General features: G+C 33.1%; 1 protein-coding gene, 1 long non-coding RNA gene and 1 other non-coding gene across 3 annotated transcripts; 2 read left to right on the top strand and 1 right to left on the bottom strand.

The window, feature by feature from the left end:
- The first annotated feature begins 10,440 nt into the window (after nt 1–10,440).
- Nucleotides 10,441–32,060, top strand: LOC128284366 (uncharacterized). The gene is made up of 2 exons (XR_008274796.1): nt 10,441–10,656; nt 31,811–32,060. It is a non-coding gene; the product is annotated as an uncharacterized LOC128284366 (long non-coding RNA).
- Nucleotides 23,011–23,117, top strand: LOC128284515 (small nucleolar RNA R71). The gene has a single exon (XR_008274940.1). It is a non-coding gene; the product is annotated as a small nucleolar RNA R71 (small nucleolar RNA).
- A 3,323-nt stretch (nt 32,061–35,383) lies between the features above and the next one.
- Nucleotides 35,384–50,658, bottom strand: LOC108473661 (uncharacterized). The gene is made up of 19 exons (XM_017775352.2): nt 50,333–50,658; nt 49,531–49,640; nt 48,614–48,772; nt 48,147–48,212; nt 47,970–48,059; nt 47,484–47,789; nt 47,226–47,323; nt 46,902–46,937; nt 46,676–46,796; nt 40,321–40,557; nt 39,854–39,949; nt 39,706–39,771; nt 39,506–39,544; nt 39,277–39,411; nt 38,802–39,163; nt 38,315–38,408; nt 37,597–37,785; nt 37,191–37,312; nt 35,384–35,971 (listed from the first exon to the last, which is right to left on the bottom strand). Exons 2-18 carry the CDS (start codon nt 49,627–49,629, stop codon nt 37,214–37,216), a joined length of 2,292 nt encoding a protein of 763 aa, XP_017630841.1. The 5' UTR covers nt 49,630–49,640; nt 50,333–50,658; the 3' UTR covers nt 35,384–35,971; nt 37,191–37,213.
- Nucleotides 50,659–65,579: the final 14,921 nt, after the last annotated feature.

The following is a 65,579-nucleotide window of genomic DNA, read 5'->3' as shown; positions in this document are numbered from 1 at the left end:
AATAAAGACAACCGTTGTCACCCCGAAAGAAGCATTAATATTACTACACCACAACAGCTGCTGTCCGCCTGAAAGTCCTTTTACGTCTATGGTGGTGATGACTTTTGGATAAAAAGAAAGGTTAAAGATATCAGCTGTGTGGAAAGAAAGAAAAAATTACGTCGATTATAGAGGGAAGCCCCACAGTATTTCCCTACGATTATTCCCTTAAACTTCTATATGATATTTATAAGGCAACAACACCGGGTATCTGGAAAGTTTGAGCTTATGCCCGCATAATGACTAGGGGTGTTCAGTCGGTTAACCGACCCAAAATAACATTAATCGAATTAATCGACCCTTCAAAATTTTTAACCGTTAACCGAACCAAAATTTTTTCAAAAAAATTAATAGAACCAAATTTTTTCGGTTAATTTGGTCGGTTAATAGAATTAACTGAAATTATATATTTTTTAATTTTTGGTTAAAATAAGTATAAAATTAACCGAATTAACCGAATTAATCGAATTAACCGAATTACCCGAATTAACTGAATTAACCGAATTATTTGTATAAAATTATATTTTTTTATTTTTATTTTTATTTTTAGTTTTACATTTTTATTTTTATTTGTTAAATTATTTTTAATTTTTATGATTGGGTTGGGTAATTGGGTTGGGTTGGGTTGGGTACTTGGGTTAATATATATTAGATTGGGTATTTGGGTTTATGTTGGATTAGGTTTGAGTGAAAAGTGGGCCGTTTATATATTATAATTTTATTTATTAATTTTTTCCGTTAAACCGAAAAAATTTAGTTAACCGATCGGTTTCGAACCGAATTAACCGTTAACCGAAAACTCAAAAAATTATTAACCGACCCCGATCGAATTAATTCGGTTAACCGACCGATTAACCGAATTCAGTCGGTTAACCGAATTTTACACACCCTAATAACGACCATCAACTAGATCCCTCATTATACTCCGATCCATGACCTTATAACGACTATCGACCAAAACCTCTACGTAGGTGTATAAAGCAGAATCATCCCGGAACCAGACTTCCAAAGGATAGGTTTCTGAGGTAATGGTGTCATCTCAACAAAATATATGAAATATGTGCATCTCGGAGTGATATCGCATCACCGACTACACAAGAATACCTCAAATCGAAAATTTTATTAGCGACAAAATTTTTTAACACTGACGCAAGGAAGAAAATCAAGGGAAAGAAATATTGTAAATTGGAGGGATAGAGGTTAAGAGAGATGATGGGTTTAGGGATGATGAAGTATGGAGGTTGAGAGAGAAGAAATATTGTAAATATTGTAAATTATTTCACATTTCATTATACAATTGCGTTATCCACTCCATATTCATTTCATGAGTATATAACTCATATATTCCATATATTTACAACATATTTCAGATTCTATTTTTCATTCACTATTTCACTTCCATTTCTCATACTATATTATTTCAATATCAATCATAAAACTTTATTATTCTTTTACCCCTATTAACACGACTCGGACTCAAACGGATACACAAATCCAACCAAAACACACCAGTTTGGCACCCAATGCCTCATCGGATAATTCAAAGTAATAATCTGATGCCTAGTATCTCATCTACTAAACTGAAGTAAATTGGCACCCAGTGCCTCATCGAATTAATCCGAAGTAGTAAATTGACACCCAGTGTCTCATCGACTTGAAGTCGAAGAAATCCCTAAACTTTTCCAATCCTATGGCATGCCATCTACATCTGACACAGCCCGATACAGTTAATAGGGTTTAATTTCACTTTTCAAATATAATCAATATCCAATTCTGATTTTTCATATAATCACATAATTACACATATATTCATTTCAATTCAAAAAATCAATCCATTCAATACATATATATCTACTAATTCAATTCATTCAATCAATTATCAAAACATCACTTACTCACCTCAACACTTACCATATACATTAAATAAAAATTACAATAATTAATAACTAGCTTCGGATTATAGAAATACAAACCAAAAATTTCGAGCTATTCCTCGTCAACGTTATCTTTCCCCTTTTTAGTTGAGGGTTTTGGTACGGCGTTAGCTACGGAATTAAAATAATTAAAATTTATCAATACAATACAATTTAGATTTCATATTGAGGCTCTGTTTGTTTGCAAGTAAAATGTTTTCCGGAAAATGATTTCTGGAAAATAATTTACTTTTCTCGAAATGATTTACTTTTCGGTGTTTGGATGAATCTGTAAAATATTTTTGTTGTTTGTCGATTTCACGAAAATATTTTTGAAAAATCTGTTTTACATATATTAATAAATTTATATATATATATTAATAAATTTATATTTTAAATTTTTACATATATTGCAATAATTTATTTATAAATAAATAAATCAAATTAAATATATAATAATACTTCATTATTAAGTGGAATATTAACCGTCATAAATTGAAAATAACCAAAGTCAAATAAATTATTTGTATTTGTGTTATAAAAAATAAAAACACGGATTGAATAATTATAAATTAGCTTCCAAACGTCAATTAGTACTAGAAATTAATAACATTATCCAAATACATAATTAGTAGTACACCACATAATAACAACAACATTGTCCAAGAGCATAACTAATATTACACTACATTAAAAGTATCAATATCTTCAACCTTGAGAAAATTTTTGAAGTCAAATTTTTCTATGCTTCTTACTTTTAACTAAAAAAGTTTTGGCATCAGATTCATGACTCACTAGATAATCAAATATAGAACACAGAAAGTCATCATCAAATCCTTCTACCTCCATCGACATCACTTCTTCGTAAAGATCTGGTGTCTTTTCCGCAGTAAATTGTTCCAAAGCATTGCCAATTTTGCCAAGCTGTTCACCCACAAATTTAATTTGTTCATCAACGACACTTTCTTGAGCATTTTTCTTTTATGTTTGGATGTGCCAGATAAAGATACTTTTGTTCTTACCTCTTCAATCTCTTCATTTTCGTAGTCTATAGGCACTGAATCTTGGTTATCATCATCCAAATCTATGTCAGCAAATGTTCTGGAAAAACTCCCTGTTGCTATATCTTTGCCAACAACCAAAGCCATTTCATCATAATGATCCATGCTTTTATTCAAAAATGATTCATACTTCTTGTGTGCCTGTTGGATATTATACACAATTAGAATAACAAGTAAAAAAAATTGAAATATACTTAACATATATATACATATATTACCATCACTGCTGCATCTTATGTCGCTCTATCACATGTGATCATTTTCATATTATCATCCCATCCAAAATCACTTTCACCTCAAATTGTGCATATAATCTGCCACTGGTTTTTTACAGTCCTCAAATGATTTTCCAAATGCTTCACATCGTATTGGGCTTGAAATCTTTCTGAAATAGCTTCGGCAACTCGATTAATAGAAACTGCTTTGAAAGAGTTAGAAGGCTTATTTCCTTTCTGGGCCTCCTCTGCTAGAATTTCATGAAAAAGATGTTCCATTGGTTTTGTCCATCTGAATTGCTTAGAGGTCCCTTCTTTGTTGCCCTTACCCATTCTACATTAATAATTGTCATTGTCAATCATTTCAATATCCAACAAGCTTAAAACATAATAAATTCAATATGTAACAAATTCAAGGCATAATAATTTCAAAATCCAACTAACTAAATTTTTAATATCATTATCCAACCAACATTAACAAAAAAAAAAACAATTTTAATACTAAAACATACATAGCATAGAAACAAGAACCTTAAGCCCTAAAACTACCTAATATTTCTAGCCATATAATCAGTCCACATAGTTTATGCAATTTCGTCTTTCTTAGCAGATTATTCTCTTGCTTCTTCTCTTTCTTCTCCCTCCGTAAGAGTTGGTATTATCAAATCAGACTCAAGCTCCTCGTATAATCCTTGATTAAGTAAATCACTAGGATCAACTCCAATTATATGATTATGAATGATACAACAAGCCAAAACTATATCTAATTGAGTTTGAAAATTCCAAAATGGTTCAGCATCTAATACACGAAACCGCTTCTTCAAAATCCCCAAAACACATTCAATAGTGATTCGCAATGATGAATGACGAAGATTAAAGAGTTCCTTTGCATTTTCAAGCCCCTGAGCACTAAACTCTTTTAAATGGTATCAGACACTACGATATGGGGTAATATATCTATTTCGGATACCATATCCAGTATCAGCAAGATAATATTTACCTACAATTTGACAAAACATAATTATTACTAATAAATTATGAGCTTACTAGAACTATTTGGTATTTAATGTTTTATAATTCTTACCTTTCGGAACTCTTAATCCTCTTGGGCGTGAAAGTGCATCACTTAAAATACGAGTATCATGTGCACTACCTTTCCAACCAGTTGGAACATAGGAAAATTTCAAATCAAATGTAATGGCAGCCAATACATTTTGTGTCGTCCCCCCTTTACGGCTATGAAATCTTCCTTGAATGCTAAATGGAACAGATGCGCGAACATGATTTTCATCTAATGCTCCAATACAATCTTTAAAATAAGGATAAAACCTTGGATTGTTTATGATTTCACTAGGAGTTGACTCATCAGGTAATCTAATAACTAGCTTATACAATTTCAAAATAGCTCTCAATACAACCCTATAGTAATCATGAATTGTCTCAATTGATCTATAATATCTAGATCCAATCACTAGAAACCTTACATTATGACCAATTATATGTAAAAATATAACTAGTTGCTATCTAATATTCACCGATTTAGTTGACTGTAACAAATTATTTCTACTAAGAATAAAAAAGGCTGTTGGTCTCATCCTTATCACATCAATACAATGCTGGTCACCACTATATAAAATACTATTAATATAATTTTTTCTTTCATAATCTTGATTCACATGAGAGTGAGAACTAATTTCCTTCCTAGTTTTTAATTTTTTAATCCAAAGAGCCCCAAAAGCTAAAATTGAAGCCACGACTCCGACAATTGCATTTTGATCTTGATCACGATCCATCTACACAAAATAATGCCACACAAATATTACTAAAGTTACCATGACTAAAGTGCATACATACATATATGAAAGTTTCTCAAGCAATGACTAAAGTTACCATGACTAAATGGAATGGAGTAAACTAACCAACCCCACCTTAAATAATAACAAAAAAAAAGGCATAATTCAAGACATATTCATCACAAATTGTAGTACCCAATAGAACAAATTTTGCATCCTACACATATTTGTGATTATTGGCTGAGTTAACCATTGAAATTAATAGACTCACATATATGTGAGTTACATATATCAACTGTTAGTTTCTGTTTGTGATTATTGCCTAATCATAATAGCTGCGAAATTCGTATGCTAGAAATTGTCATATATATTTAAAAAAAAAGAGAAAAATATGCTAAGTTCATGAATTTGAACATAATAGGTATAAAATTTAATCAATATATACAATTACTACAATGCAACACGTGGCAGGAAAAATCTATTTTAAAATCAATTTTTAATTCAATTAATTCTTCCAATAATTCAATATTAAAAAAAAGCATTTGACTACAAAATTCAGGCTTTTGCAATTTCATTTTCTATTCCTAAATAAAGAGAAGGGGAAGGAATTTTTTTTCAATGTTGCTAACCAAACATGTTTCGTTGATCCTTTTTTTCTTTTTTTTTCAAATATATAAACTAATATACTGTTTTATTTACTAATAATAAATTAAAAATAATATTTTCAATATAAAATTATTATTATTATTATTTTTATAATAAAAATGGTTGAGGAGATTATTATTATCTAACCCTTTCAACATAACTAAAGGGTTGAATGGCTTTGAGTAAAGACAAAGTTGAACTTAAGACTTTGAGGCAAGAGAAAAAAGAAGTTGAATGGCTTAAGAAAAAGAAGTTGAGTTTGGAAGAAAACACTAGGAAGAAGCTCGTCGAGATGGATGTTGCTTTGTCCAAGGCTAGCAGGCAGGTGGAACGCGCTAATGCTACTGTCCGCAGGCTTGAGGTGAAAACTGTAGCACTACGACAGGAAAAAATGACTGCAAAATTATGTGCTACAGAGTCGGCAGCTAGTTTTCAGGAGGTACAAAAAGGGAGAGAAATCTAGGATCGATGTAACACCCCCTACCCGTATCCATTGCCGGAATAGGGTACGAGGCATTACCGGAGTTTACTGAACATTTTTAGATAATTCTGAGTCATTTATTATTCATATTTTAGAAAAAATCATAACGTCTCTCTATTAGGCCCTCGAAGCCCCAAACATACATTAGAAACCAACCGAAATTAAATCGGGATTATAAAAAAAATTTCGTAAAATTTTAAATTTTATTTTCATCTAAGAACTTACTATTTCAATGCTCCTTATAATTAAACATGTTACCGTTCAATCAATAGTTTGGCACTTGTCTAAGCGTCAAACAACATCATTGTTAGTATACTTGCACACATTTCATCTAAATTCAACATTAATATACTTATTTTCTCTACATATCGTACTTGAGTTTAATAATAGTCTCAACTTACATAATTTCCTTGTATCAACATATCAAAGATAATCATATATGTACATGTCATGAAACATATCATGCTCTTACCGTTTCTTCATAAGCATATATCATTCATTTCATTATATCAATATTTCATGCTCCATCATTTCCATATATTTTATGTATATTTATTCCAGTAATAGTTTATATCAAACTTGACATAAATTATATTCCATGTACTTATACTTATTTCGTTTATTTATCTTCATAATTATTTCATACTTTGTACATATATTTCCATATGACCAGTTCTTGTAAACATTTCACACAACCATTTCATAGAACCATTCGTCATCTGATAAGTATTACCTGAATATCAATTGTTCAATAGATGTCATAGCGTCTCCCATCCACGGTCTTATTTATCTTTAACATGATGCCATAGTGCCTTTCAACTATGGTCTTACTCATTCATTTTCTGTCATGTTGCCATGGTATCTTTCAACCATGGTCTTATTCTTTTCATGTCACGTTGCCATGGTATCTTTCAACCATGGTCTTACACATTTCATATCAGGTTGCCATGATATCTTTCAACCATGGTCTTACACATTTCATATCGAAAGCACACTCCATGAACCTCATCCTTACGGTGGGATTACCGGTCCAGCTAAATCCTCGTAATATAAACTCATAGAGTATTGTCGGGATTACGGTCCGAGCTAAATCCCCCGCAATGACAATTACTCTAATGAGCTTGGATCTGAATTACCAGTCCAGGCTAAATTCAGACCCTAATTCGGATTACTCGTCTGGGCTAAATCCATTTTACACGTATTCTTTGGGAGGGTTGTATCAGAATAGGATCACCCGTCTGGGCTAGATCCTTTTTACCGTCAATTCCTTTTCAGAGATCCATCGAATTTTCCTTTCATTCAACTGGGCTTTATTTTCAATTTATGTCGAGTATTAGCAATATTTCATCAATTATCATGAATTGAACATTCAAATCATATTTTCATCACATAACCACATATTTCCAGTCTTTAAAATACAATTCAAGTTACACAAACTTACCTCATTGCTTGTTTGTGTTTATAATTTCATTAATCCGATATCTTTTATTTTCCACAATCAAGTCTCATATTTGAGTCGTTCGGATCTTTATAAATAAATTTGATCATCATTTTCATTCATTTCATATTCTAATGCATTTAATTAATGCTCTAGGAAAAATTACCATTTTGCCCCTAAACTTTTAATTAATAACTATTTCATCCTTAGGGTCAGGAAAATAAAATTCTTGCAATTTAATCCTTATTTCTAGATATTATTCTCATACATATTGATAACAATCCATGAATTCTATAAAATATCAGAATTTTCCATAATTTCAACACTTTTCAATTTAATCCCTAAAACATGTTTTCTCCCGATCTTGAACTAAATTAATAATTTCATTAAATTTTGTAATTTAAATAATAAAATAATCCATTTCATGCAATTTGGTCATTTTTGACATTTTTACAAAATTACCCATAAAGTTTTACTTTTATTCAATTTAGTCCCTGAGCCTAAAACATGCAAATTAGCCATGCTAGATGAATATTCATACATATTTTTCCTCCTCCTCCTCTCCATTCCACATCCTTAGTGTATATAACACACTTGTAAGTAACATTATCTATAATTTTTATTATTTACTTTTATGAATATTCAAGCTGTCCATCTGTGTTATAGTCACTAAATTATTTATAACTCGAGCTACGGAACTCCAAATTAAGATCCGTTAATTTTATCTGAAACTAGACTCATATCTATTCTTACCATAAAATTTTAAGAATTTTTAGTTTAGCCATTAGGTACAGTTTATTCTTTAAATTCACCCCTATTCTGCTATCTGATAGTTCCGACCCTTCTTCACTAAAAATTAATTATCTCACAGTACAAAACTTGGATGATATTCCCGTTGATTTCTCCTGAAAATAGACTAATTATGAATTCTAAACATATAACTTTAAGCCTCTAATTATTTTTATTCAGTTTTTGGTGATTTTCCAAAATCAGAACAGGGGAACCCGAATTCATTCTAACCTTGTCTCACAAAACTCATTATATCTTATAATTTATAATTCAATTGCTTAAACCGTTTCTTCTATAAGAAATTAGACTCAATAAAATTTAATTTAATATTTTATTCATCCTCTAATTCAATTTATACAATTTTTGGTGATTTTCAAACTTAAACTACTGTTGCTGTCCCAAACAGTCTTAATGCAAAATGTTAATTTTCTACTTTAATTTCAATTTAATCCTAACTAAATTCACTTACATTTCTATCTTAATTCATACTTTATTTCTACCCAATTTTTATCCAAACTTAGACATAATTATCTATTTTTCATCATAAAATCATAATTTTGAAATTCTTTCAATTTAGTCCTTAAAGCATAAAACTTATGAATCACTTTACAATTCAATCCTTATTTCATTTCTAACTTGAATTTCTATCAATTTAGCCCTTAATTCATCTTTTTGTTCAACTTAATCAACACATAAAAATTCATTAACTTCCTAACTTTTGATATAATTCATGTAGTACTCTTCTCTAGAATTTCATAAACATCAAAATTGCAAGAAAGGGGATCAAATTGACTTACCTAGTAAAGCTTATGGCTTCAAAAACCCCAATTTTCCTTTTATTTTTCTTTCCTTCCTTTCTTTCCCCTGTTTCGTCTCATTCTCTGTTTCCTTTATTCTTTCTTTTCTTTTGTTTTACTTTATATCTATATATATATATATATATATAACAATAATAATAATAATGACTTTATTAAATATCTACTTAATATCAAATATTTATTTTACACTTGGGCCCACATATATTATTACATTTGTATTTCATCCCCACCATACACTTGTTATTTTACATTTATTTATCAGATAAATATATTATAATATAATTATTTATTTAATAAATATCTTTCACTAAATAATAAATATCCATTTAATATCAAATACATATATTACAAATGTATGTATTTTTAATTAATACATTTGTACCAAATCATTACAATACACTTGTCTTTATTTAATCTATTCATCATATAGTATCAATTTAATAATAATAAATATTTATTTATTTACTTAAATAATAAGTAAATATATACATGTATTACAAATGTATGTATAATACTTATTACACATATATTTTTTTGCCATACACTTGGCACTCCTTTGGCTTATTTACTTATTTAGTCCTTTCAATTTCTTTATCCTATAATTAAACTTTCACACTTCATTCAATTTAATCCTTTTATCTAATTATCCTTTATTTAAGCTAATTTGCTTCATTAAACTTTAATTAATCACTCTCTTAACTTCGTAAATATTTTTAATAAATATTTACAAATCTATTTTTCAGAAATGGAGACCCGAAAATGTACTTTTTTGATAACTGTAAAAATTCGGGTCATTACAACCGAAATGTGGTAGACTGTGGATGAAAAACACATGCACATGACTAAAATCTGATCTTCCATCTGATGAAAGTTCAGTCTTAGAAAAGAAAAATCTAGGACGATACATTGCTTTTCATTGTTGGTCTATTTACCTATAATAGCTAGGACGATAGGTGTCAGGTATTGAAATATATAGAATAGATGTTATGTATTAGTCATCAAGAAATTGAATGATTCACATGCATGGGACATGTAAATTAGATTATAATAATGTCTTATAACCTTATTTTAAATATTATATATTTTTATAAAGGATTTGCTACCTTAAAATTTTATATGAAGTATGAATGAAAAGGATTATCAAAGCATTTTCTTTTTAAAATTTTTGCATTATGTCTTAATAGTCCTTATTGCTTTGAAATCTTCTCCCTATATAAACACCAACCATCACATATTATTTTTGCTCTCAAAGCACAAGCTTCACTTCTGTCTTTGTCTCTCTTTATCACTCTCTGTTCTTATCTCTATTTCTCACCTTGAGAAACTCTAAGAAAGAAGAAAAAAAAATGAGTGGAGTTAACTTCAGAAGTCTCACATTTATGATTTTAATTGCATTTTTTGTACGGTGTTCAAGTATTGAAACATGAATTACAGCTGGCTAAAGTTATCCAAGAACAGTTTGAGGTATGTGTCTTCAAGAATGTATAATTTTCAAGCATTTTTTATGTTTTGTATCTCATAGAAAATAGTAGTAATCCTTGATATACTTCATAAACTTCTATCAGTAACTTCTACAAGTTCTGTAAAAATGAGACAGGGTGAGGAAGGCATCCATTGCTTCATTAGATGGCTTAGATTTTCGAGAATCTACCTGATAAGATTTCATATTTTTTGGCATCTTACGTATTTTCAATGGTTAAAAAAAGTTTGAACAAATTAAAAACAAAAAAAAAAAAAGAACAAAAGTAATTTATTTACACAAAAATCCCTGCTTGAATTGGGGGAGCTATATAGTCTCAAAGCCCAAAACCATATTAATTAGCTTGAAAAAGAAAAAGATGCTGATGCTTTCATCTTTCATCTAATATTACATTATGGCAGCTGTTTTGATGTTTGGACTAATCCATCAACTAAAACCAAGCAACCTGCCAAATAGTGTTGAACCAACTTCATCAATTCCCTACACCAAATTCTACAAGATAACCTTAATTCACTCATCTTTCTCAACTCTTCGTTTCTTCATCTATGGAAAGCAAGGATGCTTATGTTTCCTATATGACTAGAAGAGAGTTTTGAATATTGAAAAGTGTGAGACATGGGTGTATATACTCTTTGAATCCAAGTAGTTTCAAACAAATTTAGCTCAATAGAAGTATAAAAACAAACTTAAACCAAAGCTCATTTGCTTAGTTTTGACCATACGGTTCACTTCTACCCTACTCAATTTCTATAACCATATAACAAATCAAAGTTTCTACTGAATGATAATGTCATATTTTGATGATTTGTTTAATATGCAAGTTCGCATTGCTTATAAAATGAGCATCTATTAGGCGTGACCTAGACATCAGACAACTTATTGCTAGAAACATTCAAAACATTTGATCAGCTCTGCTTGTCTGGGATTTCATTCTATAAATTCAGGGAAAAAAGAGCAAGACCTACATATTTAAGTAATTGAGATTCGGCCTCATGATTTGAGATTCGTCAAAAAAAATAAAAAAAAAGCGTATATTTTCGTCAAAAACTATGAGAACAATAAGAACATTCAAAAAAACCCTGAATCGATGAATTTACCCAAACCCCCCTAAAAAAAGAACAAGAAGATGCCATACCTTAAGCCAAGACCTTGCAAAGAAGAATTAGAGTTGCTTGAGAAAGAGAGGAATGAGATTTGCCTTTGCCTCAGAAAGAGAGAAAATGAAGAATGAGATTTGCAAAAAGAGAGAAAGATGATGAAGAACGGAAGGAAAGGAGAAGGATTTTACCCGGATGAAGAAGGAGATGGAAAATGTCTGACGGAAAAAAATCTGTAAGACATTTTCCCTAAAACAGCGTTGATTTTACCCGTGTTATGGAAAATGTTTTCCAAATGTAAAATATTTTTAGGCTACCAAGCACCGTAAAACCAGGAAAACATTTTCCGAAAAATGTTTTCCTGGTAAACAAATAGAGCTTGAATATTTTAACTTTTTACTCAAAATTTGTCTAAATTCCAATTTAGTCCCTCAACCGAGACTAATTTTATTTCTTCACAATCAATTCTATATTTTTATTCAATTTCCACTTTCAACTAGATTTAACTCTCTAATTTCACTTGAATCCCTAAATTTTAGAATTTTCACAATTTAATCCCTATTACTCAAAATTTACAATTTATTCTACAATTCAATCCTTTTTCATTTCTAACTTGAAAATCTACCAATTTAGTCCCTAATACTAAAATTACTCAACATTAGCAACACCTAAAAACTCAATGATTTCTAAAATTTTGACATGGGTCGGATAGTATTTAATATCGGAATTTCAAAAACATAAAAATTACAAGAAAATGGACTAAATTGACTAACAGATTGAGTTTTGAACAATTGAAACCCTAGCTTTCTCATTTCTCCTTCTTTCTTTCTTTCTTTTTTTTCTTTTTTTTTGTTTCACTTTATTTCTTTTTCTTTTATTTTGTTTTATTATACATTAATTTATTATTATATAATATAATATATATACTTAATGTTTTTATTTTATAATATATATATAATAATAAATTCACAAATATCTTACTCATGCCACCTCAATTAATTCCAATGGCATAATTACCTCTTTAGTCCCTTTAATTTTTCTTTAATCTATAATTCAACTTTCACCCTATATGCAAATTAGTCCTTATACCTAATTACTTTTAATTCAAGGAAATTCACTTAACCGAAACCTAATTAACTACACAACTAGCTTCGTAAATATTTTGAGTTTGATTTACGGGAACAGAGTCCCAGGAATGCACTTTTTTTAATTTGGTCCTTTTTAATAAATTAACTATCGAAACGTTAAAATTTTTTAATGAAACTTTAAGACCACCTTAATGACAGACAGTAAATATTTATAAAAATATTTACTGCTTGGTTTATAAAAACAAGGCCCCGATACCCTATTTTCTAAAACCACTTAAACTTAATAAATCACCTATATAACATAAATTATGAAATAAAAAACCTTTTTAAAAATCATACTTCTCTCGTAAATATTAAATAATAATATTTACTAACTTACTCGTCGGATTTGGTGGCCCCGAAACTACTGCTTCCGACACCACTGAAAAATGGGCTATTACAACTCTTCCCCTTTACAAAACTTTCGTCCTCGAAATTCCTCACCTAGTACAAGCTATTGGTATGTGATATTCGTGACAGGTTTTAATGATTTATGAATGAATCGTTCTTGAGACTAACTTATTATCACGATTAAGGCAAGTGTACCTATCGAACAATAGTATAGTTCAGCAAGACCGGATTGTCGAACCTAAAGGAACCACGAGTACTAGTATTTACTTCCTTTTTATTATCTAGCCTAAAAATTAAGAGGTTTGGTTATTTAAACTAAATACTAAACTAAGATTGCACAGAAAGAAAATTTGGGAAAATACTTTTGGGAAAATTCGATTGATTAAGACAATACCTAAGGAAAAATCCATTTAGACTTCACTTGTTATTTGACTCTGAATCAGACGATTTATTCATTTGACTTGATCCGTGGAAATTCCTAAGTTATATTATTATCTCTCTCGAGACTAATAACGTCTAATCCTAGGTTGAATAATTGAAATCTCTTTCTAATTAACACCCTAGAATTGCATTAACTCGATCTATTGATTTCCTTATTAGGTTTCACCTTAATTCGGCAAAATCTTGTCACCCTATCTCTAGGTGCGCAATCAACTCCACTTAATTATGAAAATTTTACTCTTAGACAGGGTCTATTCCTCCTCTGAATAAGAGCTTAACTTGAATTTATATCCTGGAATATTAAAACAAGAATTAAGAACACATAATTAAGAACAAGTCAAATATTTATCATACAATTCAGATAATAATAACAAGATCCGTCTTAGGTTTCATTCCCTTTAGGTATTTAGGGGGTTTAATTCATACTTACGAAAGAAAACATCTTAAAAGCATAAAGATAACAAAACATAAGAAAACCCAAAACTCTTGAAGGAACTTGAAGGGAGATCTTCAATTTTGATGATGAATCTGGCTTCTGAGATGGATCAATCTGCTTTCTTTTAGTAATTCCTTGCTTCCTACTCTACGTCTCTTCTCTTAAGTGCCTCTTCAGGTGTTTAAATAGGCTTTTGAATGCCCAAGAGCCCTAGAAATTGGCCTTTTCCGAATAGGATTATATTTGGGCTCGGCAGGGACACGCCCGTGTGTGATTACTCCAGCCCGTGGTCAAGGCTGTTGAATAGGCACGGGCGTGTAGTCTACCCATATAAGTCGTGCTTCAATTCTGTCAAATGGACACGGCTGTGTGACACGCCCGTGTGAGGAAGTCCAGGCCGTGTTGATTTCTCACGTGGGTTCATTTTCTCCATTTTCGGCCCGTTTCTCGCTCTTTTTATTCTCCTATGCTCACCTAAGTATAAAATATGAAATTAAAGGATTAGGAGCATAGAATTCACCAAATCTAAGAAGAAACCATTCATAAATGGGCTAAGTATGGGATAAAAATATGTATAAATTACAGTTTATCAAATACCCCCAAACTTAAGCATTTACTTGCCCTCAAGCAAAATCCTCAACTCATGGTCAAAATAAATTCTTCTCAATTTATAATCCATATCAATAATATCTCAAAATAATCCATAAGTACTCATACATTGAAAATTCAACTAAAAGTATATCAAAGTTTCCAGCATTCTAAGTTGAGCATTTTATCACGAAAACATAGGTGTCTCCCCTCATCTAAGTGATTACCTTTGATCAAAATATCGCAGAGTTTAACATCCTCACTAAAGATTCACTCAAATCACTCAAGTTGTTTAAGGACATCAATTAAAGCACTCATTAGTCAATATGAAAAGTTATTACCATAGGCTTGCTTGAAAATCAAATCTCCACCACTATATATTGAGCTGATACATCAATAAAAAATGTCTTTTAGAGGGTTGTACTGTGGCTTTGGTTAGGGGGGTGGTCACAAGCTGAAAGAAGAGGTTAGAATCGAGATTGAATTGAAAAATTTCCTAGCTAGAAAAATAACTAGTCATCAATTGAATACAAGTGAGCTTCTTCTCAGAATATGGAATTAACACCCAAGCTAAAAAATGATGAGTTACTACTAACATGTATGTAAGTACTTTTTTTAGGAAAAAGTCAAATACATAGAAGAACAAAACATAGCTAAGCAATTTGTTCAAATCAAATCTCGACAAAAATAGGGATCGAATTAGGGGATTTCAACAATAATGGGTTATGGGTTAATATTGAGGGTAAATCGATTAATGGCTTGTTAGGCTCGAAAGGGGTTCACTAAGGGTTAATTATGGAGGTAGGCTTTTGTGGAGTGAGTGGGTTAAACCTAAGTGCCTTTATCATCTTGACATATGAAATCAAATGGTGTGGTTTTGACATGCATAATCAAGCAAGTTCTAGAATAACAAATCAAAACTGACGCACTCATAATGAAAGTGAGCGTGAAAGAAATAAAATATGCTCTAAAGGCTCAAGATCTCACAAAAATTATGGGTTTTTGATGTTTAAACTTGTGAATTTCAACTCAAGGTAATACCTAAACTTAGGGAAACAACCTAAAAGTTTTTAATTCTTCAAAAATCAACTTATCATGCTTGATTCCCTAATGTCTTAAAGTTTAACAAATCAATGCATAATTGCCTATGTTTTAATTCAAGACATCAATAAAAATCATAAATTAGTTAAAATTCATTCTAATAGTGATATGAGTAATTCACGTGAGAATAAGACAAAATTCAGGGATTTCTAATGATGATATAAAAGACCCCCCACACTTAATACATACATTGCCCTCAATGTACAAAGATAGATATATAATCATAAGATAGGGAGAGAAGTGAAACTTCCTGAATGATAAATGAACTCTTTGAATTGGAGTTATGGAGAATAATCAGCCAAGACAATGATGAGAGTGGAGGAGGATACTCCGGTGGTGGTAGAGGTTCATTAGTCCATAAGTCCTGCTCCAAAAGAATATTATATCTGGTGGTAGCTATGGTCCTGGTCAAGCAGGACATGGCAGTGGTGGAGAACCTTTCCCAGTTGAGTTTGTAGTTCCTATGTGATGATGAGCTTTGGAGCTCTTTATAACTGTGATAGAATCAGGAACTTTTTAGGGAATATAATGTAACATAATTACTCGTAATGAAATAGCCAAAACTAAAAATTGTAAAAACTCAAGATAACTAAAAATTGTAAAGACTCAAGATAAAATAGTATTAAAAGGAAATAAAAAGTAATTTCAAAATATAAAGATAAAAATAAAAGAAATAATAGGTGTTTATAGAGAAATTGGGGCACACGGTCGTGGGCCACGCCCGTGTGCCTTCATTTCAACCCGTGCGTTTCGTGGTTTTCGAAATTGGGCGCATTGGTGTACACAGCCATGTTGCACGACCGTGTCAATCTTCGTTCACTTCTCCCATGCCCATTTCTGTAGGCGCACGCTCGTGTTATTTTGACAGGCTCGACCACGGTCGGTGGGCACGATCGTGTCGCTTGCCCGTGTTATATTGGCGAGATTGCCTACGGCCACGTCGCACGGCCTGACAAATTTTTAGGATTCCGTGTTGGGGAAACATTTTTGCTCTGTTTTCATACGGTCGTATCGCACGACCGTGTTACATTTTATGGTATGTGCATGGCCTACGACATGCCCGTGTGCCTGGCCGTGTGGTTCTGGAAATCTTGTGTTTAGTGACTCAGTAAGTGAATTAAATGTTAAAGACTAAAATTTAAAGAAGTTAACACCGTTAGTGCTCGGAGTGCCTCTCGAGAAGCGTTTGTTTATAGTCTAAGCTTGACTCTACCTTGTGGGTATATTTAGGTAACTTTATGGAGCCGTAGCTCCTCTTTATCATCTTTGAAATTCTCACCGTTATACATTTTGAGACGATGTCTATTTACCTTAAAAGTGCCTTGTGATGGATGAATTACCTCTACTGTGCCATATGGAAACACAGTTTGAACTATGAAAGGACTTGACCATCGTGTTTTAAGCTTTCCAGGAAACAATTTGAGCCTCGAGTTATATAACAGGACAAGATCTCCAACTTCAAATTGCCTTCGTTGCTTCAAACGGGCGTCGTGGCAGCGCTTCGTTGCTTCCTTATATAGGCGCAAATTTTCATATGCATTGGCTCACCACTAATATAACTCGTTCAACTACATCAATCTGTTTTCACCTACAAGTTTGGGGTCAAGGTTTAGAAATTTTATAGCCCAGAATGCCTTGTGTTCTAACTCAAACGGTAGGTGACAACTTTTCCCATAAACAAGTCTGTAAGGTGATGTTCCTATGGGAGTCTTAAAAGTAGTTCTATAAGCCCATAAAGCATCATCTACTTTCATCACCCAATCCTTCTTGTTTAATTCTACTGTCTTTTTTAGGATACGTTTAAGCTCTCGGTTCGCTACTTCGACTTAACCACTAGTTTGAAGGTGATAAGGGGTAGTTGTTCTGTGATGAACTCCATATTTCTTAAGGATCTTGTCAAATTGGGTGTTACAAAATGAGTACCCCTATTACTGATAATTGCTCTAGGTGTACCAAATCAAGAGAAAAGTTTCTTAAGGAATGTATTACTACTCTAGCATCATTAGTAGGTAAAGCTTGGGCTTTAACCCATTTGGACATATAATCAACAGCTACTAAGATGTATTTATTCCCAAATGAACTAAGGAATGGTTCCATGAAGTCGATACCCCAAACATCAAATATTTCACGTAAGAGCATATATGTCTGAGGCATTTCATCACGTTTGGATATATTACGTATCCTTTGACATTTGTCACAAGAAGTCACCTACCTATTGGTGTCTCTGAATAGAGTGGGCCAATAAAAACCTAATTTGAAGACTTTATGTGCGGTCTTATTTCCACCGTAATGTCCTCCAGTCGGTCCTGAGTGGCAATGTTCCAAGATTTTCAATGCTTCTGTCCTTGTAACACATCTCCTTATGATTTGATCTGCACATTTACGGAAAAAAAAGGGTTTTCCCAGAAGTAGTTTTTCACATTAGTGAAGAATCGCTTCTTTTGCTAATGTGTCAACCCTTTTGGGATAATGTTAGTGGCTAAAAAATTTGTAATATCTGAAAACAAAGGTACCTCAGAATCAGATGTAGCAAAAAATTGTTCTTCAAGGAATAAATCATTTATTTCAATGTCATCTAGTTCTTTGGTACTTGAGTTTTCAAGCCTGGAGAGATGGTCAGTCGCAAGATTTTCAGCTCCTTTCTTATCTTTAATCTCCAAGTCAAATTCCTCCAATAATAAGATCCATCGAATGTGTCGACGTTTTGCATCAGTTTTAGTCAAAAGGCGGCGAAGAGTAGAATAGTCAGTATAAACGAAAACTTTAGAGAATATTAAATATGGCCTAAATTTATCGAATGCAAAAACCACAGCTAGCAGCTCTTTCTCCGTGGTGGTGTAGTTTTCTTGTGTGGCTGTCAAAGTCCTACTAGTATAATAGATAGGTTGAAAATGTTTATCTCTTCGCTGTCCCAAAACTGCACCTACTACAAAATCACTCGCATCGCACATTAGTTCAAAAGGTGAATTCCAATAAGGTACAATTATAATTGGAGCTTTAGTCAGTTTATCCTTTAAAGTATTAAATGCTTCTAAACACTCCTGATCGAAATTAAAAGGCACATCTTTTTCTAGTAATTTAGTCAAAGGTTTAGCTATTTTAGAAAAGTCTTTAATAAATCTTCTGTAAAACCCATCATGTCCTAAGAAGCTTCTAATAGCCTTAATTGAATTAGGAGAGGGAGTTTTTCAATGGTTTCAATTTTAGATTTATCAACCTCAATCCCTCTACTAGAAATTTTATGTCCTAACACAATACCTTCTTGAACCATAAAGTGACATTTTTCCCAGTTAAGCACAAGATTTGTTTCCTCACATCTTATTAACACTTGTTTTAAATTTTTGAGGTAAAGATGGAAAGAGTTACCAAAAATTGAAAAATCATCTATAAATATCTCCATGTCGTCTTCTATGAGTTCATAAAAAATGGCCATCATGCAGCGCTGAAAAGTAGCAGGAGCATTACATAATCCAAAAGGCATTCTACGATAAGTAAACGTACTGTATGGACATGTAAATATTGTCTTTTATTGATCTTCAAGAGTTATTGGGATTTGGAAATAGCCAGGGAGTCCGTCTAAGTAGTAGTAGTACATGTGTCCTGACAATCTTTCCAACATTTGGTCAATGAATGGAAGGGGAAAGTGGTATTTTCTCGTGGCATCATTTAGCTTCCTATAATCAATGCACACTCTCTAACCTGTGACTGTCCTTGTTGGGATTAATTCATTCTTCTCATTGGCCACAACAGTCATGCCTTCTTTCTTAGGAACAACCTGCACTAGACTCACCTAAGAACTGTCAAAAATAGGATAAATAATTTCAGCATCTAGGAGTTTAATTACCTCAGCTTTAACAACTTCCTTCATGTTGGGGTTCAGTCGTCTTTGGGTTTGCACGCATGGTTTATATTCATCTTTCATTAAAATTTTATGGGTGCAAAAAGAAGGGCTGATCCCTTTAATGTCAGAAATTTTCCAAACTATGACCCTTTTATGCTCTCTTAATACTTGGAGTAATTCCTCTTTCTCCTTGGGTTGCAAGTTAGATGCAATAATTACCGGTAATGTGGAATTATTTCCAAGGAATACATATTTGAAGCGATTCGGCAATTGTTTAAGTTCCAATTTGGGAGGTTCGTCAATAGAGAGTTTTTACTTGAGTTCATCTTTTACCTTAATTCCCTCATATTTTGCTAGTTTTGGGGAGGTTTCATTAGAGTTTAGTTTGGTTCCTATTTCAGAATCATCATCCATCTTCTCTCCTTGGGTGAGACACAGTTCCATCGTGTCCTTGTGTACAATTTTCTGAAAAGAATCTTGAGTAGCATGATCAATAGAGTCGATAAAATAACATGAGTCATCCTATTCTCTAGAAAATCTCATGGCATCATAAATTTTAAAAATAATCTCTTCGTCACCTACTTTAAGTACCAATTTACCATCACCCACATCAATTACAGCCCTAGCAGTGGTTAAAAATGATCGAATTAAGATTAAAGGCACCTCAACATCTTCATCCATGTCTAGCACAACAAAATCAACATGGAATATAAATTTGTCTACTTTTATAAGTACGTCCTCTATAATTCCCCTAGGATATTTAACAGATCTATCAGCTAATTGAATACTCATCCTAGTGGGGTTTAGATTCCTCAAGACCAAGTTGCTTAAACATTTTATATGGCATCACATTAATGCTGGCGCCTAAATCAGCTAGTGCTTTATCAACATTCAAACTATCAATTAGACAGGGAATAGTAAAACTTCCTGTATCTTTCAGTTTGGTTGGCAGTTTATTCTGGAGTATGGCTGAGCACTCTTCATTAAGTTCCACTGTAGATAAGTTTTCAAACTTCCTTTTGTTTGTTAGAAGCTCTTTTAAAAATTTTGCATATGTAGGCATCTGCGATATAGCTTCAACAAAAGGTAAATTAATATGCAGTTGTTTGATCGCGTGATTTCTTGATAGGTTTTAAATATTTATAATTAATCGTTCTTGAAACTAACTATTATCGCGATATAGGCAAGTTTACCTATCGAACAATAGTATAGTTTTAGCAAGACCGGATTGTCAAACCCAAAGGAACTAAAAGTACTAGTAATGACTGTCTTTTTATTATCTAGCCTAAGAATAAAGTGGTTTTTTTTAACTAACTAATTATCTAAACTAAGAATTCACAGAGAATAGAACTGGGGAATTGCTTTTAGGGAAATCGATTGAATTAAGACAATACCTAAGGAAAAATCCACCCAGACTTTACTTGTTATTCTGGCTCCGAATCGAATGGTTTATTCATTCAACTTGTTCTGTAGAGATCCCTAAGTTATGTTATTATCCCTATTCAAGACTAATAACGTCTAATCTCTAGATTGAATAATTGAAACCTTTCTCTAATTAACACCCTAAGGTTGCATTAACTCAATCTATGGATCCCTTTATTAGGTTTCACCCTAATTCGAAAAAATCTTGTCACCCTATGTCTAGGCGCGCAAAAAACTCCGCTTAATTATGACAAATGTACTCTTAGACAGGGCCTATTCCTCCTCTGAATAAGAGCTTATCTTGAATCAGTATCATTGGATATCAAAACAAGAATTAAGAACACATAATTAAGAACAAGTTAAATATTTATCATACAATTTAGAAAATAATAACAAGACTCGTCTTAGGTTTCACTCCCCTTAGGTATTTAGGGATTTTAGTTCATAACTAAATAAAAAAACATCTCAGAATAATAAAGAGTACAAAACATAAAGAAAACCTAAAACTCCTGAAGGGGAAATTGAGGAGAGATCTTCAGTCTTGATGGTGAATTCGGCTTCTGAGATGGATCAATCAGCTTTTTTGGTGTAATTCCTTACTCCCTATTTTGTGTGCCCCCTTTTCTTCCTCCTCTAGGATGTATTTATAGGCTTTAGAATGCCTAAGAGCCCTCAAAATTAGCCTTTTCTGAATTGGACTCAACTTGGGCTCGACAGGGACACGCTCGTGTGCGATTACTTTAGTCTGTGCTTGAGCCTGCCAAATTGACACGGCCGTGTGGTATGCCCGTGTGAGGATGTCCAGGCCGTGTTAATTTCGTACTTTGACCCATTTCCTCCATTTTTAGCCCGTTTCTTGTTCCTTTCACTCTCTTATGCTCTCCTAAGTATAGAACATGAAATTAAAGCATTAAGAGCATCGAATTCACCAATTCTAATGGAAATCATCCATAAAATGTGTTATACATGGGGTAAAAATATGTATAAATTACGGTTTATCATTGTTTAAAAAGTTCAAGAAATTTACCGAATTGTGTATCCATGCAGTCTTTCTTCAACTTTGATGGGTATGGGATTGGTGGTCTATATTCTTTTTGCATTAGATTGTCATTGTTTTCGGGTTCGACCTCCTTTCTGTCAGCTTCTTGTGGTGGCTTCTTTTCAGATTCAGCTAACACTTTCCCACTCCTTAGTGTAACTGCTTTCACGTGCTCTTTTGGGTTGGGTTCAGTGTTGCTCGGCAGGCTACCTTATCGTGTTCAGAAATCAGTTTGTCGAGTTGGCCTATCTGAGTTTCGGGTCCTTGGATTGACACTTGTTGATTCTTAAGGGCTGTCTCGGTATTCTGGAAACGAGTTTCTGACACCGAGATGAATTTTGTTAACATCTCCTCAAGTTTTGGCTTATTTTCCTGCTGGTAAGGTGGTTGTTGAAAACCCGGAGGATGTTGTGGCCTTTGATTTCCTTGACCACCCCACGAAAAATTGGGATGGTTCCTCCAACCTGCATTATAAGTGTTACTATACGGGTTATTTTGGAGTCTAGAGTTATTGTTACCCATATATTGGACTTGTTCCTCCTCGATGCTAGGGTTGAAGGGTTGATATTCTGTGCATGCTCCTCCTCCACTCGAGTCGCATCTCATTCCTAGATAAACCTGAGTAGAACCACACAAACAGTCAATCTTTTTATTTAAGAGTTCTACTTGGTTAGATAGCATAGTAACCACATCGAGGTTGAAAACACCGATTACTTTCGTTGGCTTTGTCCTCATAACTTGCCACTGATAGTTATTCAGTGACATCTCCTCAATAAATTCGTAAGTCACCTCAGGTGTCTTATTATTTATAGTTCCACTAGCGGCTGCTTCAATCATCCGTCGAGTCGAAGGATTCAGGCCATTGTGAAACGTTTGAACCTGTAGCTAGAGTGGTAACCCATAGTGAGGGCATCTTCGTAAAAGGTCTTTGTATCTCTCCCATGCATCGTAGAGTATTTCTAAATCCATCTGCACAAAAGAGGAGATATCATTACGTAATTTGGTTGTTTTAGTCAGTAAAAAATATTTTAATAAAAACTTTTCGGTCATTTGTTCCCACGTAGTGATTGACCCTTGTGTTTACAAGTTCAACCATTGTTTAGCCTTATTTCTCAATGAAAAAGGGAATAACCGAAGGCGAATGGCATCATCAGAAACGCCATTGATTTTAAAAGTGTCGTAAAACTCTAAGAATTTTGCCAAGTGAGCGTTAGGATCTTTGTCCTACAAACGATCAAACAAATTGCTATATCATTTGAATTGTGTTAGGTTTCAGTTCAAAAGTATTTGTAGCTACAGCAGGTCTCACTATGTTCGATTCAGTTCCTGTTAAAGAAGGTTTAGCATAACCATACATAGTGCGCGGAGCAGGATTCTGATTAACAGCAATCACAGGAGGTAGTGGATTTTCTTGGTTTTCAGCCATATCCTCGGTTGTGGTTGAAGTATCGTCCTCTTGCTCTTCCTCTGTATATTGTAAGGTTCGCCTTATTTCTCTTCGGTCTTTGCAAACTGTGCGATTGATCTCTGTATCAAACGGTAATGGTCCTGACGGGTTTCTTCTGGTCATAAACTAGAAAAACCTGTCAGAAGAAAATAAATAAAGAATTAGAAAAGAAAACAAAAATTTAAATTGCAATAAAAGTAAATTGGCTAAAGTAATAAAAATCGAGTGTTCCTAATATCCTAGTTCCCTAACAACGACGCCAAAAACTTGGTACGTGATATTCGTGACAGGTTTTAAAGATTTATGAATGAATCGTTCTTGAGACTAACTTATTATCACAATTAAGTCAAGTGCACCTATCGAACAGTAGTATACTTCAGCAAGACCGAATTGTCGAACCCAAAGGAACCACGAGTACTAGTATTTACTTTTTTTTTTATTATCTAGCCTAAAAATTAAGAGGTTTGGTTATCTAAACTAATTACTAAACTAAGAATTCACAGAAAGAAAATTTGGGAAAATACTTTTGGGAAAATTCAATTGATTAAGACAATACCTAAGGAAAATCTACCTAGACTTTACTTGTTATTTGACTCTGAATCAGACGATTTATTCATTTGACTTGATCCGTAGAAATCCTTAAGTTATATTATTATCTCTTTCGAGAATAATAACGTCTAATCCTAGGTTGAATAATTGAAATCTCTTTCTAATTAACACCCCAGAATTGCATTAACTCGATCTATTAATTCCCTTATTAGGTTTCACCCTAATTCGGCAAAATCTTGTCACCCTATCTCTAGGTGCACAATCAACTCCGCTTAATTATGAAAATTTTACTCTCAGACAGGGTCTATTCCTCCTCTGAATAAGAGCTTAACTTGAATCAATATCCTGGAATATTAAAACAAGAATTAAGAGCACATAATTAAGAACAAGTCAAATATTTATCATACAATTCAGATAATAATAACAAGATCCGTCTTAGGTTTCATTCCCCTTAAGTATTTAGGGGGTTTAGTTCATACTTATGAAAGAAAACATCTCAAAAGCATAAAGATAACAAAACATAAGAAAACCTAAAACTCTTGAAGAAACTTGAAGGGAGATCCTCAGTCTTGATGATGAATCTAGCTTCTGAGATGAATCAATCGGCTTTCCTTGAGTAATTCCTTGCTTCCTACTCTGCGTCTCTCCTCTTAAGTGCCTCATCAGGTGTTTAAATAGGCTTTTGAATGCCCAAGAGCCTTAAAAATTGGCCTTTTCTGAATAAGACTATACTTGGGCTCGGTAGGGACACGTCCGTGTGCGATTACTCCATCCTGTGGTCAAGGTTGTTGAATAGGCACGGACGTGTAGTCTACCCGTGTAAGTCGTGCTTCAATCCTGCCAAATGGACACGACCGTGTGACACACCCGTGTGAGGAAGTCCTGGCTGTGTTGATGTCCCACGTGGGTCCATTTTCTCCATTTTCGGCCTATTTCTCGCTCTTTTTAATCTCCTATGCTTACCTAAGTATAAAACATGAAATTAAAGGATTAGGAGCATCGAATTCACCAAATCTAAGGAGAAACCATTCATAAATGGGCTAAGCATGGGATAAAACTATGTATAAATTACGGTTTATCAACTATTAAATCAAATCTTTCTTCCACCTTTTCAATCGAATTCTATAAAAATCAATCATAGCTCATATAATTTCTGAACTCATATCAGAACTCATTTTAGAACTTAAAACTATACCTGAACTTAACAGAGTAGCTCTGATGTTCTCCTATCATCACTTTATCATTAGTAGTATAATTACCAAGAAATTCTTAGTAATCGTCTGTCGAAACATTATCGAAAAACCTGGATTATCAAACTCTGACTGATGCTTCTGATGTGGTTGCATCTGTAACTTCCAACTGATGTTTGTTCCCCTTTTTTCAGTAAAGCGTCAAACAATATCATTTTACACAAGTGCGATAATTTCAACAATCAGTACGACTTTATCCTATAGTGACATTTCCCAATTAGAACTGACCTAATACATATATTTCTGTATCAAGTCTTCTAGAATTTGAATTTTTCGTTCTGACTGTTCATCTATTTACCTATGAATGCACAAAATTTATTCTCGGACCTGAGGATAGATTCAAATATGTGTAACTCAATTAACTTTCAATGAATAACCCACTTTGATTTAAAAAACTGAGTCGATTTTATCTATCAGATAATGGCATTTCAGAATAATCCCTTCTTCTTGTTGTCAAGACAACCCAGACATACAATCTATCACAATTCCCTCATAATACTAATCAAAGATCCTTAAAAACTGCATTAACTTAAACGAAACATAACATCCCGTTTTAACTTATTGACATTAATCAAGATTACCTGAGGAATGATAACCAATATACAAGTTTGATCTCAATCTTCCACCGTCTACTGTTTTGCTGATGTCAACCATTTTACAAAAGCTAGAAAGGGATTATATATAATAAAGCTATTTCAATTATTAACATCGAAGCTTTGAACTATACTAGAGCCACAACCATCAAATAGATTAAAAATCATAGTGCTATAATAGGACCAACGTTTCAACTTTATAGATAGAACAATACCTCAACATCAATAGTGCACCCCAAAATTGAAGAGGAAAACCAAAAGTAGTCCCAATAACAGCCAGTGCAGTAATACAACTTCTCTAATCTGAGATCCATATCACCGCGCTCCCATGATCGAACCAGGATATATAACAGTAATAAATGTAATTACCTCTGGCCAATAAATATCTTTTACAAATAAATCATGTTTGATAAATTAAACAATAAGAATGATAAGAAAACCGAGATGATGAAATCCAAGATGTGAAGCTATACTGAATTTTTGAGAGTAAAAACCACATTGAATGATAAAAAGATCGATGATATCTTAGAGAAAGTCTAGAAGAAGAAGATCGCTCATACGCACTAGAAATAGTTGTGATAGAGATAATGTAAATTGCATATATGTAATTCAGAACATCAACCAGTAGAAGTAGAAAATAGCTTCATATGAGTCTTATCATTAAGTCTTCTATCTAACATAATAAATTAGAAAACCAAAGAAAGATAGAGTAATGTCGATCATGAATCAACCAAACTAAAAATAATTTAGTCTAACATTATGATTAGCTAACGTTATCTTACGATAAGAATCACCTCTAAAGATGAATTATTACATATACCTCTGAGAATAAATGAACATATAGAATAGCCAGAAGAGGTCACTATAAGATACGCAACTATAACAGCTGCACTTTGCAATTTCAACACTATCCCACTGACTACTACAATCATCAATGATCCCACATTATCCCAATCACTAAAGAAATCAATTTAAAAGAAATTCTAGTTGACTCGTTCTTTAAATACCATACCTGAATAAGTCGATTACTCGTGAATAACTTCTTCATTAATAGTGACATTGTGTATCTCGACTAATATTCAGAAAAATCTGATATCTCTTCTAGAACTCTCTTTACTTACTAACCCATCCTCAGCTCTTGCGGCATTATTATGCATACAGCTATTGAACTCTTCAGTTTCACACTTGTAAGCTTAATGAATCTAAATCTTGTAAGTTTCGTTGTATAAGACTGTACGATGAGGGGTGAATGTAGTAAAGCCTTAAAATTTGACTCTCATATATACACATGTATAACATTACATTTATCATCAACATAATCATTATAATCATTCGACATTTTCACTATAAAACAAAAAACAAATATATCAGCATTCAAATCCCTGCTCAATTCAACTCAATTATGGCATGTACCTCTAGACTCAATTCCAAGCTAGATTTAGTCTGAGAATTGACTAAACCAGAAAAGCTCCGATACCATTAACTGTAACACCCCCAACCCGTATCTCTCACCGGAATCGGGTTACGGAGCATTACAGAAGTTTACAGATCAAACAGACATAAATTTTAAACATTTCATATCATCAAAACAAGTCATCAAAGCATCATTTTAATCCAAATTATAAACAAACCAAATCCAAATTAATTTTCCTAGTTCATAAGCACTTAAACATAAAATTAAATTCACATGCACCTATCTAGATGTAGTTCAACTTACCATGCCATAATATGGCTTCAAAAACAAATACATATTTATATGTATAAAACCAACCAAAATTAAACTTAAAACCTCATTTACAATCAACCTACAAAATTACTATTATTTAGACACCCTAGGTACATGCCGACACAAAGGATAAACATCACCACATTTGGATGCTGAATCGGTGATCAAAAGTTAAGTACCTAACCTGCGCACGGGAAACAAAACCGTACGTTGAGTAAAAAATCAGTGGTATTTCTGTAATTCAAATATTTAAAGATAAGAAATTTCAAATATGCTATTGAAATATAAACACATATTAATATTTAATTATTTCAACAACCATATCATATTTCATTTGTTTCACAAATATCTTAATTCTCATACTTGTTATATAAATAGCTTTTCACAATGTATTTCACATTTCATTATACAATTGCATTTTCCACTCTATATTCATTTCATGAGTATATAATTCACATATTTCATATATTTGCAACATATGTCACATTCTATTTTCCAATCACTATTTCACTTTCATTTCTCATACCATACTATTTCAATATCAATCATAAAATTTACTATACATTGAAGAGTTTTACTACGATTGTTGTCTGCATTTCTTTAGATAACCATTTGAAGATTTTTTTTTGTGTTTTAAATATCTAATTCATTTTAAATTGAAATAAGTCCACTAGTGAAATCCATCATTTACTACGACAATTAAATTTGTAATACGAAAGTTGGGGTCTTATTTGCTGGATCCCAGTCCATGGAATTGGCTTTTAAACGTAGTATTCAATTGTGTGAGCTACAGACTAGAATTAAGAGGAAAGTTTAGGGTTTGAGCCAGGGAAGAATTTCGAGCTTGCAATGTAGATTTTTGACATCTTTTTTTTTTTTTTTTGCATTTCAATTGTATTTTCCACCGTCTACTAACATTTATATAGTGAAAACATTGCTACTTTAAATGCTACTTCAAGTACCAATTACAATATCTCTGGCGATTAAACTTTTACCCTTTTTACGAGTTAGTATTTGTACCTTTATTAATCATTAGTTTGATAAATATACCTATTCAAAGTTACATATTTCATATAAAATATTATTTATGGAAAATTATGTATAATTTACATGAGAATTTAACAAACACAAATATGAGTTGCGACAAAAATATAAAAAAATTTGATCATTTTTTATTGATGTCATTTATATTTACATCACAATAAGCAAATGGAAAATACATCATCGGCATCGTTAGGCCAAATGTGTGCTACAGGGTAGTGGTTGACGGGTGCGCGTAGGGTTTCTACATACAACTAGTAGTGCCGGCTCCTCTTCTTGATCGTGATCATCGTGATCATCTTCTTCATCTTCACCTCTACCCTCATACTCATCTTCATCTCCACTATCTTCTTTATCTTCATCTCCACACTCGGCTTCAACTTCTCTTTATTGCCTTCCTTCATGCTTAAGTGCGGTGCCGTATTAGCCTTCCATTGTGTCTCCTCCATTCTATGAGAAGGTGGTTGCATGATGACCCACATAGATAAAAAAATGGCGCAATGGGTGTTTGTGACACTATAGGGGAATAACCATATAATGTCATAAAATTCGGATATGTCGACGTTGTTAACGGTATTGGTGTCGAAAACAATGTCGGTACATGCATCGGTATATGTATCGGTATTTATGTATGCATCGACGTTGGTATGAGGGCGTAAAATACTGGTAAAGAATGTGCCTCGAAAAACGTACATGCAGGATGTGTAGATACAGGGTTTTGCGGTGGTGCATAATGTGGTACTTGTGAAAAAATACTTGGTTAGTAAAATGAATAGGAATAAGTAGAGTGAACTGACCGAGATGTGGTGTAGACATTGTGGCGCTTGTTGGGTTGAAGTCGGGGATGAACCCGTCATGGTACCTCCTCCAGACCTACGTTGCTGGGGTGGTTATCATGGCCTCTTACGAAGTTGCCTACTTTTCGCCTCTACTGATAGCAAATATGGCTTGCCAGAGGCTCTAAACCAGGGCATGCACTCTAAACAGGTGGCCATGTTCGATGAGAAAATAGGTTTGCAGATGTGTAAGAATTCCATCCTATGATCCCAAATGTCGATGTACTCCTTGTGGTAATCTCGCCAATTTTCGTTGGTCTTCCCCCGTAGATCCAACTTGTGCAGTGCTTCCATGTCTCGTGGTGGCGGCAGAAATTTTTTCCTCCACTCAAACTACCATATCACTCGGTCCAATTCATGCATCTCCAGCGTCGCTATAACAGCCCGTTTTCAGTGAAATTGAAACAGTGGTTTTGGGATCACAAATCTGAGATCCGAAGAAAATTTATTTTAATATTATTTTATGGTCTACATAATGATAGAAATATCGTATAAAAATTTTGTTAATAAATTTTACCAATCACATGTCTAATTTGATGAAAAGGACCAAATTGCATAAAGTGCAAAAGTTGAATTCTAGTAGCTAAAAGTATCAAATAATTATGAAATTTAAAATTGGAGGTCCTTATATGGTAAATAAACTACTTAGAGGAGTTAGTAGATAATGATGACTATTTATCATTGGAATTTAGTAAATTTTTAAGGTTAATTTTAGAAAGATGATAAAATAATGATGATAAATGAAATAAATAATTAAATTAATATCATTTTCATCATCTTTCCGAAAATAAAAACATGGAAACCCTAGCCATGGAAGTTGAGTTCTAGCAAACTTATTTGGCTTAGTTAGGTATGTGTTCTTGTCCTGTTTTTAATGATTTTTATATTTTTCGAAATCGTAATAACTTAATCTAGCTATCTCGGGGATTAATTTAAAAAATTATTAAAGTATTGGGGCTTTTCCATGGACGAGTATAGTTGAATTATGAAATTTTATGATAGAAAATGAAAGGTTGTTGATAGATAAACAACTTTTGTAAAGAGAATTTTGATGAAATTATGATTTAGGGACTAAATTGAAAAGATGGAAAATTCGTGGAGAAAGTATGAATTTGATGAAATACATGGGCTGTTATTGTTATATATAAAAATCAGTTAGGTTGGAATAATGATTAAATTGTATGAATTTTATTTTCCGAGCCTAGGGAAAAATTGTAATTTATTAAAAGTTTAGGGGCAAAATAGTAATTTTGCCAAAGATGTGTATTGGACTGAATTGTAGTAAATTAAGCTAAATTCATTCTATAGATCTGGTAGACCTAGTACGAAATTGGATCGAGAAAAAGAAAAAGTATTAGTTTAGTAGCTTACAAATCTACGTATAATTGTCAAGGAAAGTTCATGTAACTAAATTGTATATTTGTATGATTAGAATTGAATATTGTTGTGTATGTGATTTGTATAAAATGCCATGTATATTATTGATCACATATCTAACAAGTGTAGAATCTCGTTTGAACATTAGAAATTTGATGGATACAAATGACATGTCATTAAGGGTTCCCAATTAATTGTTGTCCTGCATGTGTTGCGGACACACCACAGCTCGTAAGAGCGTCCCATTATGAGCATCTTGTTATGTGGCTCCCACGAGCTTCCCAATATTTGGCTCTCATGAGCTTCTAGACTAATAGCTCTCTTGAGCTTCCGTTTATGGCTCGTATGAGTTTCCCGATACTTGGCTCGAAAAAGCTTCCCATTATACAACTCACATCAGCTTCCTGTTACATGCCTCGAAAGAGCTTCCCAATTATATGCTCGTATGGGCATACCTGTATATGAATTGACGGATTACATATTTGTACACTTTATGTGTACTACCCGTGTATCCAACGATATTTTAAACAGTCAACGGGCAATGTTCTGTTATAAGAAAATGTGAATCTGATATGAACTGTTATCAGTATATACATGAAATTACATGGAAATGATATTACATGATATATTGAAATATGAGGTGGATGATATATGTATGGAAATTGTTTGGCAACTATGTTCATCCATGTTTATGGCTATTATATGTGTTTACATGGCTAACATGATGAGGATATGTGTTTAGGCTTTTGGACAAGTTGATTTGGATATTTCTTGTATGCTTACCTTATATATGAAATAATGGTAAGTTAGATTCCATGTTATACAAACTTACCAAGCATTAAATGCTTACTCTATATTATTTTCCCTGTTTTATAGTAATTCAGAAGCTCATTTTGGTTGGAAGCTGGTTGGAGCAACTCCACACTATCCATCGGCTCATTTCAGTATATATAGTAAATTAATTTTGGTTATAATGACATGTATAGGTTAATTTGGCCAATGTTGGCATATAAATGTTTTGTTGGAACTAGCCATTTGAATGACTTGTACTGGGTATATATTTTGATGTGTGTTCGTAATGATTGAATGATGGATAAATATTAGGTATATTGAAGGTTGGTTTGAATTAGTACATTTGATAAAATATGCATATATATGAATTTGGTTAATTTGGTAAGTTTGGATAATTGGATATATGTGGTAATATGTCATGTTTAAGTATTGATTTTGGCTTGATTTGAATGCCTTGTTATGACTTGTTGTTGGATAAAAATGTTAAGTTAGGTTGATGACAAGTTGGGTAAGAAATGTGGCTTGAAAAATGACCTATTTTTGTCCTCACAGGCAGAGACACGAGCGTGTGTCTCAGCCATGTGTGACACACGGCTAGGTGACACGGTCGTGTGTCCCCTGTATCTTTTAATTAGTGCAAAACAAAATGCTCACACAGCCTAGCACACGGGCATGTGGCTTGACCGTGTGACCCCTGCATCTTATTAATGCAAGTCAGTATGCTTACACGGCTTATCTTTTGACCATGTGAGACACACGGCCTGGCCACACGGGCTTATGTCCCCTGCACATTTGAAAATTTTTAATGTTTTCTAAAAAAATTCTCTGAGTACCTGGGTTTAGTCCCGACTTATTTCTAACATGTATTTTGGGCCTTGAGGGCTCACATAAGGGACAATATGATGGATTTGGATTAGTTTCTGATATGAGTGCTAAATGATATGAAATGTCTGCTATTTGATCTGTAAATTCTAGTAATGCTCCGTAACCCTGTTTTGGCGACAGATTCGGGTTAGGGGTGTTACAGTGGCGTACACTATCAATGGCACCTTCATGTCCCACATACTCCGAATGACCAAAAATTTTGGTGAGACGCATTCTAAGATATCCGAATCGACGTATGACATCCATTCAAACTGCAATATATAATTGTAAATTATGTTATGTATAGAATTTTAAATTACAAATCATTGCGTAATTATTATAGGTTTGAAAAAATTAGTAACTTACCTCAACTTTCGAGCGTTGAACTAATAGCAGCCGAATATCTTCGAGCTGTTTCGGTAGTCCCATGTAACTCGTCCCATGGTTCCACCTATTGAAGCGATATGTTAATTCAAACATATAATAATAAACAACATTTACTATATTAATAGCATATTATTATCAAATGATTTTTACCTTGTCACCAATGGGAACATATAAGGGTCGTTCACTCGGGGACGTAGAAATGGTAGCCGCCACCACGCCCATAACTGTAGTAGGAGCAGGCAACCAGCAATTGACATATTATAGGCTCTATTGCCTAACAAAACTCCCAATACAATGTGGCCAACACGATTGATCCCCAACTTAGTTGTCTGCATTCTTTGAACTCGACTAGGTGTAGTAGCAACATTATGTGTACCAAATTTTGAGATTTATAGGGCATTAAAATGCCCCCGATTAACCTCAAGATGAATGTTCAGGCGTTTTGTTCTTTGACAACATCGGATTCGTTTGAAGGAAGATATTTGAAATTGGCTTCCAACCACTTCATATCTATCCAGCCACCTTGAAACTTATTCGGCACATTCCCCAAAAATGCCTCGCAAAGGTCTTTACTGTGAACGACCGCTGACCTCGTAACGACTGGCCCATCCATTGATAAACTAAGTTGTAAAGCTACGTCTTGGGTGTGATTGTACACTCGCCACATGGAAGATGGAAAGTGTGTCATAGGCCTCCATCTTTCCACCAACGCACTGATGAGTGTAGGATCGAGTTTGCAGCCCCTGAGCATACGAGAGGCATGTAAGAATCCCACGTCTTGCAAGTAACCACGAAATTCGGTGTCTAGACTCTTTGACAAGTTATGTATGAAACCCTCCAAAACACAATTATCTGCCTATTTATATCGACAAAATAAAATATTTTAAAAATGAAAAAACTTTAAATTTAACTTAATTGAAAATAACGAAATTTAAAATTTCGTCTTACCATTATTGCTTGAGCGGCGGAAATATACTTGTCGTCGAAATGAATCAGAGAGCTTACCTTTCATGAAAATTTAATCGAAATGAGTATATAAAATAATTAAATAAAACTATAGTATTTTTAAATAGAGTGTATAAGAAAATTTCGAACAAAAATTGAGAAATTTGAGAGAACTAAGAGAATTGAGAGTTTAGAGAGAATAGAGAGAGCTGAATTTGAGTGAAAATAATGAAAAATGACCTAATATTTATGAGAAAAAAATATTACCATTGGCCCTTTTAAATAATTTTACCGTTGCCAATATTTAAAAGGTTTTTGGCGAAAATAACCGTTAGAAGAAAGCGCGTCCAGCTCTCTAAAAACGTCCTATTTTCTTAATTAAAAAAATGCTTAAAAAGCCAATTAAAAAAAACGACATATAAACCTAATGCAGCTGTTAACAAAAGCTGTTAATCACTTCTTCCTTATACTTTTGACAACATCTACTAGGCTTATAAAAATCAATTTTAATTTAAAAGCAAAAAAAAAAAAAATTAGTTCTCATTATTTATGTTATTATTTAAACTCTTGACTGAATTGATATCACGAATCAATTGGATACCAATTCGATTAGAAAATTACAAGAATTCTCTTTCGTAATTAAAATAAGTAATATTATTTGAGGGTGTTTTAATCTTTTCATTTTAAAAAACGAATAAAAATATGCATATATTGAGATTAAAACCCACACTAATTACATTAGTAAAATGTTTAATTTACCACTCAATTAAAGTTTTATTTTAATATTTTTATACATTTTAATTTTATTATGTACACTTTATTATTTCCATCAGTTGCATATATATATTAATAATGTATTTGATTGAGTCGGTGTCAATACCATAATAAACAATTTAATCTATTTTTAATTTTAATGACATATATATTCATATGTTATAATTAATTAGTTTGAAACCATGATATTTTTAAACACATTTGTGTTTTGAATTTGTGATTTCCACACGGATATACATGTGATAAGATTTCTATATTAATAATGTTGTTGATTAAAATAATGTCACAAATTAACTTAACATCAACTTAAGATTGATGATAACACCATGATAAATAATTGTGTTTATCTAGTAATCTTAATATGAGATATTCATGTGTTTAAATATCGTTTTGCTTAAAAATTTAAATCTATTTTTATTTTAGTATCGCATAAATTTAATGTATTATTATTAATTAGTTTCAACTTATGCATTTTATTATTATTTTTGTATATTATTTATTTATTGAATTCAGAATATTAAGCGGCAACAAAGAGTGACATTTGAATTTAATGCTGATAATAAACAAATTTGACCTTAGGAGATTCCGATATTTCTACTGCAAACCCCCTTCGTGATTTTGAAATTAGATCTGCTTACACGGGTGAATGAACTAACTCACCTATTACTTCTGCCTTCCACCATTCAATTTATAACAAAATAACAACACAACTCCTTAAACCACTTCGGCAAAATCAAATTACATGAATTCCTTGACATTTCATTTCTTGCCTCGGGAAACTACTAAAACATGCACAACAAATCATTGACAGGAAATTTTCTAGATATTCTAGCACTAATTCAATGCAAAATTGATTGTTTTATTTCCAGGAAATAATAAACAAAAATATTCAACTTCATGACAACAGTTCTATGACTATGTCTTGTACCCCCACAATTTAAATATACACAGCTTTCGACATCATATACCTTTTCTTTTGGTCCAAGAAAGTACTTGGTGTTGTTCTGGCTGATTGTCACTCGGAGTTGCAAACTGCTCCGCCACTTGCATGTCCGTCCTACAGCTTTTATCTGATGTATGGAAAATGCATGCACGTCTAACATTAACCACCATCCTCTCGACAGAGTAGAGAATGCCCCTGGTTTGAAAACCAGTTGTCTTTCCAAATATACAAGGATCCACATCCACAGACACTTCTGATCATGATAGGCAACCTCAGAAAAATATGTCCTTAGCACTTGGCAAAAAGCATGAGATTTTCATTGGAGGACCAACCTGCAAGCCCAACAATATAAGAGGATGCAGTTCAAACTATTTCAAAAAAAAAAAAAAAAAAAACTCGAATATGTTTGAAGTAAAAGCTTTCTGATTCAATGCTAAATTGGCAGAAATATTGAGGGAAGAATTAAAATAATCAGATGAATCCTCTCCAACAGATAACCAACCTCCCTTTTTCTTTCAGGAACAGAACAAATCCAAGGGAATACAAGTTCCCTACTTTTATCACAAGAAAATATATTCCCCAAAGAATAACTTCAGAGGCAAAAACCTCGTTGCCAAATTTTTTTGAAGTTCTCTACAATATATATTTATATGTATTTGAATACTAAATAAAGATAAATTGGCCCCCTCAAAGATATGTTTATATGTAGTGAACTACTATAGATTGGGAAAAAAAGAGGTTAAAATTGCATTTTTATTTTTTACTTTTCCATTTTTCTTACCATCATTATTCTTAAACTTTACAAATTAATTAATTAGTTTATAAGTTACAAACTTACAATAATGTGAACTTCAACTAACCCTTCAAAATACGATTATTTGTTTACAAGACTTTTAACTAAGGGTATTGAAAGTCACATATTCTTTGTCCCCCTATATTTGTCCCCCTATATTTGTTAACTTTTATTTTCATCTCCAAATTCGTAGCTTTTACTAGAACATATACATACTAGTTTTTCGATTCTTTTATGTTTTATATGGTAATCCCCTACCTTTGTATAGTTTTAAATCTCCAATGGATAATCTCTTTAATTTCTATGATATAAACATATATACTAGTTTTTCATCTCCAAATTCGTAGCTTTTACTAGAACATATACATACTAGTTTTTCGATTCTTTTATGTTTTATATGGTAATCCCTACCTTTGTATAGTTTTAAATCTCCAATGGATAATCTCTTTAATTTCTATGATATAAACATATGTACTAATCTGTTCAAATTTGATACATCTTAGCTAAAAGAAACTTGAAAGAAATTATTAAATGAAGATAGCAAAAATAGTATATATTATAATATTATACACATGCATATATATGAGCTCATGAATTTACATTTTTCATGGGAATGAATTTTTTTTGAGCAATTTAATCTTGTAATTGGCCCCTTAAGACTAAATGTCAAGATCCACCACTGAATAACTTCACATATATGTGTTATTCTTTTAAAAGAAAATGCAGATAACTTAAAACATGAATAAGTTGTCACTCACCTGGCCCCAGAAGTCAACAATAATCACTTGCCTTGAATCATTCTATAATTAAGTACCAAGTCCTCAGGTCTCTTCCATATGTAAGCCCGCACAGTGGCTAAGCTCATCTCCGGAGACAGTACCTGGAAGAATAGCAGCACATCAAATGACACTTATTAAAGTATGATTGAACAAGAACTAAACCACTTGGTCTAAAACTGCAAAGTTAGATTTATTAGCAGTACAAATGACCAGCATATAATGATTGAACTTGAACTGTACACCTTGGTATAAAACTATTTTACTATGTATATTATAGTAAGATTTATTTTAGTACCATAAAACAATGAAAAAATCACAGCTTCAACAAAGAGATCTTAGGCCCTTAACCAATCGCATAATAACATTTAACATAGGATTGACTTGCCTGATTATTGCATAAAATCTCAATAGAAGGCCGAAGCTTTTGCCAAGGCTTCAATCCAGACCGAAGAGATCCCTCTCCACTTGCTGAATGTTGCGGTTGTGCTCCAAGTCCAGCAGCATATGTCCCATCGGTATTTAAACTATCAATTGGTTTGTCAAGCACCAGCTTTTCTATGACATAATTAACAACCTAGATACAAAACAATGGAGCGAATGTACTTATTTAAAGAAAACCAAAAAAAATTTATCTACGAAAAAATTTATAACCAGCTTCCCATTAATATCAAGGTTAGTGTCCTTGAAAAAGATACTACATAAATCATCTTTAAATATGCCACCCACGAGCATCTCATGCGAGAATTAGTAACCTGAGAAGAAAAGAAGTCAAACAAACCACAAAGGCATCTCCCTCTAATATAGGTAGCAATAGCATGGCACTTTAAAAAAAAGCTAATTCAAAAGATTATTTGTTCCAATTTGTTCCTATGTTGTTTTGCAACAACAAAGTTAAAGGTTCTGTCAATGCATATGTATCTTGAAATACATTTTCAGTAACCTAACTTTGCTTCTTTACCCCTCAAGCAGTTCATGCTATAAATTGGGAAATAGATGCTAGACTATTAACCTAAGTGTTCTAAATATGTATACTAAAAACATATGCCTGTATAAATAAATGTCATGCAAAAGAAGTTGCCTTTTGCAAGTACTATAATGTATACCTTATGCATTCTCAATATGCGAGGAGCACTTAACTTTCCTTGTGTCAGTATCTGAACAGCTGAACCTTCACATGGATGAAGATAGAAGCTGCACCTGCAAAAAAGAAATATAAAAACTTCACCATAGGAGATGGAAAAAATGATGAAATGACTCTAATTAACACCAGACAAGTAGAATAAATGATTATCCATGGTTCCGACTGTAGTGAAGCAGCATAAAGGAAGTACATCTTTTTCTAAATAAAGAGAAATACAGATACTCACAAGAAATAAATATCAAAAAATTAAGGACTGAAGGCACAACAAAATAAAAGGCACGGCAAACTACTCTACTTAAACAGCAGTTCATTACATTCATACCCTTGTAGTAAGCATATTGACAAAGGGGTTCACCAATAAGCACTTTCAAATATTAAAAATTCCATGCAAATTTGTTTCCTAAAGTTAACTAAGTTGAAGGAAAGCTTAATGAGGTCACAGAAGTTACTTGGTGTTTTCTCTAGGTGGTAGCCGATTATTTAATACACAATCCAAAACCCACGAAGGGAAGTCCTTCTCATCCTCAGTTGCATCCAATTCAGTAATTTTCTTTCTCCAAGGACCTCCTTCGGAACCCTCGGTAATAACTGAGGGAGGGGAAACAGTAGAAAACTCGAAAGGAGGATAGACCAATGAGTCATTTTCAGCATTTCCATCTACCTCAATCCTTGAATGAGCAGAACTTCTGGCAGTCATATCTTTTCCTGATACAACATCTCCATTAGCAGAAGCCTGGAAGTCATGTCTTTGCCTTCTTTTGGCCAACCAATGAACCAAAAGACCTTTAAGGGTTTCACGAGCTAGATTAACCTGCCAAAGGCAAGTCAAAACCGGATGCATATGATAATCACAAAGAATCCTTCAAAGATTTTTCATAGAAATCATATCTTAAGATGCCCACAATAAAAAGAAAGTTTTATTACCTTATCATCCTCAGGCTTGCCAGTTATGTTCAGATCTACAGAATACATCTCTGCAGTAAAGCATTGGGGCGTGTCTAAATGAACAGACAAGCATCCAAGCCGGGTATCCGCAGTGAACCATGCAGGAATGCTTACCTAGAATGGTTTTAAGCAAAGATCCAAAGTAAATTTCATAAACAAGATATATTATATTCAAACTTACATAATTTCAAATAAATAGTTGTCGCACCATCTCAAAAAGCTGTTCCTTTTTCTCGTCAAATGAAACCTGGACATTGAAATTTGAGAATGGATAAATAGATACAGCAAAAACATAACCCTGAATATACAAGTGTGTCTATTTGTTAACCAGTACATGAAAAGCAAAGTGCAAACCACTTCTACTCAAGGGGGGAAAAAAGAAAAATGGTGTGAGAGAATCTTGTTCACCTGTCCATAATCCACAATCACAACACCCCTGGTTATCTCCCAGAGCTTTACTGAACCAGCAGCATCCTGTTAAAGAATCATAAAAACCATACACTTGAAACGCAATATCCCAAAATAAAATCTTCCAATAAAAGTCAACCAATTTTACCTTTGTCAATACATGCCTTCTGTTATTTAAAATTTCATGCTGAACAATTGCTGGAGTTCCAGGAATGGTAAAGATTGGTTCTTTATAAACAGGGGCCTATTAATAACCGACAACAGCACATCAGTGAAGGGAAGGGTATAGAAGATAAACAATTTCCAGACATAGCCAAACTTCAAAGAGATATCCATAACAAAGTGTATATCATAAATAAAAAGAAAATGTAATATTTCATTTTTCTTGGGGTTGGATGAGCAAGGAACAATGAAAGAAATTATTAACAACCTGATGAGTAGCACCAAATTCAGAACATTTCAAGTATATGAAGAAAATAAGTGTTACAGTGCAAATTTTTTGTATTAATAATACAAGATGCAAATTAATAAAGAGAAAACAAGGATCTATCAGGTGATTTTCTGTAAGCAAAAACTGTACATACATGAATAAATATATACACAAATGATACTTACTGGGGTAGACCCTTCTAATGAAACTCTTGCCCTCGAAAAAGACAAGTTTCCAGCCAAAAATGAACCACCTCTTTGGAAGACATTCTGAGGAGTCCGTCCCTCAGCAGGCCACCTACAAACTGAAGAATCTGTAGTTGCAACCCATATACTATCATCATGCAATGCCAACTGCAAAATTGGTTGTTCCGTGGTGCAAAGCAAAAGACTCTCTCTTGTTGTCAAGTCTGTCAGATATAACTGATGCATGCAGAAAAAGTTTAACACAAGCTGAGAGTTAAAAGCACTTACCAATGAGGCCCTATCAATTAGTATTACACAGAAGAAATCAATTATAGACACCAATACAATTAGATCTGCTCTTCATAGACAAACTTGGGATTTGCGATCCCAAGTAAGATTAGTTCAGGATCATGGGATCCTTTTCTATCAGATAGGAAGGGGATATCAGAAGCAAGCAACAGACAAATATGTTAAGAATTGTCAAGATTACATGCTGAGAAAAATTGGAGATATGGACTTGTCAGATTTCAGTTTCCTAATTAAGGAATATTTGAGTGTATCAAATAGGATTCTGTAAATATTTTATCCCTAACTTTAAGGCTGTTTTTAGGTACAGCATCCCTAGAATTAGTATGTTTCCTAGTGTAAAGTTTCCTAAGTTAGGCTCACTATGTCTATAAATATTTATGTAATTTCTTGTGAAAAATATAATTGAAATAGCCTATTTTTAACATGGTATCAGAGCTTTTTTAGCCCGATTTCTGAGATTTTTTTTCTTTGTCTGGCGATTTTTTTCCTAATTCCAACCAGCCCTCAAGCCTGTAAAATTTGTTCAAACGAAATATGACTGAAGCTGTCAAGATCAGTAACACTGGGGATGTCTCAGAAGTTTTTGTGAACAACTCAAACCCAACAAGTGAGTTTCAGAACATCCAAGTAGCCTACAAGGCTAAATGGGAAAAATTACCAAGTGGTCTCAACCGGTTCAGACGTTCTTGAAGGGAAGAGGAAAAGCGAGTCACTTACTCAAACTGGACCTAAAAAGGAGATCCTAAGTTTGATGCTTGGGATGAACAAGACTCTATGGTAATGTCTTGGTTATGGAACTCTATGATGCCGTAAATCGGTGATACATGCATGTTTCTTAACACATCCAAAGAAATATGGGAAGCTGTGAAACAGACTTATTCTAAAGTTCAAGATGCTGCTCAAATCTATGAAATCAAGACTAAGGTTTCATCTACCAAGCAAGGAAGTCGATCAATCACGGAGTATTCCAATCATTGCAAAGTTTATGGCAAGAGATGGATTATTACCATGCATTCAGATGAAGTGCGGTGAAGATGCAGCACTCCTAAAAAGGTTCGTTGAAAAGGATCGAATTTATGATTTTCTTGCTGGACTAAATGTTGAGTTTGATGCGAAGAGTTCAAGTACTTGGAAAGAGGAACTACCATCACTAAATGAGACAATTGCAATTGTTCGTCTTGAGGAAGGAAGAAGAGGAGTTATGGTTGAGAACAGTCAAGTGGATAGTTCAGCCTTGGTTACAAAAGCTGTAAATGAGAGGAGATTTGGCTGGAGCAGCCAAATAGTAAAGATAATAGACAGACAGAACGTACAAAGCCTATTAACAGGATTCCGTATGGTGCACCTCTTGTAAAAAGGCCCGTCACACTAAAGAAAATGCTGGAAACTCCATGGGAAGCCACAAACAACAAATAAAAATTTTTCGAAAAAGGTGGACAACCAAAGGGACAAGGACAAGCATATCTGAAAGAACAATTTGGATGGAAAAATAATTCTCGTGAATCACTGTTGAATTCAATAAAGAAGAAATTGAGAAGTTAAAAAATTTTTGGGATCATTGAAAAACTTCTTCAACAGTACTTGTAGTTTGGCTTTTTCGGTATATCCTCTTCTCAAGATTCTAAAGTCTCGAATCTGATCACCAAAAGTTCTTGGGTCATTGACTCGAAGCTACGGACCACATGACCTACTCCTCACAAAAATTTATTTCATATACACCTTGCCCTAGTAGTAGAAAAATAATAGTAGCCGATGGTTCTGTGATCACAAGTGGTGGTCGAGGTGATATTGTTATAAACAAAACCCTTACTCTTAAAAATGCCCTTCATGTTCCAAAACTATTTACCAATCTTTTATCCATTCAAAGAATTACCAAAGACTCTAACTGTAAAGTGGTTTTCTATCACAATCGATGTCTTTTTCAGGAACGAATACGAGGAGGATGATTAGACATGCTAAGGAAGTAAATGGCCTATACTATCTTGAAGAATCCAGTGGAGAAGTTAGTGCTCTGAATTCCTCACCTTCATCTTTCATATCCGAATCTATTAAAACCAATCAAGACCAAATTTGGCTCTATCACCTTCGCCTTGGTCATCCATCGTTTAGAGTCCTTAAAATTATGTTTCCTTCATTGTTCAAAGGATTGGCTGTTGAAAAATTTCATTGTGATATCTGTGAACTTGCAAAACATAAACGTACCTCTTTTCCAGTAAGCAATAAAAGAACTTTCACTCCTTTTACTCTTATTCATAGTGATGTTTGGGGGCCATCCACTATTTCAAATGTTTCTGGGGCTCGGTGATTTTTATCCTTTATTAATGATTGTACTCGTGTGTCTTGGATATTTCTTCTGTCTTTCCAACCTTTTACAACATGATCAAAACACAATTTGGAGCTGAAATAAAAAGGTTTAGGTCAGACAATGCCAAGGATTATTTCAATCAATTTCTCTCAACATATTTCCAGGAAAGAGGCATTATACATGAGTCATCTTGCGTTAATACACCCCAACAAAATGGTATTGCCGAAAGAAAGAATGGTCACATTTTAGCTATTACAAGAGCCCTTTTGTTCCAAAAGAATGTCCCTAAACAATATTGGGGGGAGGCTGTTTTAACTGCTACTCATTTGATAAATAGATTGCCTACAAAAGTCCTTGAATCTCAAAGTCCTATGCAAATTCTAGCAAAATTATTTCCTGATTTCAATACTTCAAGTAACCTTACTCCCAAAATATTTGGCTGTGTTGCTTTTGTACATGTTCATTCTCAAAATAGAGGAAAATTTGATCCACGAGCTATCAAGTGTGTCTTTCTTGGTTATTCTTCCACTCAAAAGGGGTACAAATGCTATCATCCAGCCACAAAAAAATTTTTTGTAACAGCAGATGTTACTTTTGCAGAACAAGCGAATTTCTTTACTCGTCTTTATCTTCAGGGGGAGATATTATTCACAGAAGATAAGGACAAAGAATTCTTTCTTCTTGACATTCCAGCTCCTGTCCAGCAACAAAACACCCACATTCCAGCTTCTGTCCAGCAGCAAAACACTCACATTCCAGCTCCTGTCCAGCAACCAAACACTCCCACTCAGTCCTTGCCTACTAACCAACCTGCCCGACTTGAAACAGTGGCCCCTATACAACCTGAAACAGAGCCTAATACACCCAAATCACCCAAAGGAATTCAAGACACTACTCGTCCTTTACTGGTTTACTCAAGGAAGAAGGCACCAGTGCAAGTTCAATCATCTTCTTCTCCTATACGACCTAAGGTAATTGCTGAACCTACTTTGAATTCTAATACTGCAAATTTAGATGATTTTCTCATTGCTATTAGAAAGGGGACTAGAACCTGTACAAAACATCCCTTGTACCTATTCATGTCTTACAAAAACTTGTCCCATAACCACAAAACCTTTCTTACCAGCCTAAATTCTATCTCCATTCCCAAAACTGTATCCGAGGCATTAGAAGATGAGAATTGGAAAAATGCCATGAAAGTTGAAATGGAAGCTCTTGAAAAAAATAAGACATGGGACTTAGTGCAATTACCGAGAGGAAAGAAACAAGTGGGATGTCCTTGGGTGTACACAGTGAAATATAAGTCAGACGGTTCTTTGGAGAGGTACAAAGCAAGATTGGTTGCTAAAGGGTACACTCAAATGTATGGAATAGACTACCTTGAGACATTTGCCCTCAGAGCAAAGATGAACACTGAAGAGTGTTGTTGTCACTAATCGCCAACCGAGGCTGGAAATTACAGCAATTTGACATCAAAATGCCTTTTACACGGTGATCTTGAGGAGGAAGTCTATATGGATGTTCCTCCGTGATTCGGTCCAAATACTGAGATGTAGTTTGCGGACTAAAAAGGCTTTGTACGGACTAAAACAGTCCCGAGGGCTTGGTTTGGAAGATTTACCAAAGTAATGCTCAAGTTGGGGTATAAACAGAGTCAAGGAGATCACACTCTATTTGTAAAACACTCATCTTCAGGGGGAGTGACTGCTTTATTAGTTTATGTTGATGACATTATAGTGACTGGTGATGATCTAGAAGGAATGGAGAATTTAAAGAAATGCCTAGTAAAAGAATTTGAAGTCAAAGAGCTCGGTAAGTTAAAATATTTCCTTGGTATTGAAGTGGCACACTCTCGGGAAGGAATATTCATATCTCAGCAAAAATACATAGTTGATTTGTTGACAGAGACGGGCAAGTTGGGCTGTAAACCAGCAGAGACACCCATAGAGGTGAACCACAGACTTGGAAATGCACTAGAAGATGCAGTTAATAAAAGGTCATATCAAAGACTTGTGGGAAGCTCATTTACTTGTCTCATACCGCACGGATATTGCCTATGCAGAGGTGTTGTAAGTCGGTTTATGCACAATCCCAAAGAATCACATCTTAGAGCCGTATATCGATTCTACAAGATTTAAAGGGCACACCGTGCAAAGGAATCCTATTTAAAAGGGCAGAATTTAACCCTTGAAGCCTATCTTGATGCAAATTATGCAGATCTATGGTTGATAGAAGATCAACCTCAGGCTATTGTACTTTCCTAGGAGGCAACCTTGTGACTTGGAGGAGTAAAAAACAAAATGTTGTGGCTAGATCTAGTGCAGAAGCTGAATTTAGGGCGATGGCTCTTGGAATTTGTGAGTTGTTATGGCTAAAAATTATTTTGGAAGATTTGAAGATCGAGTGGGAAGGTCCAATGAAGTCGTATTGCGATAATAAGTCTGCTATCAATATTGCACATAATCCAGTTCAACATGATCGAACGAAGCACGTTGAGGTTGATGACATTTTATAAAGGAAAAACTGGACAGTGGCTTAATTTGCACTCCATTTGTGTCCATCGATGGTCAACTAGCAGACATACTTACCAAAGGATTGTCGGGAAGTTGTTTCGAAATTAGTAAGCAAGTCGAGAATGGATGATATCCACTTCCCAGCTTGAGGGGAGTGTCGATTTCAGTTTCCTAATTAAGGAATATTTGAGTGTATCAAATAGGATTCTGTAAATATTTTATCCCTAACTTTAAGGCTGTTTTTAGGTACAGCATCCTTAGAATTAGTATGTTTCCTAGTGTAAAGTTTCCTAAGTTAGGCTCACTATGTCTATAAATATTTATGTAATTTCTTGTGAAAAATATAATTGAAATAGCCTGTTTTTAACAGGACTTTATTTGATGTTAGAAACATTCAGAAATTTATTTACTCTACAATACAAATTATCAAGCCTTCACATTAAGTTTAATTGAATTGAAGTTGCAGGGTTTTAATTCAAGCCTTCACATTAAGTTTAATTGAATTGAAGTTGCAGGGTTTTAATTCATTCTCATTTCCTTCATTTTAATATGCCAAACAATAATGCTTGTTTCAAAACCTACTGAAAATTGAGGAATTTGACACTAGGAATCATATTTACTCAAGTTTGTTGTATGTTTATAGGTTTCTATTCATTATTAATGGATTGAATCAAGTCATTTTAGGAAGTTTCCTACTTTTGGATCTGATAACTTTGTGGGAATATAATATTATTACCAGAACTCAGAAAATGAGCAAGACCTATTTCAGTTAGACAACAGATTTACAAAAAACTTCAGCAACTGTTGTCCCAACCCTTCTCCAGTTGCAAAGTTTAAGGAATTATAGGTATGAAGCCTAGATCACCTATTCTTCTTCTTTAATCTCTAATCTCTGGCAATGGCTTCAATTTCAAATCAACCTTAAACCCTTCAAACAAACCTTGACCTCACTTGCATGAATTCATTATCAAATTAAACCTGTAACCTTAGATTACCATTCATGAGTACTGTTAAGGTATCAGCACAGCCCAGGATTACTTTCAAAATCCTTCATTAATCACATCCAAGCCCAACCCACACAAAAATTAAACTACCTAGTTATTCTTGTAATTTCCTATACTTAATTGTCCTAGATCAGCAATAAATTTCTAGTTCAATTCTACATCAAAACATTTGGAAAAATTGATAAAGATGCTGGTTAAAATGATTTGGTATGGTGTGTCCTTACAGAAAGATCTCTACCACCACTATAAACATGACTAAATGTTGGGGTGCTTGCAAGTGCCCAAACAGAATCTGTGTGCACAGCATATGAATGCACACAACGCTGTTGACCAAGGTCCCACAGCCTGCAAAATAAAATTAAGACCATTTAAAGGAAAGGTCTTAGATTCTTTACAGTTGAAAATTGCATCTGGTAATACAACCGCGAAACCTATGCACAGATTATGTACCTGATCATAGAATCCGAGGACCCTGACAAACAATATCTGAAAGAAAACGGTGACTGTGAAAACTTCACTCATAAAATAAGCAGTGGAAAATGAACAAGAATTCAGTAGCAGTCAAGCAAGGGAAGAACTCATCAACAATTAACCAACCTATTTATCTCACTGACACAGAAGAGTGCAGCAGTTGCAAGATAAAAAAATCAGGTAAAAAATATGCATCTTATAATGCATATAAAGCTCCGTAACAGTAACACCTACAACTAACATCAGGATAATACTAATTTTCACTTAGAATAAAGACTACAGAGCAGAACTCATTGTACTAGCCTGCCAGTAGAATCCAGAAGCAAAGCCCTAATGTTATCTGCATGCCCTCTTAATTTCATATTCTTTGAACCAGTTCTTGGATCCCAAACTCGCACAACCTATATGGAAATGAGGCAGGAAATATAAATAGCTACTGAAATTGTTAAAAGATTAGATGACCAACAGAGGTAATGATAAGATCATCTATAGGAAGATGTTGTGGGGGAAAAGAAAAACTTATTATCAGAAAATTTGAATAAACTAAGAAGCAAAAACTACCTTCTCAGTTCCACCAGAGACAAGAAGGGAGCCGCTATCATTCATTGCCAATGCATAGACCGATTCTTTGTGACCTTTGACAGCAATGGGGACATATCCATGACCCTGAGTTGTGTGCGTCCTAATGCTGTTACTTGAGCTAATTGTTCTCGGACTTGATATCGGTAATAAATTTGCCGAACCATTCATACTGTTGGAACAATCATCTTCCACTACATCACTGGATTTAGAGACTGGAGTTACTGCAGCTTCTATATCCCACACAAAAACTTCCCCTCCAAGACCCCCAGAGGCAACCACATTGGTCTAAAATGCACAACACTAAAATTGAATTAGAAAGTGACCTCAATATTAATAACCACCATACCTTATATGACGCATATGCTACCTAACTAAGCATGAAACCTAAATTGCAATCTAGCACAGCAGGAACATTTCACACATGCAGCTAATTAAATCAACTGAAAATTTTGACACAGAAATTACATTTTTTTCAGCTGCGGCTAGACATGTAACATAGTCAGAGTGTTGACGGAAAGTCCTGGTGCAAGTTCCTTCAGACAAGCAATTCCACGTCTGGTATTTCTCAAAGAACAAGCACATGTCAATACTTAACCAACATAGACAATAAGACACTAATAACACATTAATTAACAAAAAAACCTTCAATGTAGTGTCTGAAGAGCATGAAACAAGTGTACTATCACCAGCAATAACAGTATCATTTACCTGCACAACAAGAAAATCACCTAATTCTCAATCATAACTTAAATAGTTACAGATATATCATATATTATATATGTAAGATATTTTGATGGTGAATTCCACAAACTGGGAAAAAGAACAGATAACAGGTTTTAAGCATTCAAACTAAATATTGATATAAATGAAGTGCAAAGGACAATTCTTGCTCTAGATTTGCTTTTTGAGAGCCGGTTGCTTGGTTGGTTACTAAGCAATGATTCTTATTTGATATCACATCAGGGATATGTCATTCTAGTGGACCAAATTAGAAAATAAATTAAAATTCCACACCCTCCAAGCCACAAAATAACAACAAAAGATATAGGCTAAAGTATGAAGGTCATGCTCATTGTGAAAGTAAATTATCATGGATAGTAAGAAGGTACCCAATCAACATGAGACTCAAATGTAGCAGAGCATGTGGCAGCATTTTCACCAAGTGCCCATCTCTTAAGTGTGCCATCACGGCTACCAGTGAAAAGATAGTTGCACCCATACAAGGCTGATGACTTTAGCACAGCCAAACAATTTATGCCTGCACAATGCTGCAAAACAACATATCAAAGTAGAGAAACATCAATGCCTAGTGTCTATACTCAAAATTAAATTATAAAAGGCTCAACCAGAATATAAGATAATGACAATTTTTATAATACAAAGCAAAGGATTAGCAGAATTATCCAATTTGATTGGGAACATGGTCCTAAATAAATGAAGGATGAGTGAATAATACAATGAATTAACACAAGCCATCATTTTCATTTAAGTTAAGTATACCATAAGTCCTAAGGATAAAAGGTGTTAAATAATGAAACTGGCACAACATTATCTTGGAGAAGGAAGTTAAGAATTGCCAACCAAGATAGATTTCAAATATGCCAAGTTTATCAATTTCGCAAATATATAACAATCATTCTCCCTGAACCTAATGAAGTAATATATATAACATGTAGCATGGTGTTACAAATCTACACAAGGATACAGCTAAAAAAGAAAATATGCTCAAATCGTTATTATGTGAGTCATTCACCAATTGGAGTACCCCCATATAAGAATACATATAAAAACAAAAACAAGCTTCTAGAATTTTTATTTTAGTTAAAAAATAAACCAAAGATGCAGAAACAACAACAATCTAAAATGTGGCATTACAATGAAAAATACAGATACGCAAATTTCAATCCTAATGAAATCTGAACATGCAAACAGACTGACAAATATATATCAAGGAAGATGTCTTGTTCACTTGAAAGAGGAAAACAAGAAATTAAAAAAAGAATTAAAAGAACATAAGCCACTTCACCTTTGTGTCGGCGGTATCATTCAGTACATATGTCAACCTTTTTTCTTTCCGTGGGCGGTTAGAATTGGTATTGTTCCCCCCACTGCCCACTCGGTGCATTGCAGTGACCCCTAAATAACCAGTTAAATGAAAATTAAAAGCCACATCAAAAAAAAAAAAATTAAAATTAAAAGCTTTACCACCCCTATACCTCAGTGCTTCTATACACTTAAATACAACCGCAGCATACTAAGTTAAAATAACCTGCATTCTGCAAATATCACTTAAAAAAGGACAGAACTACTAGTATGCATCAGAGCCAAAATGGACCAGACCTATCTACTTTGAACAGATAATTAGAATTTTAAATATATATATATAAAAAGAAATCCTTGTACATAATTCTACGGAAAACAGATACAATCAACGAACAAAACTATCATTAAAGCCAAACTCCCATTCAAATAAAATCAATAAAAAGATAGTGGCCTTCAACAATGACTACAATAGCAACATTGCAATTAAATTAGATTTCTTTTTCATCTTAATTAAACACATAATATCTAAAATATTGATGAAATCGAAAATGCAAATCGTAATTCTCCAAAACTACAAAACTAGTAAATTAATCTTATAAAAAAACAATGAGTTAATATATGTTCAAACACATTTGCCGCAAAAATATAGTCCAACTCTTGAAGTCCACTAAATAAAGACACAATAAATCAAAACATATGATCGCCGAAAGGTAGAAGTCGACGATCACAGAGATATTAAAGAAAAAAAAAAGGAGAAATGAAATGGAGAATGGGTTTGAACTTACCGGGACAGTTGTGACCAAAAAAGAAGGAACAGTGATGGAAATGAATTGTTGTAGAGAACGGTGAAATCAAACCCTAGAAATTTGATCCAAATTTTTGTTTTAATTTGTATTTTCTTCGATATTGAAAAGAGGGAAGAAAATGAAGATATAGATATCTGGAGGAAGAAACGGTCATTAATAATAAAATAAACAAACAAACATATAAAAAACTCTTTTCGGGAAATAGATGAACAGGAAAGTGAAAACCGGAAAGTCAAGACATGGGGAGTAAGAGAAATTGGGAGAAATCGGTCTTGTAAAAAAAACCGGGACCACGACGTCGTTTGAATAATAGGTTGGGGACTATAATGCGAGGACTTTGGAAATGATTTTTCTAAACTACACAGTACGTTACCTTAAAATAGCATCATTATTATTTTAGTCATTTTAAAAAAAAATTGTTAATTTAGTCATTACTGTCCAAAATGGTCAATGATCGTTAAATTCTTGAGAGATTGCTAATTGGACCTGCAAAAAAAGAAAAAATTATTTTTTAGTCCCTTTAAAAAATTTAAAGTGACTAAAATAGGAGCGATGCTATTTTAAGATGAACTCCAGTATAGTTTACCCTTTTATTTATTATTTGACAAAAATTTTATATTTTTTATTGGATAAACTCTACTATTAGTCCATGTATTTTGTGAAAGTTATAGATTTAATCCTATACTTTAATTTAGTCATTTTTAGTTTTTATACTTTTTAAATTTTAAAATTTCAGTCCTTAACAAACAATACTAGTTAAATTCATTAAGTTAAGTTCATTATTTTCAAAATATAAAGCACCAAATATATTACTCACTAAAAATCCAATTAATAGATTAATGATTATTTTTATGACAAAGTGAAATTTCATAATTTGAAAAGTATAGGGACTTAGAATAATCCAATTGTAGAATATGGACCAAATTTATAATTATACACATCGTACAATACTAGTAATTGAATTTATCCAAACATATTTAATCGCTACTATTTTAGTCGGGATAAAATTTTAAATTTCAAAAAGTATAGGGACTAAAAGTGACCAATTCAAAAGTATATGATTAAAATTAATCAAATTAAAGTACAATATAACACCATTTACCCAAGTAAACTCGAGCAACGAATGTTACATTAATCACGAAACACTCTTTTACATTATCAAATATTTGTAGTTCGGACTTTTATTAATGAATTCAAGTCTCATTACACTTTTGAGGACATAATTAGACTATTAATAATAATTAATTTCATATAAAGTTTGTTTCAGGGCTCATTTAATTCAAATAAAAAAAAATTCAGTTGCAGGTCTGTATGTCTCGAGACCAAGACCAAATTGTCTTGAGACATTGCTTCGACACTATAGAAATTTAGCTTCAAAATTTTTCTATCTCGCGAGGTAGACACCAACATGGCAACCTTTCGAGGTGTAACATCAGCACCTGGTGAGGCTAAACATCAGTCCCTCGCAAGGAAGACATGTGAACACACCTCATGAGGGACACACGAGCACGTATGATGATATTTGAGTGTGAATCCTATCAAAATGACACATATAGGATACGTGTCGAACCTAAAGAGGGTACGTGTCGTCCTGAGTTATATGCATGGTACCTAGATACCTCTCTAGCATGTTACCTTAAGGGAACCGTGTCTTATAAAAAAAAAGAACCACTTCCAAATAGGGGGACAAAAAACAAATCTCAACAGTTCTCATTAACCAAAACTCATGAACTATATAATACCATATATACTTCATCCAAAACACAATTAACTCAAGATTCCAGCATCTAGGCACTCACTTACTTACTCTAGTGTTTCACCTATGTACATGTCATTTACTTAGATCAAAATAAAAGAGATTTCATACTTTTCTCCAAGCGCTTGAGATGTGATGAGATGTGAAGAGTTTGATCCTTGACAAATCCTCACTCCACATCTTTACCTACGCATTAAAAATAAAGCGATAAGTTTGTGAAAACTTAGTAAGTACAACTAGAGTTAAACTTGCCTTTTTAATTAAATAGATGTAACAAAGTACAATAACATTATATTCAACACATTCAAAACATAATAGCATTAAAACTTACATACTATAACTTAATCATTATAATTCCATTCATTATCATTTCCTCAATAACTCAAGATCTTGTCATATTGATTACGCTTTAATTTATCTTTTAATATTTAACAGAGACCCAATGTAGACTTAATAGAACATGTAGGATATACAGAAATAATATAGAGATGTATAAAAGTGCAATAACAAAACAGAGTTGCACCGAAGTGCAAAATCGGAACAGAATAATAGCAAAGTGCTTAATAATAGCAAAGTGGCACCAAAGTTCAGTAACAGAACGAAGAGCGCTCTAAATACTTTCTAATGGCATGCCAACTAAATCCTATTAATTTATATATTGTCTACATGGGCAACTATAACATAATCAACTTAATTTTACATTTTAGAACACAATTTACATACTTTTTAATTCTTTACAATTTAACCCTCATCATAAAAATTCAATTGTAACACCCCCAACCCTTATTTGTCGCCAGAATAGGGTTACAGAGTATGATTAGATTTTTCAGAACAATTACAATATTAAACAATTCAATAAGCATACACATCATAAATTAATCATATTGTCCCTTTTATAGGCCTTCGAGACCCTAAATACGAATTAAAAACAAATTGAGACTAATTCGGGTTCTCTGAGAATTTTTCGCAAAATTTCAAAATTTTTCCTAGGTACAGGGCACACACGCCCGTGTGGCCAAGGGACACGCCCATGTGACCTTATGACATGCCTGTGCTTCAAGCTATGTCCAAACCCGTGTAACTTTCTAACTACATCAAATGGTCAAGTCACACGCCCGTGTGTTAGGCCGTGTGACCAATTTATTTTTTGAAAATTAGGTGTAGTTTTCACACGGCTAGGCCACATGCCAGTTTGCTAAGCCGTGTTCCTTACACGGCTGAGATATACGCCCGTGTCTCTGCCCGTGTGGTAATACCTAAGCATTCTATTTTGAAAATATTTAAATTGCAGGGGACACACTGCCAAACCACACGCCCATGTGATAGCCGTATGTCTCACACGGTCTAGTCACATGCCCGCGTGCCAGGCCGTGTGGACTCAAAATGAGCCTTAAACATCAAGTTTACCAACCCTGCAATCTTGAACAACAAGCAATTCAAAAATCTATCATTCAACCAATCCAAAATACAATTATATACATCTAAAACATGTCAAATTAATAATCTAATGAATTAACCAATATACCTTATAAACACTTCAAAAATATTACAAAACAATCCATCATTTACTATAAGAGACCAATTCTAAAATCATCTCAAATTTAACCAAAATTTGCCTACGTTATATTCATTCATTCATTAACCTAAACATACCATTTTATAACCTTAACTTAACACATATGTTTACATATATATATCCAACCAAAATCAATCTATAATATCATTTATTTCCCAAAATAACCAACATAAAACATCCTAGGTACATGCCATTACCAAAAAGAAATATACTTCACCACGTTTTTGAGTTCGGGATTAACTTTAGATGCTGAATCGAGTATTTTGTTCTAAAATAACTTCTATGATGCATGAATAACTTCTAAAAATCCACTAACTTCTAAAATTTCAACATAAATTGTAACAACCCTTACCCGAGTTCGAGGCCGGGACTTGGTACGAGGCATTACCTGACTTAACCGCATGCATACAATCATTTCCAAATTATAAAAACTAGGTCAAAAATTAAAACTTTTCTCTTTTAATCTAAAAGTTCTTAATATGGGCCTATGAGGCCCAAATCACATTTTCGAAATAACCCGAGATTAATCCCAACATCTTTGAAAAATTTGAAAAATGCCACTTGAAGCAGGGCACATGTCTGTATGGAGGGGTAACACGCCTGTGTGGCCATTATGACATGGTCGTGCAAAAGGCCCGTGTGGTTCACACAGCCTAAGCACAAGGGGACATGCCCGTGCCCCGAGCCCATGTGAATTAAATTCCAAATTTGAACTTACAAGGGTTTTCACACGGCCTGACACACCCGTGTCCATGGCCCATATCCCTCACACAACCATGACACGCCCGTGTCCTAGCCCGTGTCTAAAAACCTTGACATTCTATTTCTGACGTCAGCAACAATTTAGGGGCACACGGCCAAGGCACACGCCAGTGGCCAGAGGCTGTGTCCTCCACACAGCTGAGACACATGGTTGTGTCTCTACCCGTGTGTTTACTACCATGCATACTGACTTGCAAATTCGAGGTGCAAGGAACATATATTCGAATAACACGCCCATGGGGCTGACCGTGTATCACACACAGCGTACCCGTGTGGACGATATAAGGCTATCTACTAAGCCCCTTGCCACCCTGAAACACAATCTATCATACCCAAGTCTATCACAATATGATTTCTCAACCAAGCAACCATAATTAAGGCCTATATACATTTCATACATATAGGACCATGCCAACAATTTTCACATTCATGAAAGACTTTCTTTAATTCGTAAAACAACTTTTAGTATTAGCCATTATTCATGGCCTTATACAAAATGAGTCAAGTATTAAATTAAGCTAACACATTTGGCCCCAAAACAATGTGACACTTTAACAAAATCAAAGGATCCTATACATGCCATAATCAAAATAAAAGAACTAACTATACCAATTGCTTCAAAATGATAGTGTGGCTGGCTTCTCCAACGTAGGCGATGATCCATGAGCTACTTTGGCGGCACTATAGGAAAATGGAAAGGAAATGGGGTAAGCATAAAGCTTAGTAAGTTGCATGAAAATAAACATCAACTAATTATCATAGAACAATATGCTCATAACCTTTCATAGCTTGTTCATGAATACCATAAATAGATATAAGCACAACTTACTCATCACCATCCAATACAATTCATACGGCATATATTGAGCCCACATCCCATACATTTCAAATAGGTACTTGTACCAATCACCACATGGTCATAACTTTTCTCATTCAATATAAATCATAAATCTTTCATTAAACCATTTGGAATATCGGATATTCAATAGCCCCGAACATGGGATAAAATGTTGACGCCATGTCCCAGACATGGTCTTACACTGGCTAACACATTAAAGTCGATGCCGTGTCCCAGACAGGTTTTACACTGACTTTCATATATCAAAGCTAATGCCATGTCCCAGACAGGTCTTACACTGGCTCTCATCTATCAGTGTTGATGTCATGTCCTAGATAGGTCTTACACTGATACACAACAAGCTGACACCATGTCCCAGACAGGTCTTACACTAGCTTGTATATCCCGAGGCCGATGCATGTCCCAGACATGTCTTACACTGGCTCTCGTCTCAATGCCGATGCATGTCTCAGACATCTCTTACACTGGCACTCATGATATGGTTGATGCATGTCCGAAACATGTCTTACGTTGGCTCACATACCACCTAATGTCATGGAATGAATATCCAAGTCTATTCCAAATGTTCAACCGGAAATATTTACTACATTAATTTCTCAACATGCATTCTCATATTCACAATCATAACAATTTATGCAATATTAATTCAATCATACATCATAACAATATAGTTGCGTTATTTACATACAACTTACCTCGGTATGCAAAACGTGAACGACTATTTCGACTTAGTCCGCTAGCTTGGCTTTTCCCCAGTCTAGGCACAGATTTTGTAAATCTTGATCTAAAATGGAAAATTTTGTTATTTAATCAGCATATCAATCTAGACACTTACAAATTTATATTTTGGGTAAAATGACCATTTTGCCCCTAAATTTTTACAAAATGACTATTTTACCCCTAGGCTCGAAAATCAATTTTTATCAAATTTCCTCATTAACCAAGCCTAGCCGAACCTATTTCATGCTTATGGAAACTCGTAATTTCACACATTTCACACAAATACCTCCTATTTTACAAACTTTACAAAATGGTCCTATTAGGGGTTTTCATAAAAAATCCTTTCACAAAAGTTATTTATTTAACAACCAAAGTTCATTTTCTTCCATAAAAACTCAGCAAACATCATAAATTATTTCATAGCAAATCCCTATACTATCAACCATTTTACAAAATAGTCCTCTCAATAGAAAGCTTATGCTACAAGGGTCTTAAAAATACAAAAATCATCAACAATGAATATGAAAATCACATACTTTCAAAGGTGATAAGTTGCTGAAATTTCAAGCTTCCAAAAACCCCCATTTTTGGTGAAAATTTCGGTGGAGGAGAAAGGAAAAATGAAAAAGATGATGGCTAGTCACTAGGGTTATATTTTATTATACATTAAGTCACCTACCTCATTGACCATTTGATTTTGTTGTCCCCTATGGCCGGCCATCAACTTCTAAAGGGTCTGTTTGCCCTTTAAAGACCTCCACATTATGATTCATAGTCAATTTACACCTTTAGCTAATAAAATAGGACTTCTGCCCTTTATGCGATTTAGTCCTTTTTTCACAATTAAGCATGCAATCGCTAAAATTAATTCACCAAAATTTTCATGCACTCACATAATCATACTATGACACTAAAATAATGATTAAGAAATAATTTCTCGACCTTAAATTTGTGGTTTTGAAACCTCTATTTCGACTAGGCCCAAAATTGGGCTGTTACATAAATCAAGTAGTATTTTATTCTAGGATTCTAAAAACATCAAAATTACAAGAAAAATGGCTAAATTGATTTACCAATTAAACTTTGAATCTCAAAATCCTAATTTTCCTTCCTTTCTTTTTCTTTCCTTCTTTTTCCTCTCTGTTTTGTCCTAATTCTATGTTCTTTTCATTTCTTTTATTTTCTTTATTTACTTTATGTTTATTATAGTATTACATTATTATATTATATTATAATAATTACTTAAATAATAAATAAATACATAATAATTACAATTATATGTATATTAGTATTACACATGTGACTAATAACACCATACACTTGTCAAGATTTGGTTTAATTACTTATTTAGTTCCTTAAATTTTCTTTATTCTATAATTCAACTTTTATTCTATTTGCAATCTAGTCCTTACACCTATTTACTCTTAATTTAGACAAATTCACCTAACCAAAACCTAATTAACCACACAACTAACTTCGTAAATATTTTTAATAAATATTTACGAATTCATTATATGAAAACGGAGACCCAAAAAATACACTTTTTGATAACAGTAAATTTGAATCTTTACATCAATACACTAGATTAATATTTCTTTGACATATATAACACACTATATTATTATATTTCATTTTCACTATCGAGTACTATTATATTTCACATAACATTTTTGCACATTTTTCAATTTAGTCATTTCCTCGTTATTCTTTCATTTCACCATAACAATTTACTTAGTAAATGGAATTAAATCATTAATTCCATCATTCTTAATTAATTACTTATTTATGCATAACCCAATAGTTAGTAATTAAAAACATGTAAATATTAATGCATCTAATTAAAGATACTAATTAAAACTATTTAATCAAGTAAAATTCTAGATGTACTTACAACCAAGGTTTTAAAAAAACTTTCTTCTTCTTCTACTCTTTGGTTATCCATTTGCCTTTGTCTCCAACTTCTTGATCACTTCAGTTTTTCTTCATTTCCATATCAAAACATACAAGATTTTTTTATCAAAATTATTATCAAATAACATATCTATGTTCTTTAAATAAAATTAACATGAAATCCATGGAAAACATATCACACTTACCTTAATCTCTTATAATTAAACCTTAATTCTTATTTTCTCTCTCCTCCAAGACAACTATGGATGCACTTCTCATGAAACTAAGATAGCTATTGGGCTTCTTTATTGATTTCATCAAATATTCACGGAGAAAATTGGAGGAATTAAGTTTCGAAAGCTTCGAAATGATGAAAAATGACTAAAATGAATAAAATCTAAAATTTGATTTGTTCATGGAGTAAGTGGCATGTAAGAGAAAAAAAGATGAATGCTTGAATGTCATCATCTTTTCTACATAATTCTAAAAATATTTATTAATTTAAAAATTAAAAATAATAAATATTAAAATATTATCACAAATTATAATTTTACACCGATTTAATCTTCAATCATTAACATGTCATAATTATCTAAATTATAAATTGATCATTTAGTCCATCAACTTTCTCTACAATTCCATTTATGAGTCATACTCTCTCTTGGTAAAATTTCACATCTAGTCTACCTACCTTTTTCCTTCAATTCAATCTAATAATTTCATTTCTTAAATTTCTCACCTTTTCCTCAATACTTTCCACTTTCGTACAATTTAGTAAAAACCTAGATTTATTTCTCACAATACACACGCCTTTTCAATTACCTTTGGTATCTATCTTCTCACTCTACTAACACTAATAATTTCTATTTTATAACCTTCACAAATTCTAACATATTTACTCTTGATTTAACATTGTTCCCAACTCGGAAGATATTGGGGATGTTACATATAAAAATTAAATGCAATGATATATGTATATATATTAGATTTGACGTATAAACAATTTATACTTCCTATTCTTTATTTAAAAAAAGCTAAAGCCACGTTCGGAAAGTCACTTGGTAACCGAATTTGAGTGTAATCACTTGTAATTACACCTTATGTCATGTTTGGAAAACCATTATAATTAGTGAGTCCCACTAAATTGAGTGTAACCGGAGCACCCAATTACCATTTCCAATTATTAAGAGAAGGGTGAAATTACAGTAATTACTTGAGTAATTACAAACAATTACACTAGAATCCAATTACTCAATGACTTTCCAAACATGCCCATACACGATTTAAGTTTTAAAAGTTATTTTTTAAACAAGTTTTAAAATTTATTTTTATACAATAATAATATTATTTTAATTTTAGAATATATATTATATTTTTCAAATATAATATATGTTATTTTATTGATCTTATTTACATAATTTGAAAATTTTATTGACAAAAGATAATTTCCTATACATTTTGACCTACTAAATAATTAACTAAATTACATAGTATATATTATAAATTATTTATAATAAATTTAACTAAATTCTTGTAACACCCCTAACCCGTAACCGTCGCCGAACAGAGTTACGAGGCATTACCGGACGTGTCGGACAACTTATGAATAATTCACAAATAAAATAACATTCATAGCATAATTTAATTACTAAATCCTATATCGAACTCTCAAAGTCTAAAACATACATTTAAGTGAAACGGATTCGTTTAAATACTCCAAATTTTTATTTTTTTATTTTTTATTTTTTATAAATTTACACAGACATTTCGCTTATTTTTACATAAAACCCCGCAATTAAAACTATATCCATTTCAAACATAACCAATTCAACCAATTTATTTCACACATTTATTTTCTATTCTATTTACTTTCTAATCAACTTAATCAATATAATATTAATTGAAATTTATCATTGTGCTAATTAAATTGAAATGAATAAACTTTTCATTATAATTCTTAAACTTGCAATACTAGTATTTTAAACCATTTATATTCAAAACATAATAACCTTTATACACATCCTAAGTACATGCCATATTACCAAAAGAAAATATACATCACGAAAAGTTTGCTGAAGTTGGGTCTGGCTTTGGATGCTGGTTCAGTACTTGACTTCTACAACTTGTGCACGGAAACAACCGTACGCTGAGTATGCATATACTCAATGGTATCACTATAATTCAGTTTATAATTAAATACATTAAATCACGCACATACTTTTACATTACAATTATCATCACTTAATAAACAATTCAATCTTTCATGTTATCATTCAATTATATATATATATATATATATATATAATTCAAATTTAGTTTTATCAGTAGATTTATTTCATTTATCCCTATTAACTTGACTCGAACTCGGCGGATACACGGATTCCAACCAACACACCAGTACGGCACAATGTGCCTTAACTGTACACAATATCTAATAAGTAATCAGTAATGGTAGCGATGGCGATAATGATAATGATAACGATATTCAACACACAAAGTGTGAATCATAAAGATATGATAACGATTTGACACATAAAGTGTCGAATTGGTAACGATAACGATAATAAGATAACAATAGTCGGCACATAAGTGCCTAATCAGTAAGCCGGAAAAAACCCGTACTCTTCCATATCCTATGGCATGCCAACTATATCCGACTAGCTCGACTAGTTAATAGGGTATTTAAATCATTTTTCAGTATAATTTTTGTTTCGATTCAATATTAATTATAATTTATTATTTTGATCAATTTTCACAGTAATACAGTAATTCACTTCATTAGAAATTTTACAGTTCAATGCAATATACGTAACATTTTTCAGTAATTTCACAGTTCAATTCGGTATTCAAAACAATATTCAGAATCCAATAATTCAGTTCAGTATCAATCTCAATTTTAATACCCAATCACAAATTTTGTTATTTCATTAAATACTTACCTTAAAATACTTACCACATATTCATATTAAATTAAACACATATTAATTATAAAGCTTGAGTTATAGTGATACAAACCAGAATTCTCTTTGGATTTAATCCTCGACGATCTTTCCTTTTCCTTTTTGGGCCGATGCTTCAGGCTCGATATTAGCTACGAACAATTAAAATAATTTCACAATTATTAGCATAACACAATTTAAATGCTGAAATTTTTATCTAACTTTTACTTTAATTCCACTTTAATCCCAACTAAAGCTATATATTTTTCTTTCTCAATTCATACATTTTTACTACTCAATTTCTTACCAAACTCACATCTAACTACTTAATTTTTATCATATTTTCATAATTTCGAATTTATTTCAATTTAATCCTAAAAATCAAAACTTATAGCTTAATTTACAATTTAATCCTTTATTCAATTCTAATCAAAATTTCTATCAAATAATCCCCAATTCCATCATTTGTTCAACATAAACCCTACTCAAAAATCTATTAACTTTCAAATTTTCAACTTTAATTCAAGAGTATTTCACTCTAAGATTCCAAAAATATCAAATTTATAAGAAAATGACTTGATTAAACTTACCAATTAAACTTCAAGCTTTAAAACCTAAATTTTTCCTTTCTTCTTTCTTTCCTTTTCTTTCCTGTTCTGTTTCGAAATGTTCTCTATTTCTTCTTTACTTTATTTTATTTCATTTCTTTTATTCTTTTATTTTATTAACTTTATAATAATAATAATAATAATAATTATAAATATCTTATTTAATAACAAATATATATATTACAATTGGACACACATATATTTTACACTTGCCTATTATCATCACCATCCAATTGTCCTTCTTTTATTTAGTTTATATAATTTAATATTTTAATATGATAAAAATCTTTTACTTAAATAAAAGTAATTAAATAAATACATTACAAATGTATAAATATATGAATTACACTTGTATAATTTAATCACCATACATTTGTCTTTATTTTAATTTATTTTTAATAATAATAATAATCATACTTTAATAATATAAATTATAATTTAATAGAATAATAATAAATAATAAATATCTATATACTTAAATAAAAAAGTAATTAATAATTAAATTATATATATTTACATAATTAAAATCTAAAATATCTTAGATTTTAACATGTTTGCCGTTTCAACTTATGCTAAATGGCTTAATTTCCATTTTAGCCCTTTTTACTTTCTTTCAATCTATAATTAGACTTTCACTCTTTATTCAATTTAATCATTTTTGCTAATTACTCTAAATTAAGCTAAATTTACTTAATTAAAACCTAATTAGACACACCACTAGGCTCATAAATATTTTTAATAATTATTTTCAAACTTATTTCACTAAGACGGAGGCCCGATAACACACTTTTCTGGTGCCCACGGATTTTGGGTCGTTACATTTCCTCCGCCTTAAAAAAATTTCTTCCTTGAAATTTTACCTGAAAATAAGTGAGGATACTGTGATCTCATAGTTTCCTTCGGTTCCCATGTTGCTTCTTCTACACTATGACTTCTCCACACTACTTTTACCAGAGGGACTCGTTTGTTTCTTAATTCTTTCACTTCTCGAGCTAGTATTTGAACTGGTTCCTCTTCATATGACAAATCTGGTCTAATCTCAATATTTTCAGTAAAGATAATATGAGACGGATCCGATCGATAACATGAAAAACATCATGAATTTCTTGTAATTCCGGAGGTAAAGCCAATCGGTAAGCAACTGGTCCAACTCTTTCTATAACTTCATATGGTCCGATAAACTGAGAACTTAACTTCCTTTTTCGGCCGAATCTTAATACTTTCTTCCAAGGAGAAACTTTGAGAAACACTTTATCTCCGACTGAATATTCAATGTCCCGACGTTTCAGATCAGCATAAGATTTTTGTCTGTCAAAAGCTGCTTTTAATCTCTGTTGAATCTTTTTGATTGTTTCTTCATTTCACGAATCAATTCAGTCCAATTATCTTCTTTTCATTTAATTACATCCAACATACAGTGATCGACATTTTCTACCATATAGAGCTTCATATGGAGCCATCTGAATCTTGGACCGATAATCGTTATTATAAACAAATTCATTTTAACGGCAAGTAACGTTCCCAACCAGATTCAAAATCAATAACACAAGCTCGAAGCATGTCTTCCAAATCAATTACTCGCTCAGATTGCCCATCATCGTGGATGAAATGTTTGTCTTGAAATTAAGTTTAGTACCCAAAGACTCATGTAACTGTTTCCAGAATCTCGATGTAAACCGAGGATCTCGATCAGAAATTATAGAAGTCGGTATACCATGCAACCTTATAATTTCCCGAATATAGACCTCTGTAAGTTTCTGAAGTGACCAATCCATTCTGACAGCTATAAAATTAGCCGATTTTGTGAGTCGATCAACTATTACCTATATAGCATTTTTCTTACTTACAGACAATGGCAATCCTGTAATAAAATCCATCGTAACACGATCCCATTTCCATTCTGGAGTAGTAATCGACTGTAATAATCCAGTAGGAACCTGATGCTCTGCTTTCACCCGCTGACAAACCAAGCATTTACTGACATATTCAACTATATCTTTTTTCATCCCTGGCCACCAGTACAATTCTCGTAAATCACGGTACATCTTTGTGCCTCTAGGGTGTAGAGCAAATGGACCATCATGTGCTTCTCGAAGAATTAATTATTTAATCTCTGAATTGATTGGAATACAAATCCGATCTTGGTATCTCAAACAATCATGCCCATCAATACTAAAATTCCCTGCTGTGTCGCTCTGAACCAGTAAAGTCCCTTAACCGTTTGTTTCAGAACTCATCCGTTATTCGTTCAACGATTCTTTCTTTAGTTGGCTAATCGTGAAGTCTATTCCGAGCGAAGACAGGCTTATCTCCCCCACGTTGAGAAGGAGATTCAGTTGAAAACTACTGAGATTGGTCACGGAAATGATATTCTTTCTTAAACGAGAAAAGGTGATTAAGCTTCAAAGAACTGAGCTCAATGAATAGGTGATTCAGGAACAGGTGAAAGGATACGTAGGTTTTTTCTTCCTTCTTCATCTAAATGTGATCTTCCTCGCTCGCCGAAAAGTACTAGTTTTCTTCTCCCGACTTCCGCTAGGGCTCTTTCTTTCCTCAGCGTGGGTGAAAACCTTTTCTTTCCCCTTACTCAAAACGTGAGTGAAAACTATTTTTAATAATCACTCCACCAACAGGAGAACGAGATACAAAGGAAGATTTCCTAAGCTAAGGGTAAGGGTGCGATATGCGCTTTCCCTCGCCGCAAGAAGAAGGGCTTTAGCAAGGGGGAAAAAGGACAGTCTTCGGGTTCTGCAAGGTGAATGGCAGTGCTATCAACAAAACCTTTTCTTTTTTCTTCATTAGCTTATCATCTTCTAATTGAGCTGACTTGATTCGTTCAAACATCACTGGTTTAATTCTTAATTCAGCCAATAAACCTCCATCATTACTAATACTGAGCTGTGCAAACATCACTCGCAATTCAATTGCTGCCTTCCTACTCAATGCATCAGCTACCCCGTTAGCTTTACCTGGATGATAATCAATAACACAATCATAATCTTTTAGAAGTTCTATCCATCGACGCTGCATCAAATTCAACTCTTTCTGTGATAGAAGATACTTGAGACTTTTATGATCTGTATAAATGTAACATTTTTCACCGTATAAATAATGTCTCCATATTTTCAAAGCAAAGATCACAGCTGCTAATTCCAGATCATGTGTCGGATAATTACGTTCATGTGGTTTCAATTGCCAAGAAGCATAAGCAATCACTTTCCCATTTTGCATCAGTACACACCCGAGCCCATTTAAAGAAGCATCGCTATACACAATAAAATCTTTTTCTGATTCTGGTAAAGTCAAAACTGGTGCCTCTGTCAGCATCTGCTTCAATTTCATAAAGCTTTCTTGACATTGATCATTCCAGACAAATGGAACATTCTTTTGCAATAATTTTTGTCATCGGTAAAGCTATTTTTGAAAATCCATTCACAAACCTTCGATAATACCCAGCTAATCCAAGAAAACTACATACCTCTGACACATTTTTGGGAGTCTTCCACTGGACGATTGCTTCAATCTTCTTTGGTTCCACTCTAATTCCATCTGCTGATACCACATGACCAAGAAATACCACCTCTAATAACCAAAATTCGCATTTAATCAATTTCCCATATAACTGTTTCTCTCGTAACATTTGCAAAACAATTCGGAGATGCTGCTCGTGTTCAGATTGGGATTTTGAATATACCAAAATGTCATCAATAAAACCTACCACAAACTGATCCAAGTACGGCTGAAAAATTCGATTCATAAGATCCATAAAAGTAGCTGGGGCATTTGTTAACCCAAATGGCATCACTAAGAACTTGTAATGACCATATCTTGTATGAAATGTTGTCTTCGGTACATCACTTTCTTTCACCTTTAACTGATAGTAGCCTGATCTTAAATCAATATTTGAAAATACTGAAGCTCCTTTCAATTGATCAAATAAATCATCAATATGTGGTAATGGATATTTATTTTTGATTGTCACCTTGTTCAATTTTCGATAATCAATACACAATCGCATCGAACCATCTTTCTTTTTAATAAATAACACTAGAGCTCCCCACGGTGAGGTACTAGGTCGTATAAAACCTCGTTCCAGTAAATCTTGCAGTTGTACCT

This window comes from Gossypium arboreum, chromosome 11, assembly GCF_025698485.1.
Source record: "Gossypium arboreum isolate Shixiya-1 chromosome 11, ASM2569848v2, whole genome shotgun sequence".
Taxonomy (NCBI): domain Eukaryota; kingdom Viridiplantae; phylum Streptophyta; class Magnoliopsida; order Malvales; family Malvaceae; genus Gossypium; species Gossypium arboreum.
The sequence above is the reverse complement of the archived record's forward strand: the minus strand, read 5'-3'. Positions and strand labels throughout refer to the sequence as shown.

Coding starts and splice junctions, on each gene's coding strand:
- LOC108473661 (XM_017775352.2), bottom strand. CDS start 49,629: ATGCACCGAGTGGGCAGTGGGGGGAACAATACCAATTCTAACCGCCCA. Junction 48,773..49,530: donor ATGATACCGCCGACACAAAG/GTGAAGTGGCTT, acceptor GTTGTTTTGCAG/CATTGTGCAGGCATAAATTG. Junction 39,772..39,853: donor GAAGGCATGTATTGACAAAG/GTAAAATTGGTT, acceptor ATTCTTTAACAG/GATGCTGCTGGTTCAGTAAA.